Source organism: Podarcis vaucheri (assembly GCF_965113315.1).
Source record: "Podarcis vaucheri genome assembly, chromosome: 15".
Lineage (NCBI taxonomy): Eukaryota > Metazoa > Chordata > Lepidosauria > Squamata > Lacertidae > Podarcis > Podarcis vaucheri.
In genome coordinates, this window is record NC_138753.1 from 35,401,899 (window position 1) to 35,472,803 (window position 70,905).

Consider the following 70,905-nt stretch of genomic DNA (forward strand, 5'->3'; position numbering starts at 1 on the left):
GAATATATTTTAAGGATGTTTAAATAGGTATTCTAAATGGTGGAGCAGAAAATTCAATAAATTTTAATATATTAATATTTTTTAAAATTAAAAAACCCCTCCAATTGGAATAACGTAGGTCTCCCCACCCGGGAGCTCCAGGCGGCGCGCCGACCCGCCCGCCCGCCCGCCTCCTGGCCCGTCCCCGCCCCACCGAGGCGGCGGCGGCGGCAGGTCTCCCTTTCCCGAGCGCCAGGCCAGGCGGAGCCGGAAGCCGGCCGAGGCTGAGCCAGCAGCGGCTGAGGAGAGCGAAGGGAGGCGGCGGCGGCGGCGGCTCCTCTTTCCTCATGGCGCTGAACCTGAGCCGGAACGGGCCGGCGCTGCAGGAGGCCTACGGGCAGGTGGTGGCGTCGGCCAGCCCCACGGACTGGTGAGTCGCCCCTTCCCTTCGCCGGGGACCCTCGCCGGCTGCACCCCGCCCGGCGCTGGGCTGGCTCGCTCCTTGGCGCCGGGCCTGCGAGGCGGCGTGGGGCTGGCAGGGAGGCTCCGGCGCGCAGGGGGGTGGCGGGCCTGGGGGGGGGAGTGAGGCGGGAGGATGGGGCGCACGGGAAAGGGGGTGGCTGTTGTTGTTGGGGGAGTGTCTGGGGGCAAGTGTGGGGCTCAGGAGGTGGGGCTGCCCAGGTTGCGGCTCCCTGGGGCGCTGCACCCACACAAGGGGCCGCGCACCCACACTTTTCGGCGCCGGGGCCATGCACGTGGGGCTGGCTAGGTTTGGGGCTCTGGGTGCCCGGGCACCCACAAAAGGGGCCGGGCACCCGACGCCCCCTGGCACCCACGATCGCAGTTCCCAGCTGTGGCACCCCTGGCACCCACGGTGTGGGGCTGGGTGATGTGAGCCTCGGCCTGTGGGTGCTCTGAGTGCCCGGGCACCCAGAAAAGGGGCCGGGCACCCACACATTCCGGCGCTGCACGGCACCCGACGCCCCCTGGCACCCACGATCGCAGTTCCAAGCTGTGGCACCCCTGGCACCCACGGCGTGGGGCCGGGCGACGCGAGCCTCGGGCTGTGGGTGTGGGGAGGATATGGGTGCAACTCCTCTCGCCAGGAAGGGCGTGGTGAGAGAAGGAGAGAGGAAGGTAAGATCGTGCAAGATCGTGGTGCTTTTTTGGGGTGTGGGTGTGTGCAATTATGCACAGAAGGGAGCTGGCATATCTGTTACTTATTTCGTGAAATTTATACACCACTCAATTGGGGCGGGGACACAACAACACCCCCCCCCCAAAGAGAAGATGGAGCAATACTATAGTGTGGCATGGCATTGTGGGTGCTGCAGGGAGGTTGCAGCATAGCTGTCAACTTTTCCCTTTCCTTGTGAGGAATCCTATTCGGAATAAGGGAATTTCCCTTTAAGAAAAAGGGAAACGTTGACAGCTATGGGTTGCAGGGTGTGGGGTGGGGCAAGAGAGACACATGGGCTGGTGCCTTTGGAGTGGGGAGTGGCAGTGGGGAAGGGTTTAGCCTTCACAGGGATTGGTTTGTGGATGGGTGTCCTTCCTAGAATGGGTGAGGAGCTAGCTAGGGCTTGACCTGCATAAAAACTCCGGAGATGCTGAAGGTAAAGGACCCCTGGTTAAAGGCGACTATGGGGTTGTGACGCTCATCTCACTATCAGGCCGAGGGAGCCACAGAAAGCTTTCCAGGTCATGTGGCTAGCATGACTAAACCGCTTCTGGCGCAACAGAACACCGTGAATGAAACCAGAGTGCATGGAAACGCCATTTACCTTCCTGCTGCAGCAGTACCTATTTATCAATTTGCACTGGTGTGCTTTCAAACTGCTAAGTTAGTAGGAGCTGGGACAGAGCACCGGGAACTTACCCCATCGCGGGGATTCGAATTGCCAGCCTTCTGAACGGCAAGCCCAAGAGATGCTGTAGCATGTGGTGATAGTTTAGAAGATGGGGCGGATGTAGCCTAAGGCTATGGGGAGATGCAGATTTGCACAGAAATAGGGGAGAGAGAGAGTGAGGAGCATGTGGCTCGCATATCCGGAGGGTGCCTTGCCTTGCATCTACAAAGTCCATAGCTGTCTGCACCTGTTTCTCCTCCATAATTATCCCTGCCCTTTTATCAGTCCTTTCTAGGTACGTAGGCAGCATCGTCCATTTGCCTTACTCTACTCTTTGGAGTATTTAGAGGATTAGGCCTAGAGGGAGATGGTGAGCAAATGCCAAAGAGAGTGACAAAGGAGAGGGGCATTCAAGTATAGGTGCCTACTGATGCCCCACCCCTCAAAATCTGCAGTTGACCCTATTCTTAGGGTGCATTATGCAATTGCTGATCTTCTAACAAAGTAACTTGCCCTTCGGGTCAGCCTCTATACCTGAGGGCTGGAAAGTGGCCAGTGAAACTCGAGTTAACAACTACGAACCGGGGGACCCTGGAAATTACAGGCCAGTTAGCTTAACATCTGTCCTGGGGAAACTGGCAAAAAGTATTGCTCAAGATAAAATAAGCAAGCATATGGAAGAACAAGCTTTACTGAAGCAGAACCAGCATGGCTTTGATAAGAGCAGGTCCTGTCTCTTCAACTTACTAGAGTTATTTGTGAATGTTACCAAGCATATAGAAAGAGTTGATAGGTTTGAGAATAGTGTATTTGGACTTTCCAACAGATTTTGACAAGGTACTTCCCCAAAGGCTACTGAGTAAGCTTAGAAGTCGTGGAATAAGAAGAGAGGTCTGTTTGTGGATCAAGAATTGGTTAAGTAGCCAGAACCAGAGAGTAGAAATAAATGGACACTTCTCTGAATGGAGAGATGTAGAAAGTGGGGTGAGCAGTGAGGCGGCAAAGTTTGTTGATGATACTAATTTGTTCAGGGCTGTTAAAGCAAAAAGAGATTGTGAAGATCTTCAAAAGGGTTTCTCCAAGCTGAGCAGTGTCGAAAATCGGCCACTTGTGACCACGTGAAGATGTGACCAAGTTAAAAATACGACTTTCGAGCCATCTGGCCCCCAAATAGCAACTAGACATTCTGTTTTGGCAACTGAACCCCTGGTTTAAGGACGTATTTGAGGCCTAGCTTATGTATCTTGCGTTTCTAACACTGAGTTAGTGAACAGAAAAAGAAAATCTTAATTTCACATATACGTATGTTTATGGGATCTCAGCTGGTGATGACTGACCAGGAATGAGACTTTGGGGATATTGTGGAGAGCTCTGTGAAAATGTTGCCCTAATGAAAAAAAGCAAATTCTATGCTAGGGATCACTAGGAAAGGAATTGGAAATAAAACTGCTGATACAGTGCATATCTATGGTATGAATGCATTTGGAATACAATACTGTGTTCTGTTCTGATCGCCTCACCTCAGAGTGGATAGTTGGAGAAGGGTTCAGAAAAGGGCAACCCAAATGTTGAAGGGGGTGGAGCAACTCCCCTATGAGGAAAGGTTGCAGCATCTGGGACATTTTAGATCAGAAAAAAGGCTAGCAAGAACTGACATGATGGAAGTCTTTAAAATTATGCATGGCACTGAGGAAGTGGATAGAGAAAAGTTTTTCTCTAATAGCATTAGAACTCATGGACATGCAGTGAAGCTGAATGTTGGAAGATTCAGGACAGCTTTTTTTTTTAAAGTACTTTTTGATGCAGTGTATAGTTAAGCTACAGGAGGCAGTGATGACCTTCAACTTGGATGGCTTTCAATGATGGTTGGGTAAAATCATGGAGGGTAAGGCTATCCGTGGTTACTAGCCATGAAGGCTAGCGGCATCTGTGGCCAGAGGCACTAATGCCAGTTGCTGGAAACCACAGAGAGGCAGAGTAATCTTGTGCTCAGGTCCTGTTTGCAGGTTTTCTAGCAGGATCTGATTGGCCACTGTGAGAGCAGGATGCCGGACTGGATGGACCATTTGCGTGAAATTAAGCGCTGTGGGTTAAACCACAGAGCCTAGGACTTGCTGATCAGAAGGTCGGTGGTTCGAATCCCCGCAACTGGGTGAGCTCCTGTTGCTCGGTCCTTGCTCCTGCCAACCTAGCAGTTCGAAAGCACCTCAAAGTGCAAGTAGATAAATAGGTACCACTCTGGCGGGAAGGTATACGGCGTTTCCGTGCACTGCTCTGGTTTGCCAGAAGTGGCTTAGTCATGCTGGCCGCATGACCCGGAAGCTGTACGTCGGCTCCCTCGGCCAATAAAGCGAGATGAGCACTGCAACCCCAGAGTTGGTCACGACTGGACCTAATGGTCAGGTCCTTTACTAAGCGAAGTTATGAAGTAGGTGAAGACTTGGGTTGAGGCTGTGCCACAATGCGATGTGGCTGGACAAAAGGCAATTCTATTTTACTTGCGGTTGCAGAACAGTATGAGGTATGGAAGCAGACCCCTTGAGGCTGTTCCAAGTCAGCAATGCAGAGGATTTCTGCTGTTCAAGATTAGAATTCCATCTTTTTCTAGCCCTGCTCGAGGCTTCTGTCATGCGCAGTTGGGTTTCTAAAGGGACTTGCTCTGTGTTTTAATATAAATTGCAACGCAGCACAGTTGCAGTTGAATTATGGCTGAGAATTGATAACGTCAGGTGCATATAAGCATACAGTGGTACCTCGCAAGACGAAAAATGTGCAAGACGAAAGAGTTTTCCATTTTTTGAGTCGTTCCGCAAGACGAATTTCCCTATGGGCTTGCTTCGCAAGACGAAACGTCTTGCGAGTTCTTGCGAGTTTGTTTCCTTTTTCTTAAAGCCGCTAAGCCGTTAATAGCCGCTAAGCCGCTAATAGCCGTGCTTCGCAAGACGAAAAAACCGCAAGACGAAGAGACTCGCGGAACGGATTAATTTCGTCTTGCGAGGCACCACTGTACAGTCTGTTGCTGTCTGAGAATTATTTGCAAACAATATAAATCTAAGGAAAAAAACCAAAAAACACACACGCAAACAAAAGCATGTGCTCTGCACATTTTTTAATGTTTATTTGTGGTGGGGAGGGACCTGCTGACAAACCAAGTAACTTCTGAGGTAGATTGTCTGGTGTAATGTGTTCAGTAACACAGGATGCAGGACTGAGAAAGGTCAGATCGCTTGAGCCTCATCGGAAGGTAGCTGTTACTTCTCTTCCATTAGTGTATGAATGCCTTTAAGAGCTGCACAGCAGCAAGAAATGAAGTATGTGGCACTTTACCCTTTGAACCTTTGCCTGCAATGCAGCTATTGAGAGCACACAAATCCTGTCAGAAAATGTGCAAGTCCTACATGGGAGCATCTTGTAGCTATAGAGTGGGATGTTTCCCTGACCATGTCATCCATGTGTTGGGGTGCAGGAGTAAGCCTGCAAGTGAGAATTGGCAACAGGTCATACACTGGCCTTTAGATGTCCAAAGCTGCTGTGACAGGCAGTTCAGATGGGTGGCATAAAAGTTTTGTTGGGAATTACACATGGTGAAGAGATGCAGTAATAACACTGGACATGAAATTATTTATCATCATCTTCATCATGTATTTAATTTGCACTCCATCTTTCTACTAAATGGTACTCAAGGTAACTCTGTGGCAGTGCTGGAGAAGTGGGTGTTTGTCAGGAGGAGGTGAGAAATTATGAGGCAGAGAGGTGATGGAGTAGTGGAAATGATGCGAGGAGTTGCAGATCCACAGCTGGAATAGGTCTGAAACCAGGGATCAACTTGAGATGGGGTGATAATGAGTATGTGATTGAATGCAGTGCTTTTCCAGAACCTTAAAGACAAAATAAATTTATTTATTTTCATGAGCTTTCATGGAGTGGAATCCTCTTCATCAGATGCATGAAATGTTATCCTGAGTTAATCAATTCCCTTTAATCTCATCCTTTGCCTTGTTGTTTTCAGGGCTCTGTTTACCTATGAGGGTAACAGCAATGACCTGAGAGTGGCTGGGACAGGAGGTGAGTGCATTTTGAGAAGTGTACCTTTTACTATATAAGTGGCCTGGGGATTTTATTTTTGTGTTTGTCTGCGCTCCCGTGTTTATAGAGAAGATTGCATTTATTTCTCTGCTTGACAAGCTGCTTTTTGTTACTCAAATGCAACTTGCCCTGTGGCCCAGTTAGTCTTATCTCTCTTGACATTGTTCTAAAAGCATCTCCCTTTTCTGCATGCACCATGAAAAGACCAGTTTCTTGAGTGGTTTGCCTGTTTTTGCTCATTCAGAAACAAGCAGGATTCTGAGAAGTGTTCAGTAAAATGAAGCATGGGAGGCAAAGTGAATGACACCTCCACTCTGTCAAGGGAAAGGAAGCAAGACATTTTATATCGAGCGTGTTTTCAATACAATGTGGAAGTGAAGCGGTGAGGTTAATAGTTTACATGGCCATTTTGAAAATAAATTAAACCTTTTGTGTGTGCTTCAGTGTCTGAAACAGAAACTCCAGAGGAAGAAAGTTAACTACTAGGCAGAATGCCCGACTTAAGATTAAATGCAGTATGTGAGGAATTCTGTATAAAATGGCAATTTCAAACAACTTAAGTCCTTGGCAAGCTCACTCATTTTTCAGCAATGCCTGCAAAGAAACCTTAAAGTAAAAGTGAGGCAGGCTAGGATCTCACCATGATGGGATCTATTGTCAAAACGGTGTAGATGTCAAAAGGCAAAACATTTCTGTTACTGGTGAAATTTTCACTTTTCTTCCCAATACTTATGCCCCGTGGCATGAATTACATACAGTAGTGGAGGTTAAGGAAGCCTATCTGCTTTGCCATGATTTATGAACTGGTAATCCATGGTTTGTGATCAGCTAGCAAATCCAGTTGGTTCAGCCTGGTTTTGCAAGCTATGGCATACTTACTAGCATTCAGGCTCCCCCCCCCCATGTATTATTGTAGTTTATTTCATTTATTGTAAATATTATAGTCATGGGAGAGTTAATGCTATATACAACTGGTTAAAGTTAAAAGTTGGCTGCCTTTCAATTGGTTAAAATACAAGTTTAGAAGAGAGCAAGGCTGCAAACCTATCCGTACTTAGTAAGCCCCATTGCATTTAGTGGGACTTACTTCTGAGTAGACAGGGAAACCAAAAGCAAACACATTTCTAAATCACAATTTGCGCAGTGTTTTCACGCCATGATGAGGATTCTAAACTATGGTTAGGGCTAAGCCATGTTTTGGGTGTGTCCGAACCAAGTCAGAGTAATGCTTTCAAGCTATTAACTCTTGATGGTTCCAATAAAAAAAAAGTTTAATTTGCCTGAGACCAGTCTTTCTCGTGCTTTTAATAGGTGTGTGGGAAATAGAATGATGGAAGGTGCAATTTCTTCATTAGTGACTTTTTTTATTTATCATAAAGCTTCAAGGACAGAAGCAATTTTCCTTCTGTAGCTATGAAGGGCAGAGACCACAGTTCCTGGAAATCTTAATAGGAAGGCAGTAGAAAAGGAGAAGCTCCATGTTGAAGACAGCTCATCTAAAACCTCTTCTCCTTCAGCTGTAGAAAAAGGGAAGCAGCTTTTTTTTTGGGGGGGGGGAGGATTTGATGGGTGAGAAAGAATTAAAGTTCAGCTGTGGTCTGGGCCTGAGAAGTTAGCTTCTTCAAATTTGACCTGTGTTTTGAGATGACTGGTTCCTACATAAGGGAATTAAAATACGCGACTGTCAAAAGAAAACAGCTTTAAGAGGAACCTGTTACTGTAAAATTAAAAAGTTTCTCAAATAAAAGGTAACATATCTGATGATGAGGTTATAAGGAGTAGCACTTCGTAGAAAAGTGAACTTTGCCTTTGAAATTGTTGCAGCAGCAAAATTGCAGGGGCAAATTATGAGTGGATAGACTTGGATTCTGAAGTGTGGGTTATGTCAACAGAACATATTTTTGCTTTGTTCAGGGCACAGAATGTGTGTTTCTGCCATATTTAAAAATACCTTCACCCTGTGCTTCCCTAAGGGTTCAACTCCTGAGATCACTTAAACTGGCATTAAGTCTTATTGAATATGGTGAGACTTGCTTCTGCCGAGCTCTGCCCAAAGTCCTTAAAAATGCACACACACCAGGTTCTGAGAAAAAGTGAATGCACAAATAATAGAAACCATCCAAATAGGTAGAAGGTGTGCTTTCTTGCTGTTAACTTTTTGTTAGTGGTGAGAACTGACAGGCTAAGTGCTGAACAGGGTGGTGCTGGTAGTAAAAAGGTAAGATCCTGCACCTCCTGAAGCATGTCCTTAACTACGTATGTTCTGGATTGTAGTGTTTTGCCCAACCTCCAAAGTATCTATAACTGTTAGATTCTTCTTCTGAACTGAGTTCCCCAAGCATTCTCTGCAAGAATTCTGGGGAAACAGCAGGATCCTAAATGTCTTCATGCTTTCAGCTAATGTGCTTCCTGAATATTTTATGGCGGAGTAATATTTCTAGACGGATGTTCCGTCCTTCCTCAGTGGTTCAATTTACCAACAATGTTCCTTTGGTTAGCTTGGAATTTGTATTTGCTCTTCCAATAGCAGCTTTCATATTGGCTTATTATTCTGGTAGAAATCAATAGGAGACAGTGACTCTGTTATCTTTTGTTTTAATTGTATGCCGAAAAGAGCTAAAGAAACAACATAATTTACGATTCCTAATACCATTGTTCTATCAAATTTATGTGACGGTCTGGCCTGGCAGGGAGTCCGTTGTGACCCATAAGGCAGTTTTTTGCTCAGCCATGCCCGCTTGTCAATATGGTGACATCACCTACACCCCCTGTCAATCATCTGTGGTCATTTGCATTGTTTCTGCGTTGCTGCAGCAATGTCCGGTGTTGATTGCCTTTTCTGTTGCAAAAGAATGAGCCTTACATTCTCAGCCGTGTGAGGTAGATTAGGCTGAGAGAGACTGGTTTATTTTTGGTATCTTCCAGTGAGGTTTGTAATTGAACAGGGATTTGGAGCAGAGTTTCCCATGTCCAAATCCCAGCATTTTGTCTGCTACATTACCTCTGCGTGTTGTAGAAGGCCAATTGTGTTAGTAGGTTTATATAAACAAAGGCTAGGCTCCAAATAACCATGGAACTAGTTCTGTGTATCCAGTGGGCTTTAGACTTGGGCTTTCTTGAATAGAAGACGCTCTAAATGTTGCATATCAAGCGTTTTGAAACTGAATGGAGTGTCGAAAGCTTCAGTGAGGGTGGTTTTGTGAGCTGTATGGGGACCAGCTTTGCACAGCAAAAAAGGAAAGAAGCCATGCATTTCACTGCACTAATGCAAGTACTGGTATGAGCAGTCTTAATGTGTGACATTGTATTTCAGCCCCTATTTATAAACACTTTGAGCTAATGGATGTTACCTCTTGTGCAGTGTGGTTTAATCTTTGTCCTGTCCTTGCATACCGGATTTTATTGACAAAGTTAATCGGTTGCTCTGACTTCTACCTGTTATTCTTCTCGTCAAACCATACTATACAGATGGTGGCCTGGAGGAGATGGTGGAAGAGCTCAATAGTGGGAAAGTGATGTATGCTTTCTGCAGAGTGAAAGATCCGAACTCCGGCTTGCCTAAATATGTGCTCATCAATTGGGTATGTAGAATATGGTTCTGTTTGGCTATGGAAGTTAGGGGATGTAGCCTTCGTCATGAAAAAGATGAAGCCCTTTCACAGTAAAGCACCAGTGTTGGAAAATCCAACACCTAGATCCCAGCTGTATCACACGTACCAATGCGGCTGTTCAAGTGCAACCCTAATCCAGGGTCTTTCCTCTTTTCCCTCATGCACAGAGATCAGCACCAATCCTAGTTTGTGATAGTTGTTTGCAGATTGTCCAAACAGACTCTCTCTCTCTCTCTCTCTCTCTCTCTCTCTCTGTGTGTGTGTGTGCCTGCCAGCAAATGAATGTTTGGTCCTCCTTTGCAGGCAAGTGTGCTTGTTTGTGTGAAACATTGTTCTATGGCTTGCCACAAATAGGGAACTGGAAATGGCTAATCTCTTATGTGCAAGGGGAAGAGAGAGCCCCCAGCATTTGCCTCGATGATGAAAAAGCCACCAACACTGGGGCTGCAATCCTGTGCAAAGTTATCTGTGATGTTAGTCCTATTTTAACTTAACTTTCTTAACAAAGATGTATAAAATCAAATGTTTTAATCACAGTCACTATATATATATATAGAGAGAGAGAGAGAATTTAAATTATAAGCATTCATTTTATATTGCCAAGTGGGGCCTTGCAAAGCTGCTGCAAATTCTCTGCACAAATGTTAAGGAAACTTCAGTGAAAGAGCAAACAGCTGACTAGAAGGAAAACAAGATAGCAGAAAGTGGGGCAAAAGTTGTAGGAAGTATGATCAGCCTTATGGAAACCGCCAGCCACTACCACTAAGACTTCTCTGGAAAAAACACATTAATATGAAATGTGTAGATGATGTCATAAACTAGGTCCCCCCCCCCCCCCAGTTTACTTATTTCGATAATTGGAAGTTTAGGTTAACATTTAGAATGGCAGAAATTATTAACTAAAACTGTTCCATTAACGTTTTAATCTGAGAATTTAGTGATATTTAGAATTCAGGCTTTGCAAACTTTCCACCTTTTTTGCCTCCTAGTTCAGACTGCCATGCATCCTTTTCACCTCATTCTTCCTGGTCTACAGTTGAGGAGCTGGATCTTGTAATGATAAATGGCTCTCTTAGAATAGTTAACATAAACAGTTTGTAGAGAAGTGCCATTGGAGCCCAGTCCCTTCAGTAATTCTATTTTGGTCAAACTTCAATGTCTATACTAGGACAACGGCTTATTAGGCCAGCCAAAAGGTCGCAAAAGAGTTTTCAAAATTCCTAGTTCATGGTTTCCCAAGCTTCTCAGTTCATGGACCCCTTGATCAGTTTATAAAGTTATCATCAACCCCAAACCAAATTCTTAGGAGCGTAGATGAAATGATGCCAAGAAATAGCAATCTATAATCAACATTTATTAACCATAAATCACCATAGCTAAGAGTCATAACTTGAAAAAAAAAGTACAACTAAAATAAAAAAGTAAAAGTGCACCTGTATACATTTTTTTCAGTAAAGCAGCATGCTCTGAGAAAACTGTTGTATTACAGAATCATTAAGTAGAGGTTCCTCATTGGCAAGAGGGGAGCTCTTTGTACAGGAGCATATTCTTTATTTCTGAGGCTCGCGTTTCTCATTAATTTTTTTGCACTGTATCTTGCAAACTTCCTTTCTACCCCAGGCCCTTTTTGACCCTATGGTCTTTATTCACAGTCCCATAGACTCCAGGGTGTCAATCTCAACTGCGGTACTTGGGGAAACAAAGTGCTAGATGATAAACCAAGCAGGATGGAGGTGAAAAAAACCATGCCTGCTGTTGAAGTCATGGCATTTGCATCCGGTCATGGACTCGAGATGGAATGCCACAAGAGGCACAAGAGTCATGGAAAGGAGGCTCTGTTAGTTGATATTCTGGTTTCAGTTTACACCAAGACCTGCGGAGAAGAAGGAACATAAAATGATTTATCAGCAACTCCCCCCACCCAAAAAAGCTCTCTGGAAATATAAAATCCAGCTGTTACCCAGGTCTGTCTCCATGTGTGTTCAAAGTGTTTCTTTCCCCCTCCCATCTTCAGTTGCCAGTTGGCAACTCTGTTGGAGTAAAGTAAATAACCCTTGATATGTGGTGTGTCCCCCGCTCCCCAATCAAGCTCCTCATGTTTTCTTTTCATAGTTTGGTGAAGGCGTTAATGATGTGAGAAAGGGAGCCTGCGCCAACCATGTCAGCTCTGTAGCAAACTTCCTAAAGGTATTTAATCTTCCGTTTTATTTTCCATCCTCGTCTTTCCTTTCAGCTGAATGCCCTCCCATATAAATGGCTCTGTGGTCAAATGGTATCAGGAGTTTGGGGTGTGTCGACCTCTGTGCTCCAATAGTGGTAGGAGGTTTTGTGGGGTTACCTCCTATGAGTCGCTTTTGGGGTGGGGGAGAACACTGGAGACTTAATGCTGCTCTGTAATTCCCAGTTAGAAATCGAGCAGTAGGGAATAGGCAGCTACCAGACAGACGGTGCTAGTCTTGAAACCTAATTGGCCCCCAGCAACAAAACTAGATGGAACTTTAATCTGACCTGGCAGCACTGCTCTTTCAACTTGAAATGGCCACTAACCATTCAGAAGCCATTCAGTAAGCAGTGAGCAATATCAAGCCATACCAAAGTGAACATCCTTCCTGCAGGACAGCAATCCTCCATATATTTCCCCGTTATCACATCCACACAGTTTGGGCTCCTTGAACTTTTCTTCTATTCATCTGTTTTTGTTTCCTGACCCACATACAAAGCACTTGGGGTAGGGCAGGATTTATCCTTATGGATTTTTCTCCTTGCAGAAGGAGTGGATTAGACTAATGGTTTTAGTAATTTATATGTCTGAGCCCAGTTACGCCCCTAACTCCCATTGTCTTATGCTCTGGTAACCTCTAGGTTAGATTACAGTGGTTTGTTATACATGGGGCTGGCTCCAAAGATTGTTCAGAAACTTCAGCCAGTGCAGAATTCGGTGGCCAGGTGGGGCAAGGTGGTTTGAGCATTTGACACCAATCCTGGCCTGTCTTCACTGGCTTCCAAATAGTTTCCAGACCCAATTTGAAGTGCTGGTTTTGACCTATAAAACCTTAAACAGCTCAGGACCACAATACCTCCAAATACGTATGTGCACGAGATTGACATTTGTTGGAAATAGGTTCAAATGTAGTGAGGTTCTCAGACCATTACATACAGGCAACTTGCAATTTGCATTGGCTGGCTTCGCAGTTTTTCCTGCACCGTGATTTTTGCCAGTTCCTGCTCTTGTGATTCACTTACCCCTGCAGGAGGCAGGGGTGAGCTGAGCTGGCAGAGTTAACAGGGGTTACGAGAGTCGAGAGAAACATTGGCTGGCTTTGTGTTTTTTCAGGCATTGTGATTTTTGCACAGCACACACATAAATTGCCATGCCAAAAATTATGAAACAGTTATCACGATACGGACTTCAAATGGTTTTGGACGATATAGCAATATATCACCCAGCCCTATTTTCATCACCCAGCAGCTCACCTAAAGCACAACTGGAACCTTCTGATTTCTCATCTCCAGTCTCTGCACAGTGCAGTCCTAGGGGATAAGGGTGGCTGAGACTACGAAATTTGCAGCTGACTTAATGCTTATTGCCAGAAGTCAGGAATGCAAGATGAGATTAAAGTAGCGGAAAAGCTACAAAAACTTGGAGCTTATGGGGAAGGAAATACCACCTCAGAGCATTCAGATACATTTTGGAGGGGGAGGGAGCATGGAAACGACCCTAGTGAAGTTGTTTTTATGCAAGCCACATTGGGGGGAGTCCTTTTGTGTTGAATGTTCTGGCAGAAAAGAGAGAGAGGGGTTCCAGATTGCCCTTCACTAGAGCAAGATTTAGTCTTGCACTGACTGATGATGCTCTCCTGCCCTCTAGCTCTCCCTTCTTTGCATCTCATTTCAGGGTGCGCATGTGACAATAAATGCTCGGGCCGACGAGGATGTGGAGCCAGATGCCATCACAGAGAAAGTGGCCAAGGCTTCGGGAGCAAACTACAACTTTCATAAAGAAAGCAGCAAGTTCCAGGAGGCAGGTCCTCAGACTCCAGTGGTGAGTTGCTCTGAGCTCTTGGTAGCATTGGTTGTGGCATACAGGAGGAGGAACATTGTGGTGAATGGACTGGCTAGGCTGCTGAGAACTTTTTGTTGGCAACTGAGCTAAAATAAATACCCTACACCGAAGGCTAATAGTTTGTACGACATGTGTTGTTTCACAGAAGCAGCTTGTCTTGGAGCTTCAACTTAGGATCTCGTGTTGTGAAGAGACAAGGGATTAGATTTCGTCTCTTTAAAAAAATATAATTGGGGAACCTGGGGGTTCACAGTGCCTCTGGAAGGCCCACCTCTTCCGTTCCAAGTTCCAAGGAAGGTGTCCCAGGGAGAGCAGGTGTAGGGAAGAGCTCTTTGCAAGGATGGAGTCTTCAAAAACAATGCTTTATTTTTTAAAAAAAATTGGTTTCAGTAACCATGCAAAAACAACAAACTGAAAGTGAAGAATAGCCATTCCACCATAAAGCCAGTATAAAGAAATCCCCAAGGTAGCATTTGTTGCAGGAGGTTTAAATGAGGCAACTGATTTATTAACGTAAGTGACAAAAAAAGAACCATATAGTATCCAATAGAGACCCCTCACAGTGCTATTTCCCAGCCTCTTGATAACTCCATGTAAAGGCAGCTCCTGTTTTCCATTTAGCTGCTGCATGGTTGGAAATCTCAACTGACTAAAAAAAAAAGTCACCAGGATTCATGCTTTCAAAAGGTATCTGTGCTAGAGGAGGGGAGGCTGCCCTCGCCCTGCTGGATCGAGAGGGCAGAGTGGTTTGGAAGATTGGATCTAGTTTGGTGTGTATGAATCGTATGTGTGTATGTTTGTGAGTTTAGATTGAATGAGGGGTCTGGATGGGGTATACATGAACGAGGAGGTTAAGGGGCGATATGATAGCCATGTTCAAATATATAAAAGGATGTCATATAGAGGAGGGAGAAAGGTTGTTTTCTGCTGCTCCAGAGAAGCGGACACGGAGCAATGGATCCAAACTACAAGAAAGAAGATTCCACCTAAACATTAGGAAGAACTTCCTGACAGTAAGAGCTGTTCAACAGTGGAATTTGCTGCCAAGGAGTGTGGTGGAGTCTCCTACTTTGGAGGTCTTTAAGCAGAGGCTTGACAACCATATGTCAGGAGCGCTCTGATGGTGTTTCGTGCTTGGCAGGGGGTTGGACTCGATGGCCCTTGTGGTCTCTTCCAACTCTATGATTCTATGATTCTATGACTTGAAGGAATACCTCCTCCCACATCAACCTGCCTAGGTGTTAAGATCAGCAGGGAGGCCCTGTTGTTAGGGCCATTGCCCTCTGTGGTTTGAGGGGCAGTGATACACAGGAGGTCTTTTTGTGTGGAATGCCTTTGCCTCTGATGTGTGCCCTCCGCCATTGTTTGGGTTTTCGCCATTGGTCAGGGTGCACTTCTTTACCCAGGCCTTTTTGGCGATGTGTCCAACCTCCTGCGATGCTGCTGCTGTTTTGTCATTGGTGGGTTTTGTGTTTTCACAGGTGGGTTTGCATTTCACAGGTGGGTTTGCATTTCATTTAAAAATGTTCCTTTTTAACCAGGCCTTTGGTTGATTTGATTGACATCCTATGCCCTTTTAAGATGTGGTTTTTTGCGGGGTGGGGTGGGGGTATTGAGTTGTTTTTTATTATTATGTATTTTGTGGTTTTATATTCTGATTTTATTCTGTGAACCATCCTGAGACTTGTGGGTATAAGTCATAGCTGTCAACTTTTCCCTCTTCTTGCGAGGAATCCTATTCAGAATAAGGGAATTTCCCTTAAAAAAGGGGAAACGTTGACAGCTATGGATAAGGCGGTATAGAAATTCAGTTGTTAATAATAATAATAATTCAAACTGAATTTGTTTTAACTGTGACATTTTTGCAACCCACTCTTTGGTCAGAGCAGGCTATACATACAAGTAATAAAAAATATAATAAATGTGTGTGAGGGGAGTTGATTTAAGTAAAGTATCACCTTAATTTAAGAACACCCTCTATGCTCTCTCATTTTCTTAAGAATTTTTAAAGAATCTTAAAAAGAGAAATTGTGCAAGATAGAATGTGTGTTTGTAGGATGGTGTTAGTCTCACTTCCTACCCACATGCAACCGCTGACAACCACAAAGGAGAAGATGCCTTCAGTGGGGGGTGGGGACTCACCATTCCTGGTTTTAAGGGAAACAGGTAGTTTTCAGAGCTCCTGAGAAATATAGACTGACATGACAAACTCTACAAGAATACGTTGGGATCTGATGGGTAGCATAACCTTATTTACTGTATAGAATTGGTTGTGAAAATCACCTCTGTCAGAGATTATGTTTTCATAAAAATCCAAGGCTGTTACTTCAGACAGGTGGAATAAGGGCTCCTGTCCACTTCTGAAGATGCAGGTGAATGTGCTATTGAGAATAGGTGTAGAAAGATGCAGAAGAGCACAGGATGCCTCTGGACCAGTATCTTCGGTCTTATTCAACATCTTTATCAATGACTTGGATGATGGACTCAAGGGCATCCTGATCAAATTTGCAGATGACACCAAACTGGGAGGGGTGGCTAACACCCCAGAGGACAGGATCACACTTCAAAACGACCTTGACAGATTAGAGAACTGGGCCAAAACAAACAAGATGAATTTTAACAGGGAGAAATGTAAAGTATTGCACCTGGGCCAAAAAAATGAGAGGCACAAATACAAGATGGGGGACACCTGGCTTGAGAGCAGTACATGTGAAAAGGATCTAGGAGTCTTGGTTGACCACAAACTTGACATGAGCCAACAGTGTGACGCAGCAGCTAAAAAAGCCAATGCAATTCTGGGCTGCATCAATAGGAGTATAGCATCTAGATCAAGGGAAGTAATAGTGCCACTGTATTCTGCTCTGGTCAGACCTCACCTGGAGTACTGTATCCAGTTCTGGGCACCACTGTTCAAGAAGGACACTGACAAACTGGAACATGTCCAGAGGAGGGCAACCAAAATGGTCAAAGGCCTGGAAACGATGCCTTATGAGGAACGGCTAAGGGAGCTGGGCATGTTTAGCCTGGAGAAGAGGAGGTTAAGTGGTGATATGATAGCCATGTTCAAATATATAAAAGGATGTCACATAGAGGAGGGAGAAAGGTTGTTTTCTGCTGCTCCAGAGAAGCGGACACGGAGCAATGGATCCAAACTACAAGAAAGAAGATTCCACCTAAACATTAGGAAGAACTTCCTGACAGTAAGAGCTGTTCAACAGTGGAATTTGCTGCCAAGGAGTGTGGTGGAGTCTCCTACTTTGGAGGTCTTTAAGCAGAGGCTTGACAACCATATGTCAGGAGCGCTCTGATGGTGTTTCGTGCTTGGCAGGGGGTTGGACTCGATGGCCCTTGTGGTCTCTTCCAACTCTATGATTCTATGATTCTTCAGTTCAGATACTCCTGTTACAGTGGTACCCCGCAAGACGAACGCCTCGCAAGACTGAAAACCCGCTAGACGAAAGGGTTTTCCGTTTTGGAGGCGCTTCGCAAAACGAATTTCCCTATGGGCTTGCTTCGCAAGACGACAGCCCATAGGGAAATCTCCAGGACAGCGGGGAAGCGCAGCGCGTCTTCCCCACTGTCCTCGGACCTCCTCCCGCCGCGCGGCATCGGAACGAAGCTCCGATGCCGGGCGGCGGGGGGGGGAACGCCTCCTCCCGCGGCGCGGCATCGGAACGAAGCTCCGATGCCGGGCGGGGGAGGGGGAACGCCTCCTCCCGCCGCGCGGCATCGGAACGAAGCTCCGATGCCGGGCGGGGGAGGGGGAACGCCTCCTCCCGCCGCGCGGCATCGGAACGAAGCTCCGATGCGGGGGGGGGGACACCTTCTCCCGCCGCCCGGCATCGGATGGCTTTCCTGAAGAGTTGGGGTGGGAGGAGGGTTTTCCTTCCCACCGCCAACATTCAGAATGCTGTTCTGAATGTTGGCAGTGGGGAGGAAAAACCCTCCTCCCACGCAAGCTCCGGGAACAGAGGGAAAGCGCTGCGCGCCTTCCCCTCTGTTCCCGTACCTGTCCTGAAGGCTTGCGGTGCGGAGAAAAGCCCTTCTCCGCACCGCCAACCTGGCAAGCGGTTTCCCTAGGAACGCATTAATTTATTTTCAATGCATTCCTATGGGAAACCGTGCTTCGCAAGACGAAAAACTCGCAAGAAGAAAGAACTTGCGGAACGAATTAATTTCGTCTTGCGAGGCACCACTGTATCTCAAAGCTACCACTTGTGCAGCCTACCCGTTTGCTGCAGCACAATCTGACTTTTCTCACTGAATTATCAAACTGAATACAGTTGTACCTCGGGTTAAGTATTTAATTCATTCCAGAGGTCCATTCTTAACCTGAAACTGTTCTTAACCTGAAGCACCATTTTAGCTAATGGGGCCTCCTGCTGCTGCCGTGCCGCCGGAGCCCAATTTCTGTTCTCATCCTGAAGCAAAGTTCTTAACCCAAGGTAATATTTCTGGGTTAGTGGAGTCTGTAACCTGAAGCGTATGTAACCTGAAGTGTATGTAACCCGAGGTACCACTGTAAATAATAGTGCAAATAGTTAATATTGCAGTAACACATTAGTTCATTATTGGTATATTTTTGTTACAAATCTGTAGGAAGTGGACTTAGAAAAGACACAAAAGAGGGCACATGGGAAGCCCCTGGAATTCAGTGTAACAAATTATATACTTAACCTGAGGTACCACTGCATTAGTATTGTTAAACTGGAAATCTGCCTCTCTCCCACTGACATGCTTCTAGATAGCTGCTGGCAAGTCTTAATTGATTAGTCATAAAATCCTCTCTGCGGGAAACAGTGTGCCACCTAAAGATCTTTCCTTCCACCTTTTTTTTTGGGGGGGGGAGGCAGGCATAAGTGCCCCATAATTCTTGCATTCTGGTCCTTTGTTGGAAAAATTCATGAGGAAGTTTAAAAATGTCAAAATGCATGCATTCCTGAAAGGACTGTCCTTGCATTTCGTTTACTAGGATTACCCTATATATCGACATCACTCACTAGATGTTGGGAGCATTTAGCTATGCAGAAATTAAGACATCAGGTTTAGGAAGCGCTTGGTCAGTAGTAAATTGCCTTTTCTTCTCTGTTAGGTTTCTATTTGTAATATTTTTTGGAAGATTTTAGGTTTTAAAATTAATTGCCTGTTTTAATCAACTTCTCACATGCTCTCAGATTAATTTATTTAATATCTGGATGAGTTATTTTTGAGGTTGTGTTAATGGGAGTTAAATTTGGCCTTCCAACAAACTGTTTTGGAAGATGAAAGTGATTGTAGGCGGAAGAATGTGGAAATTAAGTAGAAATTTGCAAAAGGGAAATGGACGTTTACAAATTTCAGAACCTACATCCTAGAGAGAGAGAGAGAGAGTTTATCCTTTTGCTTTGTGACTTCTGAATGGATCTGGATAATGCTGCTGATCCTGTTTGGAGTTCACAACTGCCATTGCTCCACATGTGTGCTCTGAATTGGCCGCTGATATGACTGATTGCATTTTTTAAAACCTTATTTGTACTGGAAGATTTGCAGAAAGCAAAGATACTTTTTCTTGATCATTGATCAGTGAAGCACTTCCTGCTGCAAATATTTCCTTCCTCCTTTTCTTGCTCTTTTGAAGTTCTGTTGCCTCTTCCCCTTGAAAAATCTTATCTCTGTTCTTTTTCCTCTTTAGCAGCCACATTTTCACATCCCAGCAGACCACTAACCATCGTTTACTGTGAATGAGCATTGTGCTAATGCATACTCTTGAATTGTACTTGTTTGCAATCTCTAACCAGTCAGATGGGTGGCGTATAAATAATATTATTATTACTACTATTACTATTACTATGTAGATGGGCAGACTGGCTAGTAAAATTACTTGGCCCTGTAATTCTTGCACTTTCCTGCATAGCTGAGCTCACAGATGTGAGTTAAAATGTGGCTTAATGCATTCTTACTACCTCCTTCCCCAAGACCTTTGCAGCCAGGGAATAGTCTCAATTTGAATGTCTTCTGTAATGGTTTGAGTAGAATATACGAAGTATTTTGTTAACACTTCCCAAATTCAGTATAATGTGGCTCTAAGAAGTGTAGACTTAGCAGCTTCCATGCATTTTATTTAACAACTAATAGCAACTAAGGATGTTTTTTAAACTCTGTGATCCTCTTACACAACAGGGCTCGGTCTACCAGAAAACTAATGCCATGTCTGAGATCAAAAGAGTCAGCAAAGATAGCTTCTGGGCCAAAGCAGAGGTATGTACTTAATTCGAACAACTTCCGTGTGCCTGTTTTTGCTGGGGTGGTCTTGCAGTTCCCTCATGTTTTCATTGCATGCTTTATCTCATTCCTTGCAAAGCAAAAGCAATTAGTTTCAAACCAGTGGAGCAGAGTCTGTGTTCGTAACTAAGCTGTATCAGAGAGGCTGTAAAGCGTTTTGGTTACATTTTCATTTATATTGGTGCTTCCTGCCCAAAGTATTTCCTGGCATCCGCAGAAAGGGTGTTGTGCCAGCAGTTCCTTTGCACTGGCTTTCTGTTCACTTCCAGGCACAATTCAAGCAGCTGGGCATGACCCGTGGAGCCCTGAATGACTTAGACTCCATTAAAATCTCTGAGATCCACTCAAGTCACCCCTCTTAATGACAACAGCTCTTTGTCTGGTTCAGATCGAAAAGGTGAGAACAGCAGTCGGCTGTTCACTACTGACAGAACTCCCTTCTCAATGCAAATTCTCCAAAGTCCAAGCCCTGGACAATTTTCGCAACACCGATTTTCAGAGCAGTCTAGTCTACTGAGCCCAGTAGACGGCCTAGTTTTGGGAGCTAAGTTTTAACTTGGGCATGGAGAGAGAAATCAAAATGTTGTGCAGATAAATTATTTGAGTGGTGGGTGAGGATGATGCATTGTTCTGTTTATATGTCCTGCACCTTCAGAATGTGATGGGCTATTTAAAAAATATAAATTATTTGTCCTACTGTGAAAGAGGCACGTTGAAGCACCTTCCAGGGGAGGGGCCTGGAAATAAAGAAATTACCATTCATGGTGGAGTTCAGTATTGCGCTGACCTCATAGAGCTGTGCATGAGTTATTTGTAAAGTGTGTTAGAATAAGGAGTAGAAGGTGATAAGTCGACTTGTCGGCATTAAAAATGGAAAAGAACTAAGGTGCAGCCATTGAATACAACATAATTTTGAACCTCTAACTTGGCCACCATAGGCAAATTAGATGTTTCTATCAGGCAAGTGGCTAGGCTGCCAGAAGAGGTATGGAAAAGCCTTGCATTTTCTTCTGCAATCCACTGCATTTCTGTGCTGGGTAGTGAAGAAGGAAGGATTCATCCTTTTCATCTAGCAGGCTAACAGCGGAGACAGAAATCACCCCATCCTTTCTCCAGCAAAACACAGAGCGGGTGAAGCTCTGTCCTCCAAATCAAAACAAAGAGGGCTGCCATCAGCCTGTTCTGTTCCTACGCTAGACACCCAGCAAGCGAACCTCTTGCACATCAGATACAGAAACATACTGGGCTTGTGCCAAAGAGACAGAACAGTCTGTTCCTTTACCACTAGCCCACTGCTGCCAGTTAGTGTAGGCCAGGCTTTCCCAAACTTGGGTCTTTGTCAGTTTTTGGACTACAACTCCCATCATCCCTAGCTAGCAGGACCAGTGGTCAGGAATGATGGGAATTGTAGTCCAACACCCACCCCCATGGAGACCCCAGTTTGGGAAACCCTGCTGTAGACAATACTGAGCTGGATGGACCAATGGTCTGACTTTGTATAAGGCAAATTTCCATGTTCCTGTACTGGACAAGCAGGATGTGACTTCACCTGATGCACAGCTGCCATAGAAACAGGGCAGGCTAGGGGAGGAGGGATAGGTAAAGGGTAAAGGGACCCCTGACCATTAAGTCCAGTCGTGGCCGACTTTGGGGTTGCAGCGCTCATCTCGCTTTATTGGCCGAGGGAGCCGGTGTACAGCTTCCGGGTCATGTGGCCAGCATGACTAAGCCACTTTTGGCTAACCAGAGCAGCGCACAGAAACGCCGTTTACCTTCCCGCCGGAGTGGTACCTATTTATCTACTTGCACTTTGACGTGCTTTCGAACTGCTAGGTTGGCAGGAGCAGGGACCGAGCAACAGGAGCTCACCCCATCGCGGGGCTTCGAACCACCGACCTTCTGATCAGCAAGTCCTAGGCTCTGTGGTTTAACCCACAGCGCCACCCGCGTCCCTTTTCTTTGTTCCCATGCTGGATGCACAAAAAGGTGAAGCCCACTCTCACATAAACAGCACAGAAACTCAGTGGGCCGGTGGCAGAGGCCCAGATCCCTTCCTCCATTCCTCTTCCATTGTGCTTCTACATTAGACATGACAGAGGCAAAGCTAGTAATTTTGAGGGGCTGGGTGAATGTTTTAACATAGAGTGTGAGTAGACTAAGATTCACGTCTGGTGGAAGAGGGGGAAGTAACCCATTCTTCAAAGGTGGCTGCTTTTAATTCGGACTTGTTGTGCTCACCCTTTCAGAAAGATGAGGAGAACCGCCGACTAGAAGAGAAGAGGAAAGCAGAGGAGGAGCGTCAGCGTCTGGAGAAAGAGCGCCGAGAGCGGGAATTGCAGGAAGCAACTTTGCGTGAGCGAAGATTTAAGGAGCGAGCCATTGAGATAGATGCTCAGAAGTGAGTCTGTTTAATTTTAAGAAAAGCCACATTAATTGCTACCTCAGTTGAGCAAAGATATATTGGCACTCTAATTTCTGCGAAGAGAAAATTGCTGGGGTGAAGTACCACTTACGCCTCTGTGAATCCAGCCTGAGAATTTACGGCTTCAGTTTAATTATTTTTGTCTTGCAAGATTGGAGTCAACTGTATTCGGGTTATACGTGGCTTATCTTCTCTGGGGTGCTGACCTTGCTCATTCATATCATTGCTCCTTTTCCCTCAACCCACCCCAAACCACACAGGAAGCCCCAAATAATGAGGCAAGCAATGCAGTTTGTGAACCCAAGCAAACACACTGAGTTTTTTCATTTACTTGCCTAAGCGTGTTTCCTGTGAGTTCTGTTGCTACAGATCCGGAGGAAGTCGTCAGTGCAATGGCCTATGCCAGTCTTTCTGATGCACTGCTTTCCTGTGACCGTAAAAGTCCTCCCAGTGTTGTCCCGGGAGCTCAGAGCAGTGCTTTAGCATCTCAACAATGATGAGAATAGTTGGGCTGAGAGTGTGATCTTCCAAGGGCCACACAGTAAATTTCATAGTTGGGGAGGTGATTTGAACTTTCACAACACTCTGCAGAAATAATTTCTATTCTCTTTGGAATAGAAGTGAGTGTTAAATATTTAAAAGATATACAGTATAGCCCTGGTTTTGATTTGTTTTTAAATCAAATTATCTCCAGTACAGATAAATTAAGATACAGTGGTACCTCGGGTTACAGACGCTTCAGGTTACAGGCGCTTCAGGTTACAGACTCCGCTAACCCAGAAATAGTACCTTGGGTTAAGAACTTTGCTTCAGGATGAGAACAGAAATCGCGTGGCGGCAGTGGGGGGGCATTAGTTAAAGTGGTACCTCAGGTTAAGAACATTTTCAAGTTAAGAATGGACCTCCAGAACGAGTTAAGTTCTTAACGCAAGGTACCACTGTACAGTGGTACCTCAGTTTTCGAGTGTCTTGGAAGCTTTTCGGTTTTTCGGTTTTCGAACGCCAAAAATCCAAAAGTAAATGCTTCTGTTTTTGAACGTGCCTCAGAAGTTGATTTGTTTTTTAAAAAAATTTCTCCACTGAAATTGCAGGCCACCCTTTGTGCCTCGGTTTTCAAATGTTTTGGAAGCCGAACAGTCTTCCGCAACGGATTACGTTCGAAAACCGAGGTACCACTGTACTTTAAAGAGGCAGCAGGATAGCATCTGCTATAACAGTAAGCAGCAAAAAAGAGAGAATCTCACACTCTTTAGAAAATGAAGCACTTACAGCACTCTCAAAAGAGTAGCCCCTTGAGGACACCCTGTGACAATCCCAGATGAAATAATGTCCCCCTCTCCTGCTCTGCCCTGCCGACACCAGAAGTAATTGTCTCTTGAGAGCAGGGCTTAGGTCAGATGGTATGTTGTTCCTGGCTTACGTCTCAGTGATGTGGCATCAAAGAGATTTGGGGTGGGGGATATGATGTTAAAAGTCCTGTGGTGTTCCTGTCACCAGACTTCAGTGAGCCCAGGGGAAATACCCCTGAAGTGCACAGCCAAAATTATCCTGCCTCCGTAGAGACAGATCTTTAGGGGGACTTCCTTGTAGTTCTTTTCAAAAGTATTTCTGCTGCAAAGGTTGAGGAAACTGTTCTTCGGCATAATGCGCTAAAAATTGAATTTGAACTTGCTGATGGTTTTCCTGTTTCACTCTTTTAAGCTTAGCTTTGAGAAAGCAAAAAGTGTAAAATAAAAACAACATAGACCACAAAATACGTGTGCACTACATAAAAATAGCAGAATACATAAAAACTGAAGTATCTGGAAAAGGCAGAGTATAACTTGGTATAATATTCCATATAACCATAAAAATGTATTTTGGGGTTATAATCATAGGTTAGCATTGGAGTTAAGTGCAGAATGGGATATGGGATTATTACTGTGTGTGTTAACTTCAGCTAAATGTGCACAGCTGCAAGTGTAGGGTAATGCTTTATGGCTGACATGGATCTATTATGAAAGAAAGAAGGAAAGAATTGCCATGACATTTGCAGTGTGTTGGATTTTATTCATAAACCATTTTAAATGCTAGTTTTCAGGATAGCATTCTCTTTTTACTGATATATATATATATATATATATATATATATATATATATATATATATATATATATACATTGGACAAACAAACAGACGAATAAATGCACGTATCGCAGAACACAAGAATGCCGTCAAAAAAGAAGAAAAAACTTCCTCTCTTTTCCAACACATGAAAGAAACAGGACACGAAATTAATTTTGCAGATTCCAAATTGCTCTTTAACATGGAACATCACCACAAGAGAATAATCATGGAAGCCATCGAGATAGAGAAACACCCTCACAACATGAACAAGCGTGACGACACGTCCCGCCTGCCAGACATCTGGAAATTAGCCCTCCCCACAAAAACCGACACCAGAACCAGAGGCACACAGAACGCCGTCACCAATCAACCACACCAGACCCAAACCCAGACCCTCTCCACAGACATATTACAGACTCCATCCAGTAGCCAAACTATAGTGGCACCTCCGGATGCTGCACCCCCCTGCAATCCCTACACAGATCTGACTGGCACAAGGCACAAAACCACAGCTCGCCCCTATACACGAAGCCAAGCCAGAGCACAACTAAATGCAGCACAGCCATCTTCTCAGAAAAACTCTTCACAAGCTCAAGAGGTCAAGACACAAAAGCTTTAGCAACTAATCTACACTTAATGACCCACCCAGTGGTATTCAGAATATCACTCATGAAATCACTCAAGATATCCCTCAAGTAATTAAGGAACAAAAGAAGAAGAGGCACACTAATCTAGGAACTTCCTCTCTGCCCAGAACGTTGGAGGCTATACACCACACCCCTCAACAGTATTTATAGGAACTCAAACACCAGATTCTGCTCTGTTCCAGTAACAAGAAGCCGAAAGCACCAGCCTGAAGATGACGAGTGAGACCTCGGCGAAACGTCGCACAGACACCCCGACTCTTACACGGGAAGACACCCGAAGACACCAAAACCTGCATTCCTGTACCCGTGAAAATCTACGAAAGCATATATATATATATATATATATATATATATATATATATATATATATATATATAGGTTTTGGTGTCTTCGGGTGTCTTCCCGTGTAAGAGTCGGGGTGTCTGTGCGACTCTTACACGGGAAGACACCCGAAGACACCAAAACCTGCATTCCTGTACCCGTGAAAATCTACGAAAGCAAATATATATATATATATATATATATATATATATATATATGGGACGCGGGTGGCGCTGTGGGTAAAACCTCAGTGCCTAGGACTTGCCGATCGTATGGTCGGCGGTTCAAATCCCCGTGGTGGGGTGAGCTCCCGTCGTTCGGTCCCAGCTCCTGCCCACCTAGCAGTTCGAAAGCACCCCTAAGTGCAAGTAGATAAATAGGTACTGCTTTATAGCGGGAAGGTAACGGCGTTTCCGTGCGCTGCGCTGGTGCTGGCTTGCCAGAGCAGCTTCGTCACGCTGGCCACGTGACCCGGACGTGTCTGTGGACAGCGCTGGCTCCCGGCCTCTTAAGCGAGATGGGCACACAACCCTAGAGCCGGACACAACTGGTCTGTACGGGCAGGGGTACCTTTACCATATATACACGAAGCCAAGCCAGAGCACAACTAAATGCAGCACAGCCATCTTCTCAGAAAAACTCTTCACAAGCTCAAGAGGTCAAGACACAAAAGCTTTAGCAACTAATCTACACTTAATGACCCACCCAGTGGTATTCAGAATATCACTCATGAAATCACTCAAGATATCCCTCAAGTAATTAAGGAACAAAAGAAGAAAAGGCACACTAATCTAGGAACTTCCTCTCTGCCCAGAACGTTGGAGGCTATACACCACACCCCTCAACAGTATTTATAGGAACCCAAACACCAGACTCTGCTCTGTTCCAGTAACAAGAAGCCGAAAGCACCAGCCTGAAGATGACGAGTGAGACCTCGTCGAAACGTCGCACAGACACCCCGACTCTTACACGGGAAGACACCCGAAGACACCAAAACCTGCATTCCTGTACCCGTGAAAATCTACGAAAGCAAATATATATATATATATATATATATATATTTGCTTTCGTAGATTTTCACGGGTACAGGAATGCAGGTTTTGGTGTCTTCGGGTGTCTTCCCGTGTAAGAGTCGGGGTGTCTGTGCGACGTCAAGAAAGGGGAGTTGGTTGTTGTCTTCTATTTCCATAGTGAATTGTATTTTGGGGTGTAGGCTGTTGAGATGTGTGAGGAAGCTATCTAGTTTTTCTTTCCCGTGTGGCCAAATTACAAAGGTGTCGTCAACATATCTGAGCCAAAGTTTGGGTTTGTGTTCTGACTTGTCTAAAGCATTGGTTTCAAAGTGTTCCATGTACAAATTTGCGATGACCGGTGAGAGGGGTGATCCCATAGGTGCTCCTTCTATCTGTTTGTATCTTTGTCCATTGTGGATGAAGTACGTGTTGGTTAGGCAGTGGTTGGTCAGGTCCAGGATGTATTTGGGGGGGTTGTATTTGTTTTGAATGGCTGTCAAGGCTTCATTAATGGGCACTTGAGTGAAGAGAGATACAACATCGAAGCTCACAAGTAGGTCATCGGGATGTAGGTATTGCTTCTTTATTGTTTCTATGAACTGGAAGGAGTTAGTAACGTGTGAAGCGATGGATTCTGCATAGGGCTGAAGTTGCTTAGCGAGAAATTTAGCGAGATTTTGTAGAGGTGAGCCTATGGAGCTGACTATTGGTCTGAGTGGTGTTCCTTCTTTGTGTATCTTGGGGAGACCGTAGAGTTTGGGGCATCTGGAAGATTTTTCTCTGGGGATGATTCTTAGCTGGATTTCTTCACTGATGGGAGAGGCTTTTATTTTGGATTTGGTGGTTTTTTCCAGATAGGTGGTGGGATCTGTTTTTATAGGTTGGTAGGTAGGGTCTTGGAGTAGATTTGATAGTTTTGCTTGGTAGTCCGATGTGTTCATCACAACAGTGGCGTTGCCTTTGTCTGCTGGGAGAATGATTATGTTGTTGTCTTTCCTCAGGTTGGTGAGTGCTTTCTGTTCTTCTTTGTGTAAATTGCTTCTGGGTGGTTTGCTGGAGCAAAGGATGTTGGTGACTTCAAGTCTGATTTTATTGGCTTCATCTGGGTCGATTTTGGTCAGGCTAGCTTCGACTCCGCATATGATGTTTTCCGTGGGGATGCGTCTGGGGGCGACTGCAAAGTTGAAACCTTTGGAGAGTACTTTGGTTTCAGTTGGGGTGAGGATCCTGTCTGATATGTTATGTACTGTTTGTTTCATGGGTTGTTGTGGAGGGTGGCTGGGTTTCTGGCGTTTCTCTAGTTTGTAGAGTTTGTTGGTGTGTCTGTCTGTCTTATGTGACAGACTGAAACTGAGACCTCACATAAGACAGGTTTCAACTTTGCAGTCGCCCCCAGACGCATCCCCACGGAAAACATCATATGCGGAGTCGAAGCTAGCCTGACCAAAATCGACCCAGATGAAGCCAATAAAATCAGACTTGAAGTCACCAACATCCTTTGCTCCAGCAAACCACCCAGAAGCAATTTACACAAAGAAGAACAGAAAGCACTCACCAACCTGAGGAAAGACAACAACATAATCATTCTCCCAGCAGACAAAGGCAACGCCACTGTTGTGATGAACACATCGGACTACCAAGCAAAACTATCAAATCTACTCCAAGACCCTACCTACCAACCTATAAAAACAGATCCCACCACCTATCTGGAAAAAACCACCAAATCCAAAATAAAAGCCTCTCCCATCAGTGAAGAAATCCAGCTAAGAATCATCCCCAGGGAAAAATCTTCCAGATGCCCCAAACTCTACGGTCTCCCCAAGATACACAAAGAAGGAACACCACTCAGACCAATAGTCAGCTCCATAGGCTCACCTCTACAAAATCTCGCTAAATTTCTCGCTAAGCAACTTCAGCCCTATGCAGAATCCATCGCTTCACACGTTACTAACTCCTTCCAGTTCATAGAAACAATAAAGAAGCAATACCTACATCCCGATGACCTACTTGTGAGCTTCGATGTTGTATCTCTCTTCACTCAAGTGCCCATTAATGAAGCCTTGACAGCCATTCAAAACAAATACAACCCCCCCAAATACATCCTGGACCTGACCAACCACTGCCTAACCAACACGTACTTCATCCACAATGGACAAAGATACAAACAGATAGAAGGAGCACCTATGGGATCACCCCTCTCACCGGTCATCGCAAATTTGTACATGGAACACTTTGAAACCAATGCTTTAGACAAGTCAGAACACAAACCCAAACTTTGGCTCAGATATGTTGACGACACCTTTGTAATTTGGCCACACGGGAAAGAAAAACTAGATAGCTTCCTCACACATCTCAACAGCCTACACCCCAAAATACAATTCACTATGGAAATAGAAGACAACAACCAACTCCCCTTTCTTGACGTCGCACAGACACCCCGACTCTTACACGGGAAGACACCCGAAGACACCAAAACCTGCATATATATATATATATATATATATATATATATATATATGTGTGTGTATGTATGTATATGTATATGTATATAGTCTCTCTCTCTCTCTCTCTCTCTCTCTCTCTCTCTCTCTCTCTCTCTCTCGTGTGTATATATGGGGTTTGTTGTCTTCTTGGAATTTGTATATTATGAAAATAAAAAGTCTGAAGCATATTAGTTAAAAAAAGCAGCACTAGCAATTAAAAGCCTTCTTAAAGATCCAGTTCTGGATGGGAGGCTGGTTTTCCTTGGGAAGGAATTCTATAACCATGGTACTCTCCTACTGAAAAGTCTTTTGTGCCCACTCACTTCATTTCTGAATCAGAGTTGGAAGGGACCCCAAGTGTAATCTAGTCCAATACTCTGCTAATGTGGGAAATCTGGAATGTAGGAAGCTCCATTAACAGTGAGTCATATTTTTGGCCTGTCTAGTCCAGGGTTGTCTTTCTACCCCAGCAGCACCAGGAGGTGCTAACAGATTAAACCTGGGTCTTTCTACATGCAAAGCATTATATTATATATATACATTGCCTTTATTATATTCCTCCTTTTTTTCCAAGGAGCTCACAGTAGTGTTCTTCTTTCTGCACCCCTCCATTTTACACTTATGAGGGGTAGGTTAGGCTCCAGGGCCACCCAGTGAATTTCATGGCTGAGTTGGAATTGAGTTGAATCCTTGTCTCCCAAGTCCTAGTCTGACGCTCTAAAAATCACACTCTCTACAGTCTTCGCTGCGCTCATCTGCAGTCTGTCCTCATCTACTGTTACGGCACCTGTTATGGCTGGTCATCCAGCCTCTGTTTTAGAGTCCTCTGTTGAAGGAGAGTCTACCACCTTCAGACAACGCACACCATCAGGAAGTTTCTCCTGATGTTCCTTTGTAATCCCCTTGTAAGAGGGGAGCAATGAGTTGTGCACCAGTGTATACATATGCAGAGATGAGGTAGTTCTCCAGTTACCTTGGCCCCAGTTCATTTAAGTCTTTAAAGCTTGACACTAGCTTCTGAAATGGGGCCTGGGGACAAAATTGGTTATGTTGGGTAATAGGAATGGGTGCAAACTCTTGGGTTTCTATCCCAGTTGAACGCCAGGTTGAGTCTGAATACAGAGGAGCACTTTTATGTTGAATATTTGAACCGTCATTGACATAACTTCGTTTAACTGTGGAGGTTTTTGTTTTTGTTTTAATTTGCAGGAAATTCCAGCAACAGCAGGAAACGGAGTCAGTCAATAAAGAAAAACAACAATGGGTAAGGTCTGAAATTGGCACTTTTCCTGTTGGTCTAAGTGTTCTTTTAAAAAGACTTATGAATACAGAGGAAGCTGTGTTGCCTGCAAAGATCACACAGAACAGCACCAAGTCCTGTCTTGATACTTGCAGGCAAGCACTGGGTTCTCTAAATGCTTCTTATGCTGCTCATCATTCACAGCTTAAATATCCATTTCATTTTTAAGTGTGATACGGAGAGCTGGATTCGGTGGTGTCTGTTGGTCATCATTTTCTTAGGCAGGCTGCATGACTGGGCAAAGCAGTTCAGAGCAAAGGCTGATCTTCATGTTCATCATATACCTAAGTCTCGTTTCTCGTGAGTTGGTTCCATCTTCCAGAGTGCAGACGTATAGACTCAGAACTGCCTCTGCTTGACCTTACCGTGAGTGTAAGGGAGTCATCTTATATTACAGAAGGAGCAGGAAGAAGACCTCAGCAAGATGCAGAAGGGTTTCCGAAGGAGGAGTGAGTCTGTGGAGAAAGCCCAGGTACATGGGAGAAAGATCCTTGACGGTCCTACTTCGTTCTTACACAGGCTTTGTAACTCCTTAGCATTCAGAGTGATCTGCATCTCCAAATTTGTTCTTTTTACATTGCTTCTCAATACTGGGTCAAAGCAGCAGTACCAACTGCTTTGTTGAAAGGACTATAATCTATCTGTCCCAGTACACTCACTGTTTTCTACACTGCATGCTTCTGTCAAAATAAATAAATAAATAAAATGCTTTATATATGGATCAGAAAGAACCTGCGTACCTTTGCGAAACCTCTTATTGGTTTGGAAAGCCTGATCATTCATAGAGAATCTTCCATTCTTTCTTATTTCTTGGTCTTCAGCACATCTTGAGGCAATGAGTTCCACAATCTGCCTATACTCAGGTGGTGGTGGTGGGATTTCTATGGAGGTGATAGTTTCCAGTGTATTTTCCTGACCACTTATGATTGTATATGCTTTGTATACAACCAATCACTACTTTTTCTTGATTCACTGCTGTGGCCTCAGCTCAGTTTTGCAATTGCTCTCCTGGAGAAGCAGGTAGTCTTTGAGTGCTCAAATCATGACACACATGTGCAATTTCCACCATACACTTCTTGGCTTTTGTGCCTTCCAAAAAAACTTGCATTTGAATTTTCAGCTGGTGTTGCAGAGAGCTGTTGGCCAGACCTTCATCAAGATTATGAAACCTTGATTCTGTTCTTAAGAGTGACCAGAACTATTGAGCACAACTATTTCTCACCTCATGCATTACTTGTAAATAAACCCACCAAAGTTACCAGCTTCCAGAATTCTTGCCAGCCTGCTTTTACCCACAAGAGGGTCTGGCTAGCAGAGCTCTCGGTCCCTTCTCTGCAAGCCCACCTTGAACTTTTGCAAGGTTAGTTCCGCACTGTGCAGAAGGAAGAGAGTGCTTTGCTTTCTTCACGTCCAGTAAGAAGTGTGGTGCCAAAGGGAGGAATGGAGTACTCTGTACCTCCTCATCCTGCAACTCACTGGCGGCCAGGCAAGTAGTGAAATACAGAACACTGTATAACTGCTGGGATGGCAGCATAATATTTTATAAACCATAACCTCAAGTTTGGGGATATTCCACAAGAAGTTATAATGCAGTTGCTATGCACACACACACACATGTGCTTTTGCGCATACGTGTTTTTGGATGCTCATTCGCATGAAGATCCAGAATCTATTATTAAAGCCGTCCTCCAGTCAAATGGCTCTTGCAAACTTGTCAGCTGAACTCCCTGTAAGCATTACTGCCTGCTCTGCTGTTCCGTTAGAATGACATAGGCTGGGTCTTCTCCTCTGGTGGCGGCCTTGGATGATATCTCTTAGCTGGATCCTCTCTCGGTCTCTTGGATCTCTTCTTCACCTTTTTGGATCTCTGACTTGGACTCTCTTAAGGCTTGCCCAGTTGCATGTGGGGCTCCTGATAACTTCCTGTTTCCTCTTTCCCTTTCAGAGGAGCATGGACTGTTTCTTGAGAAATCTCTTTTTAATGCAAGATGGCTGGTTTTCTCATGAGCACCTGTACTCCCTTTGAGCTTCTTGAACTGCATAAGTTATGCCTTCTTGCTAACACTCAGCAAATTTGTGAGGGTCTTTCTCTTTTTTGACAAGGTTGCTTCTGAATCTTCCTCATAGTGGAACTAATTCAAAATCCAGCTTGCTGCATTAAACAACTCCAAGTCAATCCTCAATAATGAGCATAGTTAAAGGATATACACACAGTGGTTGTATTTTGCATGAGAACCTTACATTTCTGAGCAGCCTTACTATCTGACCTTGAAATAGTGGAATATCTTTGCAGGGCCAGGATAAGTGTGTACCACTGTAAAAACAAGGCTAGAACTGTGATGCATAGAAGTTTGCTTTTCATCAGGGTAGCCGATTTAACCTGATAAAAATGTCCAGGGAATTTTAGCAAATCAACCTGTGGAAGTGTTTCCTCATTTTTTCCTGTGACATGCAGTCTTCTAGCCCTAAAAGAAACCATGAAGACTTTTCTAACGCATTCCTGTATCCCTGGAGTTTGCCAGTGAATTGGTTAGTGATGATGAATGAGCGGTAATATATTGGCAGCCAACAACAGCACTTCCCTTTGCATGTTGAAGGCAGGTGGAAGCATTGATGCTATTTCTAAATCCGCGCCCGCCCCTGCCCCCATTGCAATGTTTCCTTGGGATTCAGTAAATCTTTCTCTCTGCGCAGGAAGCAGCATCAATAATAGGACAAAGATCAGTGAATCCTCGTGACATCTTCAAACAAAAGGAGAGGTCCATGTCCACGGATGGTGCAGTCGTCAGTTCCCAGCCAGGTATCTGACAGAGCAATTCTATACTGGTATTACGCTGGGACTGGAGGTTCATTGCAGATATACCAGCGGAATGGCCTTTGTAGCTGAAACATGCTTAGTCCCTTCAGCACATTGTGCGATATTTGTATCCCCCACCCTCACAGACAGTGAGCAGGAGCCCCTACATGAGTCAACAAGCCCCTTTTGCTCTCCCCTCTCACTGTTGGCTCTCGGGATGAGTTCAGTCCCCTGCTGCTTTGCATAGAAAGTCTTCCTCCTTCCTTTGTGGAATGCTCTATCCTGCCGCCATCCTACCTGCTAGAGTGGGGCTGAGCAATGGGTGATTGGGTCTGCAGTCCCAAGGCAAGGTACATGTTGAGGTGAAGATGTGGGTGGCGCTGTGATCTAAACCACTGAGCCTCTTGGGCTTGCCAGTCAGAAGATTGGTGGTTTGAATCCCTGCCACGGAGTGAGCTCTTGTTGCTCTGTCCAAGTTCCTGCCAACCTAGCAGTTTGAAAGCACACCAGTGCAAGTAGATAAATAGGTACCACTGTGGCGGGAAGGTAAACGGTGTTTCCGTGCACTGTGGTTTCTGTCACTGTGTCCCATTGCACCATCATTGGGTTATGTGGATGTGGCAGTCCCTTCTGCTGGGGCAGCTGCCTTTTTCTCATCCTTCCATTGAAGTCGATGGGAGAGACTTTCTAGGCACTAGGGAACTGGGCTGATGCAAAGTCACAACATTTAGGAAGGGGTGATACTGTATTGAAGGGGTATACAATTTGACATATGTGTCATTCACCCCTGTAACATTCAAGCCTTACCTACGACCGTTCCATTTCAGCTGTTCTCTTTGCAAGTGGAGTGTTTTCCCTGGTAGACTGTTATACTAGCATGGTATACTCCAAATCCTTTCTCCAAATCCTGTAGTTCCTCAGTATAGGATTGCACCCTTAAACAGGATCAGAAGAACTTGGAGGCGGTTATTTTCCAGGACAGATGCTTTCCAATATGCCATGCTACATACAATTATACTCAGATCATTCTGTATAAAAGCTAAGGAAATTTAACTATGGTTTGGCACAGATGTTATTGGGCTGCAGCTCCCATCATTTCCCATCGGGCATGCTGGCTGGGGCTGATAGGAGGTGGTGTGCAACAAAATTCAGAGCATTGTATGTTCCTTATCCCTGAATGGTTAAACAATGGGGGTTTTTTAAGACACAGTGTCTGAATTGACAAGCCATAGTTATGGGACCAGAGTGCAGATAGTAATGAAAAGAGCAGCATTCTAAACCATTCTATTTTCCGTCTGTCTGTTCATTATAAAAATGTGGCTTATGTCTATCTCTGTAATAGCTGACCGAGACAACTAACAGCTATAAAATGATAACATCACAATAAAAAAGTAGTACGGCGTATACTAAAATGGTTATCATGAAGGCAATAATGAACTAAATCACATGGGTTGTCTAAGGGCTGCTTAGTGAATGGTCGTGGAAAGATGCGTCTATCTCACCATTTTGTGTGTTGTGTTGATGTGCCCCCTTTCCCAGGCAAGTTGCGGAGCCCCTTTCTCCAGCAGAACAGTCAAGCAGAGGCTCCCGTATCCCCTCTCCACCCTGCCGTGCAAGATGTTCACCCTCCTCCTGTTGTCCGTTCGTCTGTACACGATACACCTCCAGTCTCTCCCGTTCCTGAACTTGGTAAAGCTGATATAAGAGAGCTTATGGGTTCAATTCCTTGATTATGGCAGGTTTTTAATAGCTGAAGATGTTCAGGTAGTCACCCATGATCTGTTTGTCCCAAGCATAGTGAAGGAGGAGTGTATAACAAACACAACTTGAAATCTAGTTTTGTGGGGAGGTGTATACTTAAAACTCTTTTTGTTTCCATTCCATTAAAGCAAAATATTTCCCTCCTAAATATTCCTTGGGCTACCTAGCTACATTTTAAAAAACTAGGTAGGTTTCCAAATCCTTTTTGTGTGTGTGTGCGCCTGCTGCTTGTATAAAATGTCCCTATACCACTATATGTAGATCTTTATATTTTGCTCTAGGAAAGACAGTAGCTTTTGTAACGGACAAGCTTAAAAAAAGAGCTGATTATTTTTCAGTTGATTCAGGGAATTCCCGACATTTGTAAGAGTTTTAGTGGGTGGCTAAAGAAGAGAGAATGGGAAAGCAAGTAAAAAGTTACTAACCTGCCAAGAAAGGGAGGGATATAACTGCTTAGGCTGTTCTGCTAAATCCTCTGTGAAAGCTCATATGCTCAAAGACTATGAGGGAAGCACTGCAAGTTAAAACAAAAGCCTGGTGGTTCCCATTGAATCATTGGACTCATAATTGAGGCTGAACATTGTCTACAATCATCTTACATTTCACTATAAACATCTGTAAGCTTAAGAATTAGATTCACCATATAGTGGTATCAGAATATATTTTTTTTCAAAAAAAAGTTGAAGGATACTGTCATCGTAAAAGAATTTTTAATTTTTTGCAAAGGGTAATTCTAGCTTCATAAAGTACTAAACAATGAAGAGTTGCTATACAGTACATTTTGCAAAAGACAGTTCCTTGTTGGCAGGCTTGCAATTTAAATACTTAGTCGAAAATAGGACAGGTGACAGTCAAAGGTCACAGCATGACTTTAATTGAGAGGAAGAAGTGAGGTGTGGCAAAGGTGAATCCGTATACCTATAGGGTGATCAGAACTGCAAAGAGATCCAGCAAAAATCCTTTTTAAAAAACCATGTCTCAACTGCTGCTCTAAGCATGGGAAGACTTTTACATTCATATCTAATATCTAATAACGTTTGGGTGCCATCATCAAGCCATTCATTAATGGATCCTAACCATTCCATTTGAGTAGCAAACTTTCTCCTGCGTTCCTCTTACCTGCTGCCTTTGAGATTGTGTGCAGTATTTGTGGCTTCGGTGAATAAAGACCCGTTCAGAAAAGATGAAATTGGTAGCAAACCTAATGTCTGAAACAGAAGAGTGTGTTGTTCTTCCAGGTGATTCTGTCAGGCAGAACAACTACAGATCAGGCGCTCCGACCTACGAACCGGAAGAGAAACACGAAGCTGTGTACGAAGAACCCCCTAGTGAACGAGTTATCTATGATGAACCCCCTGAGGTTAGTCTCCATGAGATCATTTCCTGCGTTATTTATGCCAATCTGCTTCTTACATTCCGTTTGCGAGTGCTGTTGCTTATGTAGCCAGAGTGGTGCTACTCATGCGCAAGGGGAAGGGATCGGTAGGCGTGAGGGAACCCAGAGGTTTGCATAATGAGAAAAAATGTTTGGGGTGGTAGAACTCTAGGGGAGAATCCCAAGTTTGTGTCCCTGTGCTCAGTTCATGTTCCTGTGCATGTGTATAACAAAAAAACGAGAGGGAGAAGGGAAGATTGTGGAAGACGGCATGGGTAACTTGCTGGAACTGCCAGCATTGTCAGTGGTCAAGGATGATGAGAGCGGATGTCTATAGCAGCCAGAAGGCACCCCATTGGTTACCCGTGAGATAGTGCTTCAGCTCATATGCTTGGAAGAACAGACTGAATTCTTTAATTCAGTATGTCAGTGATGGTGTCTCTAAAGACCCACCCATCACACATTCATCAGTCCTGGGATGGGATATTGGGATACCTTTGTATCCTATACTCAGTTTTTCTGTTTCTGTTTTGAGTAGACCATATGTTACTTGTATCTTGATGGAAGGTTGTCCTTGCTGCTTGGGTTTTTAAAATTTGTTTTCCTTTAAAATATCAATAAATTTTAATGTGATCCACTTAGTATGCCATAGCCTTTAGTCACCCTCCTCCGAGATAATTATGGTTGACCCTCATAGTTTGAGCAAGCCCTAATAAACTCAATAATAGGGGAAAATAGCCACCAATCTGTTTTGCTCCTGCATAACATTGTTGTGCAAGGGAACATAGAAGCAGATTGCGGATTTTGTATTTGTGCAATAGTTTGCTCAATCTGTTGCATGGCAAGTTTCTTCTAGTGCAGCTGTTGCTCTAGATTACCTGTCTGCTAGCACAAGAGCCCTTGCAGTAGCAGAGGGAGAATGTTTGCTCCAGACCCATATACAGTGGTACCTCAGGTTAAGTATTTAATTTGTTCCGGAGGTCCGTTCTTTACCTGAAACTGTTCTTAACCTGAAGCACCACTTTAGCTAATAGGGCCTCCTGCTGCCGCCGCGCCGCCGGAGCCCAATTTCTGCTCTTATCCTGAAGCAAAGTTCTTAACCTGAAGCACTATTTCTGGGTTAGAGGGGTGTGTAACCTGAAGCGTATGTAACCTGAGGTACCACTGTAAATGAATAAAGCTTGTATTCACATTACATCTGAACCCAGGGTTGTGGTTTGTTTCTCCCTAACAAGCCAGGATCTCTGGCCCACCCTTAAACCACCCTGGCTTATTAGGGAGAGACATGCTACCACCTTGGGTTCAGAGGTTCAAGTGTGACTTCCTGGTTCATTTCTCCACTCACACAAAGGGAGAGATGAAGATGGAGTTCAGGATAGTGCACTGCCCATGCCTAAGAAACTATGATAAACCAAAACCCATGGTTTACTGTGGCACATGAATGCAGCCACTGTTGTTCTATTTGCTTATTTCACCCTTCCATCTTCTTGCTCTGAATTCACGCCCCGCCCCCAAGCAAGCACCTTTAACGTGTATAAACTGGCTTATATTTGACGCATGGGTTTTGTTTGTTGGAGTTTAGCTGGAAGATTTTTTTTAAAACTAATTAACCTTGGTAGCTGTCTGTACCATTTGACATATCCTGCTTCATTCTGTTAACTCTTCATTTGCAGGAACAGCCAGAAGATACTAAATATGACTATGTTGATAACTACCAACAAAATCTTAACTTGGAGGGGAAAGGCTTATGCGCGCGAGCTCTCTATGATTATCAAGCTGGTATGTTCTGTGTCGTTTGTTTTCTTCCATTAACCAAAATGCTTGCCTCTGGGCATAGTCTGTTCCCACTCAGATTAGATAGAAGTTACAGGATGTATTTTTCTCACATTGTGCCCCATATAGAGTAGATTAGGTCCTGTCCCAATTTAGTAGTTAAAGGATGGACAGGACAATAGGTGGCTGGTGTGATGGCCGGGGAAGAAGGAACCAAAAATACTGAAGCATAAGTATCCTTTATTCTGGCTGTCAGAAACCCTACTTGAAACACACTCTTTCCTGTAGTTGTTAGCATCTGTTGTCTAATCTCCCTTTTTAAAAAAGAAAAATGTTGGGGAGATTCTTAGGAATTCTGATATGTGCATTTATTCTACAACAGGAAGATCCCTTCCTGTGCTGCACAGTGACAGCCACAGAGATGGTAACTGGGGGCAATAGGTTTTAGTCACAGCACAAAGCATGTGTTGTAGGAAAGGGTCAAAGAGCACTTCTCTGTGAACACTTGCTATCTCTACTTGATTCATGGCTGTATTTGCAGCTGATCTCAAAGTGCATGGCAGCATATGGGGGGCGGGCGGGGAATGCAACCTCATTCATATGTTGGGATGAAACCTTTTTCAAAAGAGGGCTCCATAAGTAAAACCAGCCCTGAAATGTAGCACAGACACCCCCAGGAGTCATGACTGCTGTGCAGTATGACATCTAGAAATCTTTGATGGTTGTCAACGGCAGTCCCTTACGCAACGTATTTGTCAGATGGCTGTCGCGGTTGCTTGAGAGTGACCAGGCAGGGCTCCGACCTGAGTTTTCCAGGCTTTATTTTGGTGCAAACTATTTACAGTGAAGAGCCCCAAAGCTCATGTCTGGCTCAATCGCTAGCAGAATCCGGGAGTGGTCTTTTTTTGGATCTCCCCCAACATAAGAGTTTCGTTACCCCCAACCTTCTCCTTCCCCCTTTGCCCATTAGGCTACTGCGCAGGATGGGCGATGACAAGGGCGTGTTTCCCTCTTGTCCGGCTTGCCCAGGAGCGGTGTTAAGGCTCCCATCAGCATCCTCTGGTCCTTGCACCTCTTCCCCACTGGAGGTGGGGCTTTCCTCCTCCCCGGAAGAGGAACTGCTTCGCAAGATTTTTGGAGGCTCCCTGTAACACAACTGCCCTTCTATTTATTGCCTCTGAGCCAATGGCAGTTCCCTGACAGTATTACAGCAGTTTAGCTTCAGCATCATAAATTTTCTAACAACTGCAGGGCTACTTCACAAATGAAGCCTCAGCCCGCACCTGCTTTGGTATCGAAAGTTCTAGCAGAACCTGGTACCAAGACAGCCACCTTTCTAAAGGATGATGGGCATTCCTAGTTCAGGATGTAGATAGGCCAAAGGAACGTACCTCTGTGGTAGAGCTCTGCAGGCGGATGTTCCCAGGTTCAGTCTCTGGCATCTCCAGTTAAAATTGGATCAGGTTGCAGATGATATGAAAGGTCTTCACAGGAGACCCTGGAGAATTGCTGGCCATTGATACAGTCACTACTAGGCTTAGATGGACAAGTCGTCTGTCATGGTATAAAGCCTTTTCCTGTTTGGGTGGGTTAAGTTCCATTCTATGTCATCTCTCCTCCCCCCCAACTAAAATCCCTTCAAAGACAGATATGCATTAATGTTGCCAAGCAAAGTGACATAGCCAGGATCTCTTAGCAGTTAAGGCAGGGGTCAGCAATCTTTTGCAGCCGTGGGCCGGTCCACCGTCCCTCAAACCATGTGGTAGGCCGGACTGTATTTTGAAAAAAATATATGAATGAATTCCTATGCCCCACAAATAACCCAGAAATGCATTTTAAATAAATGGACACATTCTACTCATGTAAAAACACTCTGATTCCCGGACTGTCCGTGGGTCGGATTGAGAAGGTGATTGGGCCGCATCCGGCCCCCAGGCCTTAGGTTTCCTACCCTGAGTTAAGGCATAACTAAACCGTGTCAAAGTGGTCCTGAATATGCACTCTTGCTGGGATATATGCTCTCCTTAAACAAGTAGTTGTATTTTCTCTGAAATCTTGTCTGTTCCCACCTTTCAGCTGATGACACGGAGATCTCTTTTGACCCTGAGAACATTATCACGAGCATTGAGATGATCGATGAGGGCTGGTGGCGTGGTTATGGTCCCGATGGTCACTTTGGGATGTTCCCTGCCAACTATGTAGAACTCATTGAATAATTGGCCTTTGCCGGAGGAAGAATGCAAGCAATACCTGAAAGAACAACTCTTATCAAATCCAATTCTTCAAGGTGGAATTGTGTGGCTTTTAAAGAGTGAAGTGCTCGTTGCTCTGTGCCCCTGTTGCTGGAGCAGTATCTGTCCCTGCCCAGTGAAGCAGACCTCTTCCTTCCCCTCCTTTTAATTTTCCTTAATGGGTACTTTTCAAGTGAAGGTAGGGAATCAGTCTTGACATTGCATAATGCTTTCCTTCACTTTTTTTAATGGAAAAATTGCCCTTTAGCACACCCTCTTCAAACACACAGAGAGACGCTCTGAACATCAGTGTGGAGTATTTAGAAGATAGTGCTTAGCAGAAATAGATTCCTAACCTTCCCTTCTCCCCAATGCAAACTGATTTTTTCATTCTGTGTGTTGCAACTTTCTAAGATAGCATAAGGAGGTATCTTAAGAAACATCTATTGTGTTTACTTAATAGCCTGTGTAACTTGTCTGTGTGATTTGGGCCTGCAGTCCACAGTTATTCCAGAGCACTGCTTTGGAGAAAATGGATTGCGAGTTGCAGGCTTCTCTGCTCCTTTTTCTTTGAGATGCCAATCCACTAGGAGCTGCTTCAGGGCTTGCCCTGTCAAAATGAATGGTTTTGTGCGATCGCTCCCCAGTGTTCTTGTGCAACTTGCCTTCCATTTCAGTGGAGTCATTCCTGAATGGGAGATTGTGCCCTCGAACTACTCTAACTTTTGTGCAAGGACCAAGTTGCCTGGCTTTTAGGTTGTTAAGTCTGTGTGGAAAATCCCCCCCTTGCTTTTAAAGTAAAAGCTTGCCATGTTTCTTGAGACATGGCTTCAGAGACAAAACACCATTAAAGCAGGTAATAGACAAATGCCCTGCAAGCAATGCTAGCTTTCAGCTGTGGTGCACATTGCTTTAAATACAATGCTCTGTCTGTACATGTTTGTGTGGTTTGGTTCATATGTGAGGAACTTGATTTCTGCATTATCTTTTCTGGGGTGTTTTTTTAAAGCCTTATGTTGCATTTACATAATATTTGGATTAATTCCTCCCCTCCCCTTTAATATTCAAATAAAACAGAACCTAAAAGAAACCTCAGACACAACTGAGCACTCAGGAGTGTCCCAGATTTGTGCTGTGTAATTGCGTGACACTGTGCATCACTCTGACTGACACCAGCTAATAGTACTAAACTAGTAAGGGTGTTTGTGACTCATGCCTGGGTTCAGGTGCTGAATTTTAAGTGGCTTTCATCAAACTCCCACTGAGCATCACCTCTTCATGGCATACTAGCTTACAGGTGTATGTTGTTTTTTTAAAAAACCCAATTAGCCATTTTTTACATTCCCGTTATTTGTCTTGCTCAAGGAACTTCAAACATGCATCCTGTGCAGGCATCTGAGGTAGAGAATGAGTATTATAAAGGTTAATCTGTTTGCTTAGGATGTAAAAGAAATGGCCTTGCAAGGTTCAAGTCCTGTCTTCCCTGCTTTTATGCATGATGTGGTGGTGATTATGGAACTAAGAGATTCTAAGGCAGTTCTCTGCTGATCTCCCAACTAAGTTGTATTCAGTGGCATTTTAGAAAGTGACAGGTTTTTTAAAAAAATAGGGAGCAGCTTCCAGAAAGTGGCTGTTTAATTTCCACATGCTTCTTCATTCTGGATCTGCAGAAGCTAAAGCTAAACTATCCATTCCATTTTAATTCAGCATTTCTGTCTTATGCCCCCACTCCAGGTAGTCAAAATGGTGTTTTCCAGATACTGTTGGACTGCAACTCCCATCAGCCCCTGCCAGCATGGCCAATGGCCAGAGCTGATGGGAGTTGTAGTCTAGCAGCTCCTCGAGGGCACCATATTGGCTCGAGATGTAGTGGAAATCTTTTCAGAAGTGCTCCCCATGGTAACTCTCCATTCCAAATGAATATGGGGCCTCTTTTGCCCTGACAGCTTTGGGGAATGTTTTGAATGGACCATACTTTAATTCCCCCCCCCCCCTTAATTCCATCTTTCCCATTCAGGAACAATTAAGACATGCTCCCTTTGGGATGTTTGCAGCAGGCGAGCCATGGCTTCACAGGGAATTCTTTAGAGTTGATTCTTATTAGAATTGCTAATCATCATGCTGGAGGATCATTGCTATTTCGGTTGCTGCTGTTCACTGCATCTCCTGTTCATTTCCTCCTTTTTGCCAGCCTTCTGCCGTGCATGAAGATTTGGGAGTGGGGAAAAGCTTGTGACTTGTATCAGGATGATCTGAATAATAATAATAAAATGAAGTGATTTAAATTACTCCGGTGAATGGTGTGTGTTTGTGTCACGTGCGGTTTGCTCCCTGCACTTTTCAAGGTCAAAGAAGGGCTTTGGTCTTGAGTTATCCATGTCCTCAACTGAGTATCTAATAATAATACCTTTATTGTCAATGTACAAACTGTGCACAATGAAATTAACCAAGCCTCCCTCCCACCCCCCACAAACACTCAATTTCATTGCACTCTGGAGCTTGTTGCACAACACACCAACCCTGAAAGTCAGTTGCACTATATTATTTTCCGTTCAGCAGCCTAGCAGCCCACGGATAGAAACTGTTTTTTAGCCTGTTGGTACGACTGATTATACTTCTATATCTCCTGCCCGAGGGTAGAAGATTAAAGAGGTGCTGGGCGGGGTGTGAATCGTCCCTGAGAATTTTTCTCGCTCTCCTAAGGCATCGATCCCTTGCGATGTGATCTAGCTGGCTCAGGGGACAGCCTGTGATATCATGTGCTGTGTTCACCACCCTCTGTAAAGACTTTCTCTCCATGGCTATCTAGCCAACGTACCACACTGTGATACAATATGAGAGGACACTTTCTGTTGTGGACTGGTAGAAGGAGGTCATCAATTGTTGTTTAACATTGTTCTTTTGCAAGACCCTGAGGAAATGGAGTCTCTGTTGGGCCTTCCTAACCACCTGAGTTATATTGTTTTTCTAAGTGAGGTCTTCACTAAGGTAAACTCCCAGGAATTTAAAAGAAGAGACTCTCTCCACACAACTCCCCCGATATACAACAGACTAGTTCCCCTCTCTTCCTCCGAAAGTCCAACACCATCTCCTTTGTCTTGCTAATATTTAGGTGCAAGTTATTCTCTAGGCACCATGTAAATACTTTTTGAACCTCCCCCTGTACGCTGATTCATCTCCACCTGTAATTAGACCCATTATGGTAGTATCATGTTAATACTGTAATGCATTGGGGTGCAGTGTGTCCGCCATTAATTATCTTTGGCTTTCTGGAGTCTAGTCTTTGTTTCTATCAATTAGAGGAATCGTCCCACTGTAATGGCTTCATCCCTCTCAAGTGCTTCTCTGAACAGGCTCTTCACATTTTTCTGCTACAAAATCAAGTCACCGTATAACAGACAGTGGGGTTACTTTGTGTAAGGACAGGCAAATCAGACTGTTGATTCTCCCCATTTTACATACCCTAAACTTAGCATTGTGTGTAAGCATTCTCCTTGTGATAGAATTCCCAAAGAATCTCATCTTGTGAATGGGTCTGCCGTGCACTGGATTCCTAACCCACCGTGCAAATGGTACTTGTCACCAAGTAACTGCTTGCATTTACAGATAGGTAGCTGTGTTGGTCTGCCATAGTCAAAATAAAAAAATTCCTTCCAGTAGCACCTTAAAGACCAACTAAGTTAGTTCTTGGTATGAGCTTTCGTGTGCATGCACACTTCTTCAGATACACTGAAACAGAAGTTGCCAGAAGGTGGGGAGGGGTATTACTCAGAAGGGTGGTGGGAATGGGAGATTGGCAGAAAGCTGAGATGAGCCTGTTGACGACTCTTAACGACTGTAATAGGTCTTACAGGAAAAGGCAAGGGGTAAGAAGGTGAGAAATGGCTTAGTCATGTATATTGGGATAAGAATCCAATGTCTTTGTTCAAACCAGGTCTCTCCATGGTTTTAAGTTTGGTAATGAGTTGCAATTCAGCAGCTTCTCTTTCCAGTCTATTTCTGAAATTCCTTTGTAGTAAAACAGCTACTTTGAGATGCTTGCATTTAGATCTTTTTCTCCCCCCCTCCCTAATAAACACATGAAATTAAGTTTGCTTATTGTAAGGTGGTCCAGAATCCAAATGCAAATTGGATATATTTTCAATACTAACAGACAGGTTGGCTGGAAAAATCACTTCACTAGGCGATAGTTCAAAGCATCCTTCCACAACCTGCTGCCCTTCAGATATTTGGACTACAGCTTCAATCACTGCTGACCTTTAGCTACGGCATGATGGGGCTGACAGAAGTTGCAGTCCAGAACATTTGGAGAGGACAGTGGTACCTTGGGTTAAGAACTTAATTCGTTCTGGAGGTCCATTCTTAACCTGAAACTGTTCTCAACCTGAAGCACCAGTTTAGCTAATGGGGCCTCCCACTGCTGCCGCACAATTTCTGTTCTCATCCTGAAGTAAAGTTCTTAATCCGAGGTACTACTTCTGGGTTAGCAGAGTCTGTAACCTGAAGCGTCTGTAACCCGAGGTACCACTGTACCAAGTTGCCTAAAGCAAATCCTCTGTGAGTGTTGTCTGCTTATATGTTCCTCTTATTCCTTGCCCCCAAAGACTGTCTGGACTTCCCTCAGCCTCATAGCAGAGATCTGGGGAAGCTGTTTGCCTTCTGGCATGTTGACCATACACGAGACCTCTTGCTGATAGCCAGAATGCAATATTTTTTCCTTCAGAGAGTGGACCAGTTGATTACAAAGAAAAAAGATTGTGGATGGGGATGGTAGCAGCTGTGATGCAGGATCGAGTTAACCGGGTCAGGCAGTCACAGTGGGAACAGTGGCAGAGACACGAGATGGATAATCGGATTGCAGTCTGGACCTCAAATTCATTTCCACTCTACCCCATTCCTTTAGCTCGTCTCCCCTGGGACCCTCTGCCACCAGCTGAGGAATCATTTGTCTTAAAATATATCTGGCTTGGGATGTGCATCTCCACACAAGCTTTTCTCCCTTGCTTCTGAAGCATATTTAATGCTATTTGGAAAGATTTAGTAATGTTTCCCCGAGGGGGAGCAGTAATCTCTTACTTGTTCCAGGTCCCCTAGAGTGGAGGCAGCTCAGGGGCAAGTAGGCATTACACTGCATGGGCCAATCCTGACAGCTGCCCATTGTTTTCCTTGCACTGTAGTATCTAGCCTGCATTTACAGTGGATGTCTTCTGATGGGCTTATTTTGAGGGCTGTTGATCGATGAAGGACTTGACTACAGTGCAATTCTAACCATGTCTCTTCAGTAGTAGCTCCTGCTGAGTACATTGGGGCTCACTCCCAGAATAGGATTGCAAACTTAATTAACGGTAGTCCATCATTGCAAATTGTAGGAGTAAAAATCAGTTATGAACCTGAAAAGCATACTTTCTTTTTAGGTGCCTCTCTTTTATTTATTTTTGCATTTCCGTTTGTTTATTTATTTATCCCATCTTTCCTTCAAAAATTCAAGGTGATTTACATGGTCCCCATCTCATTTTGTCCTCACGCAACTCTGAAAAGTAGTGACTAGTCCATGGTCACGTGGTGAGTTCTGTGGATGAGTGGAGCTTTGACCCTGAATCTCGCTGGTCCTTGTCCTGCATTAACAATCATGTTATACTTCTACTTACTCGGCAAGCCCATTGCACCCAGCATTCATCTGTATAAAAGGTAAAGGATCCCTGGAACGTTAAGTCCATCAAAGATGACTATGGAGTTGCAGCGCTCATCTTGCTTTCAGGTCGAAGGAGCCGGCGTTTGTCCACAGACAACTTTCCAGATCATGTGGCCAGATCATGACTAAACCACTTCTGGCACAGCGGAATACCATGACAGAAGCCAGAGCGCACGGAAACATCATTAACTTCTTCGCCACCTATTTATCTACTTGCACTGGTGTGCTTTCGAACTGCTAGATTGACAGAAGCTGGGACAGAGCGACGGGAGCTTACTCCATCCATCGTGGGGATTTAAACCGTGGGTGGTTCTATGGTCTAAACCACTGAGCCTCTTGGGCTTGCCAGTCGAAAAGTCATCTGTATGAGTGTCTGTTGAACCCACCTTGTAGGTATCTTAAATGGCATAAGAAGAACCTACTGAATCACCTAGCCAAACATCCTACTCTCACAGAGGTCAACCATATGCCTATGAGAAATCTTCAAGGCGGGACCTGAGCACAGCAGCTCTCTTCCCCGCTTGTGATATCCAGAAACGGGCATGCTGCAGAGGTGGAACATAGCCACTGTGCCTAGTTTTCTGGTAACTTAATGGCACACTTTAATCATCATCATCATCATCGTTGTTGTTGTTTATGTATTTATTTATACCCCGCTCATCTGGCTGGGTTTCCCCAGCCACTCTGGGAGGCTCCCAACAGAATATGAAAAACATGATAGAACATCAAACATTAAAAACTTCCCTAAACAGGGTTGCCTTCAGATGTCTTCTAAAAGTCAAATGGTTTATTTCCTTGACATCTGATGGGAGGGCGTACCACACGGCTGGTGCCACTACCAAGAAGGCCCTCTGCCTGGTTCCCTGTAACTTGGCTTCTCGCAGTGAGGGAACCGCCAGAAGGCCCTCGGAGCTGGACCTCAGGCTGAACGATGGGGATGGAGACACTCCTTCAGATATACTGGAATCTTCTGCTTTAAGATGATTGTTTTCGTCTGCTCCTGACTTTCAGCCACCCTGAAATTTTGCATTGAGGATGGATTTATAAACAACATAATAAATCACTTGCGACAACCTGTTCCTTTGTAGCTGGAGCTCTTGCAGAACGAACCTGGAAACCTTCTCTTGCAAAATACGTGCTCTGGGCTATGCTGTCTCTCCCTATCACACCCCCAGTTTAAAGATTCATTGGTCAATGAGTGACACGTCCCCTCGGGAGTCTTCTGCCCTCCCGCTCAGCTGGGGCCAGGGCCTAATGAGCCTTTGCAGGAGGCGGCCGTGAAATCATGTATGTTGCGAGGCTTCCTGACACCGGCTCTGCAGCAATCCTCTTAAAGGGATGAAATGGCATAATCCGGCGGGGGCGGAGAGGGAGGGCGGTGCTCCTCAATTGTGGGGGCTCAAACATCTGGGATGAAATTGTAGTTGTGAGTCACACAGTCCGGGCTATTTTTATTGGGGCAGAAGGGGGCACCTTTTTGCATTAAGTCTTTCTCAGCTGTCCGTCGAGAGAAGCCTCAGTCTCCGTCAGACCCTCTGCAAGAAGATGGTATGTCTTAAAGCTGCTACCATTGCTTCATTAATTGCGTTACTTACCTTTTGGGCTGGTTTGAGTGGAAATCCAGAATGCCATCTACATCAGATACACCAGTTTTCACATCCCTCCTGTGGCCTTTCCTGTTTTCAGTCTATCCTTCCCCCTCTCATTTATTCTTTGCTCTCCCCCTCAACCACAAACAAGTGATTTGGATACCCAAATCTCCTGTCCCGGGAGGAACTCTGGGCTTGAATCCAGGCTGCCTTATTTCCCTTTTCTCTGTGAGATAACCTGCCTCCCACCCCAGAAATTATATATATTTAGTGAACCGCCTTTTAATATTCTGAATGGTCACAACCTTGTCTATCTGAGGTCAGTGTTCAGATAAACTCTTCTTCTCTGGGTGCAAATGGGCTCCTAATTTTCCCTTCTGTGACTCTTGCCACCATCCCATCTCCGACTTCTATGCTGGCAACTGTGACCACACAATCCTTCTCCGGCTGCCTCTTTCTTGAACTGTACATACTATATATTTAAAGCACATGGCTTCCTCTGAAGAATCCTGGGAACTGTAGTTTACCCCTCACCAAGCTGCAATTCCCAGCATCCTTAACAAAATCTACTTCCCAGAATTCTTTTTTTTGGGGGGGGGGGAAGTCACGTGCCTTCAATGTCCGGTGTTTATGCACCATTGATTTCTTTTTTTAGGTATAAAGGTAAAGGGACCCCTGACTATTAGGTCCAGTCGTGGCCGGCTCTGGGGTTGCGGTGCTCATCTCGCTTTATTGGCTGAGGGTGCCAGCGTACAGCTTCTGGGTCATGTGGCCAGCATGACTAAGCCGCTTCTGGCGAACCAGAGCCACGCTCGGAAACGCCGTTTACCTTCCCACTGGAAGGATACCTATTTATCTACTTGCACTTTCAAACTGCTAGGTTGGCAGGAGCAGGGACCAAGCAACAGGAGCTCACCCCGTTGCGGGGATTCGAACCACCAACCTTCTGATCAGCAAGTTCTAGGCTCTGTGGTTTAACCCAAAGCACCACCCGCGTCCCCCCTTTTTTTTTTAGCCGTCATATAAAAATGCAATATAGTTCAAAACAAAACTGATTGATTTAAACAGCAACAGTAGAAATGTTTAAAGAGAGAGGCTACCTGTTAGTTAGGACGGAGACTTCCATAACGTGTTGGTTTTCTTTTTTGTTGTTTTATTCATATGAAAGCGAGGTCACGCCATTGTGGTTGGTGTCAGACTGGGACCTTGGAGACCAAGATTCAAATCCCCACTGGGTCATGAAGATCACTGGGGAATCCTTGGGCCAGTCACCATATCTTAGCATGTCCCACCTCATAGGGTTGTGAGGATGAAATGAGGAAGAGGAGAACCAGGTACATCACCCTGAAATCCTTGGAAGATAAAGGTTGTATATAAACGTAATAACTAAGTAAAAATAAATTAAGAGTTGGGGTCCATCTACCCTTCTGTGGAGCAGGTGTTCCATTCTCTGGGGGCCACCACATAAAAGGTCCAGTCTCTATTGCCTGCCCACTGAATCGACCTTATAGGCAGGCACTGAATTGACCTTCTGGCCTTCATTTTTCCACAGATGCTCTCTCTTTCTCCCTCCATCACTTCTTCAACTTTTGTGCTTGCTTGCTGTAGGGCAAGAGCAAATGTATTTCCTTACTCAGCGCAAGAAGCAACTGCAAAACACTGTTCTTTTGGGATAGCCATGGCCCCATCCACAGTATCAAAATTCTGAGTGAGCAGTGTCATAAATGCACACACATAAACACGCATCCTGCTTTGGTGGTTTGTGCCTCCTCTTCCCAAAACATCAAAGGACGTTCCTTAGGTTGTGCTACAGCTATAGTGGTTTATTTGAAAGCAGTGCCAACTGGTGCTCCGTCAGTACAATGAGATTCGAGAAATTTGGAGGCATTTCCAAACACAGGCCAGAGGTATATTTTCCACTACATCCTCGCCCCCTCCCCCTGAGCTTGGCTTCTGCCTTTGTTAATAGCACTCTCCTAACATTGGCATGCTATGCTGTAGCAAAATATGGGTACGATGGAAGTGACTCATATGCCGCTTATGTCCTGGGCATTTTGCCACTTCCTTGTCCATTCAGTTTTCTCTCCTGCAGCTCCTTGAGCAATGCACAAGGCGTAATAAGGAGACGGAAAAGAATTTGCTGTAAATCTAGTCAAGTGCTCTGTTTTCCTACAGCAACTACCTTCAGAGCGCTTGCACAAGATGAAAGGTGGTCTGTTGGTCATCTCAAGGAATTGTGCTCTCCTCGATATGGCATGCTAAAAATGTCATAATATTGGCGATTTACTGATCATATACTCTTCGTCTTTGACTTCTTACCCAAAACAGGAGCAATATGGAATCACTCAGGGCTCTGTGTTCCTGCATAAAGTGTTCAAGGTTGTCAAAGTATGAGGCATTTAGTTTGGCATTTCACGATCCAGTGAGATGAGATGCTGGGAGATATTTTTTTCTTTTAATGAGAATGATTAAGAATAAATTTTAAAATCCAGAAACAGAAAAGTCCAGGAAGGGGCCCAAGACCCCTAACCCATGGCTATACAGTGGTACCTCGGGTTAAGAACTTAATTCGTTCTGGAAGTCCGTTCTTAACCTGAAACTGTTCTTAACCTGAGGTACCACTTTAGCTAATGGGGCCTCCTGCTGCCGCCGCACGATTTCTGTTCTCATCCTGAAGCAAAGTTCTTAACCCGAGGTACTATTTCTGGGTTAGCAGAGTCTGTAACCTGAAGCATCTGTAACCTGAGGTACCACTGTATCCCTGCCTACTGTGGTCCTTCAGTCAGTCTCCCTCAAAAGACCACCCAGTTTATCACAATCTGGTACCACCCAGTCTGATGGTACCCAGTGGCAAAAAGCAAGCCCCCATTTCATCGCTTCCTCAACAATCTGCTTTAAGAATTATTTGGGGGTGGGTTTTGTGTCTGCCCCTTCCCCGCGCTGTCGAGAGCCCAGTGAGAAATAAGAGCCCCATAGTCTCGGTAACCATGGCCACGACCCCCAGTCTAGCTGTGCAGAGCAAGCCATCGAGCAGATTAATGGCTGCTTTGTCAGTCAGCATTGTTCTGCGGCCGAGCTTAGCGGGGCCCCGGCTGACCCTGTCACCCAAAATAGCAGCACCAGCCCCATCACTTCCTAAATAATCTCGCACACCCCAGCCGAGTCTCACTACCAGGGCACCCGAAAGGCGTCTGCTCAGTTGCCATGGCATCCTTGGGGATTAATGTGTGTAGCCAGCAATGGAAGGGAAGGAGACAGGACAAGATGATGGAATTTATGGAGCTGGCTGATCTCACCGGGAGAATCCGCAACCAGAAAGAAGAGGACTACCAAGAAGACTGGAAGAAATTTAAAGGCTATTTGAACAAATACTCTAATATTAAAGATATGTAACCACTTGAAAGAACCAATCAGGCCTAGGATTAAATTAGATTTAAATATATAAATAAGAAAATGTACTATAAGAAAGGTAAAGGAACTGGAATACGACTGTAATATTGTTTTATGAAATAATGATATTGGAAACGGCTACATTCAAATTAAGAGGAAATTCAGATGGAGGAGATTAAGAGGAAGTCAACTAAAATGTTTATGAAAATGGATTTTAATTAATTGAGTTTCTTTTTTCTGTTTAGGTATTTTAAGTTTGTTATTCTTTTCTCTCCTTTTTTACTTCTTTATTGTGTTGTTGCATATTTTCTTTTTTGTTATGTCATGGGAAATTAATAAATATTATTGTCAAAACAAACAAAAAAAGGAGACAGGGCAAAAGGGACACCAAAGGGCTCTTCCTGTAGCACCTGATTCTGAGGTTGCATGTTGAGAATGACAACTCCAAGCACTGAGGAAACTGTCTGGACACCCAGCCAGTGGCTTAATTTTCAGACAGGGCAGAGGAGGAGAAAAGGAACGAGAAATGATATACGTGGATTGGAAATCAATACAGCTTTTTATTTTTAGGTGGTGGTGATGATGGTGGGGGAACTCAGATCATTTTAGAACAAAGATTGCCGATTTAGGAAGCTAATATAATTCATCACAATCATCTCTCTTTGTGAACATAATTAGCATGGAGATTTAAAGGAATTTGACATGCACATGTTCTGTCACTGAAAGAGCATGAATGAAGCATTTTCTCTTTCCTCTCTTCCTTCAAATAGGCAGATTCCTAGAACAGATTGTGGTACCCGATTGTGATAAACTGGGTGGTCTTTTGAGGGAGACTGACTGAAGGACCACAGTAGGCAGGGATACAGTGGTACCTCAGGTTACAGATGCTTCAGGTTACAGACTCTGCTAACCCAGAAATAGTACCTCGGGTTAAGAACTTTGCTTCAGGATGAGAACAGATTCCCAAGCTGTGGCCTTACAGATGAGCTTCATCCAGGTGGAGTGTATGTTAGGAACACTTACAACTTGAGCACTATGGAGTTCACAGTGTAATACATAATACAATATAAGAAATAAAAGAAGCAGTTAAAAATAACACAGCATCTTACACAGTGTGTTACAATGGTTACAACAGGCAGAAAAAGATCGTTATGTGGCCCGCCAAAACTGCTTGCAATTTTGAAGGGGTCCATGCAGGGGGAGTTTAAGAACCACCATAAGACCCTAAGGGCAGTATAATAATAATAATAATAATAATAATAATAATAATAATAATAATAATAATATGCACTGTCCTAGAAGACAGCAACATCTAGGTTCGAGGATGTTGATATCTAGGTAATACACCCAAAGCATCCATCCTAATGCTCAGGGTGTGTCTAATATCTTAATCCAGGAACGACCAACTGCCCCCCTTTCCGATTCGGTACAGCTTGTGTCCCAAATTCACCCAGGAAATGATGTCACCGCAGGCTGCATCTGACTTAGCCAGTGCAACTCCTCATGTGATGTAAGAGCACATCTTAGATTGGAATCAGTGCACCCGTTCTCTTGTATGGTCAATATCTCATACGCAGATACATTATTTCCCCTCTTTCCAATGTTCAGAGGTGATTGCGGTTTCCTGTGTAGACAAAACAGTACCATTTGTGCACAAGGAGGAAGTATGAGCAGATTTGGGGGAAATCCAAAGTATACAGAATATTTAGAAAATATTTAGAAGAGGAAGAACCTAAGGAAGACATGCTCCGTGGCCATGCAATATTGCATGACTGTGTGGCTGTATACCTGGAGAAGGGCACGTCTGACCGACTGAAGTGCTGAACTGAGCACTCTGCTGCAACATTTTGTTACAGGCCCAGTGCTTTTTCCCCTTGGTATACTCAAGAGTATGCAGTACCAGCACCATTGTGGTTTTTAAAATTAAAACAAAAAGGTTAAAAGTGTGGCATTTGTTGCAACAACTTCATGGTGAGTACCGGCACCCTTTTCTCTCTTTTTCTTTTTCTTTAATAAAATCTCTGTCTTTTTTTTATAGAAAGAGCACTCTAGAGGCCCCACTTATTCTAGTGTAAAGTCCAAGTTCAGTCCTCAGTATCTCCAGCTGAAGGGATGAGGCCTCTCTGTCCAACCACCTCTACAATCATGGTCATGTTAAATGTTTATTGTGACCCTGCATAATATTTCATACAATTCAGTTAGTTTCTAATGCTTAGCCTAGGGATGGGAAACCGGTTAGCCTTCTCAAGGATGCTGGATTCCCACCTCCCATCAGCCTAAGCCAGCATGCCCAATGGTTAGGCCTGATGGAGGTTGTAGTCACCCCCCCCCCATCAGCCCTAACCATTGGATTACACTGTGATTGGGATCTGCTTTCTCATCTGAGTTTCCAAATGAGTGGGGTGTGTTTTGGGAGAGAGGCTTCCTATTTCTCAAGGTTTGAGGATCGGCAAATGTGGGAGGGAGTAGCTTTTCCTTCCGAACAAAAATCTCAACAAGATCACAGAGGATCTTTTTCTTTTTTCTTTTTTAATGATTAACTGCATCCTTCCAGGATGCAGAGCTTTCAGAATACTCACCCCTCTCTCTGTGTCCATTCATTTCCATTCATAAAATACTCGACCATTTAAATAACCACAAGGAACAGAACATGAAAATAGCCCCTGACAATATTAATCTGAAATACGCTTCCTCTGAAATCTTCCAGCATCCCATCTCTAGGCTATTAAGGAAGCATAAAAAAAACACCCCGAAAGAGGGAGAGGGAGGGAGTCAGCAGCCAGAGGCAATAATAGTTAAGTGCAAAGGCAGGAGATGCTTGCAGCTGTTTATTAAGTTGTGCAAAGCAGATTACAGCCGCCGCCAGAGTCTCTGCAGAGCTAGCTGGGCTTGGCTTGGATGGAGTGGGATTGGATGGGGAGGGGTCTCAGCTGCTGAGATTTAGCCCCACGCTAGGAATGGGTGGTTTGAGCAGCCCTGTTCCAGAGAGCATCAGCCGGCAGATTCCCTCCACTGAAGGCAGAGCGGAATTGGAGCAAAGTTCTTCTTAGGGGACCAGTCAGGAGGAGGGGAGCGTGTTGGCACTTCTGAACACGTGAGTAAGAGCTCCCGTTTTAGGATCTTAAGATGGTAACTCCTGCAAATCCCCAAGTGCTTCCAGCTGGAAGAGGCGAATTGGAAGCCGGAGAAGACAGAAAGAGAGGAAAGCGAATTCTGTGGGGATGAGGGAAGGGGGTCGATGAGACTGAATGGCTGTTTTACTTCTTGGGAAATGATAGTCACACACCCAATAGCAGGAGTGATATTTCTGGTCAAGGTGGAGGGGAAACATCCCTCTCTAATAGACAGTTCCTTAAGAGTATTGGCAGGGTGTGTACCAATCTCTAATGAATGAGGCGAGCCCCTGTGTATATTAAAAACAACAACTTCTATGATTCTATGATTGTACTATATATGTAAAAGTCTCAATAGGTTTGCCTTTGCAACAAGCCTGTGAAATCAGCCATGTTGCTGTTTTTCAGATAGGAAACAGAGGCAGACAGATAGCGACAGGGACTGCTCTTTAGATCTCCTAGATGCATGGTCCATGAATCTGCACTGGATTTTTTGGCCTTTATGAACAGGGATGATTGTTTCAGAATGGTGATGACCCACTGAAACAACAGCAGGTACCTGTAATCCCAGAGAGGGGAAAACCAGGGGCAGCTAGAGGAGAGCTGTTCAGATATTGTTGCCTTACTCTAGCTCCCACTAGCCCCACTCTGCACAGCCAGTGGTCAGAGATGATGGCAGCTGTGGTCCAACAACATCTTGAGGACTCCATGCTGTCTGCCCCAGTGCTCAGTCTCTGAAATCAGGGGTGCTTTGCCCACCCATTGCTAAAAGCTACAGGGCCAAACTAGGTGTCTTTGTGTGGCCTCTAGTTCTGTTTTCTTGTAGTTGGGGAGCAGAAATGGCAAGGACTGGTAGGCGGGCAAACAGTTCTTTTGCAGTTTCTGCCAAGGATCAATTCACCTGTTTTTTGGGACTGGCATAGACTGTGCAGAGTTGGCCCTAACAATTCATTCACTCATAATCTTTAAGTGTTTGTGTAGTTGTGTGTGTACGACTCTGCGGACACAGTGTGGGCACCTTCAGACTTTCGCTTATTTGTCGTGGGATTCAATTACATCCTAGCAAATTCAAATTGCTCAGTTTTTGGATTGTGCAACAAATGTGCTTCGCATAAGACGGGACTTTTTAACACTTAAGAAAGGTGTTGGGGAAATGCGCAGGACTGTGTTGGAAACCACTTCCTTTGACGCAATCTCATCTAACCTCCCCACAAACAAATCACAGCAATTGCTCCCTGACTATTTAATGCCATCTAATCTCTCTGCAAACAAATCAGGATGAATGCTCAGTAAACAGGTTGCCTGGGAGCATGTAGGCACGCAGATAGGAAGGGGTCTCAGCTTCCCTGCCCACCACACCCTGAATCTCATGGCTCCAGGCTCAGTCTGTTTGCCTTGTCTCCGGTTTTCTCTTTGTCCATCTTTGCTGGTGCGACGGCAGCAACAGGCAGAACAGGACAAAAGCAAATCGCTCTCTCTTCATACGGTCCTTGTTGACTGTGGACCTTCCCCAAACTCTAAAAACAAAACAAAACAAAACAAAACAAAAAGTGAAGGTTTATTGGCAGTTCTTTTTTGCAACCTTAAAAAAAAAATTTTTTTTAAGGAGCACATTGTTGCTTTGTAAAATAAGCTAGTTCTAACAACATTTAGTAGGCATAAGAGAGTGTGAAAAGCACAAAGGATTTTGTTGTAACCGAGTCCTGATATTTTATCATGTGTTGTTACTGGATGCTGTGAAAAGTCCCAGTGCTGCTGGATAATATGCTAAGAGCTGTGCTGGCACCTCTGACTAAAATTTCCTTGCAGTTCAGCAGCTTTCTCTCTTGTAGTTTTCTTCCCTTATAAATCTCCCCTTTCTCTACACACTACCCAGTCCAAGCCAAACTAAGCACTCTGCTCTCAAAATGCACAAGGCCTTTCATGAAGATCATTTTGATTTAAGGTTCATCCACACTGGTCCTGTACCTAAAAATCATAGGTCTGAGTGGTTTTCTGTTTGCCTCTTTGCTTCCCCTGGGAAAACCCACTCTATAGCTACTGCTGAACCAGAGCAAATATCAGTTTGCTCAGATTCAGAGGTAAGGAGCAGGTTTTTCCAGGGGAAAATGATGGAAAAAACGGGAGTGTGGACAAGCCTTTTTTTACTTTGCATTCCACACTTCCTCACGCCACTAATTGTGAAGATAAAGGTGAGAATCATGTATTTGCTGCCCTGGGCTCCTTTGAGAAAGGATGGGGATGCAGGGATGAGTTTGGAAATGTTGATGTTAACTGCTAGAAAGAAGTACATCGCCTAGTTTGGTTTACTTGTTGAACGATTCCATAGGAAGACTCTGACCTCTCTCTGTTTCAGCCATTTCCACCATTGAGGCTCTGGCGTGGGAGGTGATGTTTGCAACTGGAGAAATTCATTTTTGCCCACGTCCCACCCCCAGGAACGAAACGGCAGCTTTCCTAGATCCCCAGCCTGGAATCAGAGCTGACGGCAAGGCCTTTCAAACAAAATCAGCAAGATTGGCTGGATTGTGAAGGCTGCTTTTGGAGCCGTTCATTTCAGACTTGGGAGAATTGGAGAGCTGGGGGAGACTACTCAAAGCAGTGTGTTTTGCTAACTGGATGGAGACTGGGAAAGGGCATTTGCCCAAGAAACGTCCCATGAAGCAACGCTGTCAGCTGGAGTGCAGGCAGGAGACAAAGCTGTTACCTTTCCCTGGGTTCTTGGTTCTGCTCCTGCTGCTGCTGCTTCTGGCTTTGCCATCCTTTGCCCATCCCGGGCCCACTCCCACTGATGAGAGCGGAGAGATTGTGGTAAGTTGTTCCTGGAGTATGGTACCCCAGATCCAATAATTCTGCCAGCTAGCGTGAGTTTTAAGGTTGTGCAGCAACCAAAGAATCCAATGCAACATTTGCTCGAACGGAAATTTGTGCAACAGACTGAAAGCCGATTGATTACTGATTATTTTGAAACATGCACTCCCTGCTTTTCCAAGTAAACCCTCTCAAGGTAGGTGTTAGGTTGTGGGTGAACATATCAGACGACACAGCGATTCTTCAAACAGCTCTTGTTTATTCACAGGCCCAGAACAGAACTGAACTAAAGGGTTCAGCCAACCTGCTTATATAGAGCTCCACTACAAAGCAACAGTAACAACTTTCTGTAACTATCCAATCACTGAACGTCACTTTCAATCCCCTATTTGCATATGTGGACCTGAGTGAAAACTATCTACAGTATCCCCCTACTGGCCCAGGGTGAGAACTTCAGTACATAACAGTAGGGTTCCAATAATCCGGAGCCCCAAAACCCGGACAAGTTTGGGGCACCTCCCCGCCACCCTGCAGCTCCCTTGCTTGCCCCCTCCCTCTCGCCAATGACCCCTCCCTCCCTCTCGCCCGCCTGCTCACCACCTCCTCCCCTCTCTTTGGTCTCCTGCCAAAGATGAGAGGCTGAGTGGCCCCGGGAGGACTGTGCCAGGAAAGCCCTCTGGAGACTCCACTGGGCCTAGCATTGCCCACGGAGGGCTGTGGAAGGCCTGGTGGTCGCCGAAAATACTACTGGCCACCCCTCTCCCCACCCAAAATTTTTACAAATAAAAATAATTACAAAATACAAAAATCCATTGGGAGAGGCATGCTGGCCACCCAAAAGAGGACATGTCCGGGGAAACCCGGATGTATGGCAGCCCTATCTCAAGGTGACTTACATAGTAGTTTATGAATCAAAATACAGTGGTGCGCCGCAAGATGAATGCCTCGCAAGACGAAAAGGTCGCTAGACGAAAGGTTTTTGCGGTTTTTGAGCTGCTTCGCAAGACGAATTTCCCTATGGGCTTGCTTCGCAAGACGGAAACGTCTTGCAAGTTTGTTTCCTTTTTCTTAACACCGTTAATAAGTTGCGACTTGACTTCGAGGAGCAACTCATAGAACGCGGTGTGGTAGCCTTTTTTGAGGTTTTTGGTGATTTTTGAAGCTTTTCCAAAACTTTTCCGACACCGTGCTTCGCAAGACGAAAAATTTGCTAGACGAAAAAACTCGCGGAACAAATTAATTTCGTCTTGCGAGGCACCACTGTACATCAGTGTTTATATACATATATATGACAAGATTATGATTATGGTTTATTGAATTTATATACCGCCCTATACCCCGAGGTCTCAGGGCAGTTCACAGAAAAGATCAACATAAAACCCACAATCTATATAATCAAAACATAACAACAACCCATTAACACCTGCTCCGCCTTCCCCCAAAAGAGCCACATTTTAAAAGGGCATAGGATGTCAATCAGATCAACCAAAGGCCTGCTTTAAAAAGGAACGTTTCTGCCTGGCGCCTAAAGGTGTATAATGAAGGCGCCAGGATAACTTCCCTGGGGAGAACATTCCACAGGCGGGGAGCCACTGCAGAGAAGGCCCCATTCTCGTGTTGCCACCTTCCAGATTGCTCAAAAAGGAAGCCTTCTACACAAAACACACACACACAAAAACCAACAACCCAGCAGGGGCGGAGGAAGGGATGGTGGTGGGGGCATACCGCCCCGGGTGTCTTCGCTGAGGGGGGTGACATTTGGTGTCATCGGGGGAAGGGGGGAGCTGCACCACTTTGCAGGCTGCACTCTCCCCTTCCCCCTTTGTTTTGACGGCTTGGGAGTTGCAGGCGGGCAGTGCGCTGAATGTCCGCCATTGGCGGCTCGCTCCACCCCCATGGGCGGCTCGCTCCGCCCCTGGCTGCAGGGCACACACGCCGCTCCATGCACCCAAGCAGCTATCCTGCGCCTGGGAGGGCACCTTCCACACCACACACCCCCTCGGGAGCACTCCCGCCCTGGGCAGCGCGGGCATATGCTCTGCTGCTGCCATCCAGGAGTAATAAAATACACATTCAGCAGATACTATGAAATTTATTTTCCACAAATCCAACTCTTGTCAAAGGGCATCATAGCAAAATAGGTATCAATGGGCAGAACCACTTGAAACAGAGAAGTCTTCAAAGCCTTCCTAAAAGACTGGAATGTGGTACTTTCTGGGCTTCCCATAGCTGGCCGCTTTGAGAACATGATTCTCGATTTGACAGGTCTTTTTTTTTTTTGCCTGGTGTATTCTAGTCTTTTCTGACTTGGTCCCCTCCAGATATTTGGGACTACAACTCCCATCAGCCTCGGCCTTCTTGGCCAATGGGCAGGGATGACATGACTATTGATTTCAGCTCCCGGCAAATGAATCCGTGAATCAGACAACTAACACAAAGGGACAGGACTTTGGCACGCAGTGGTTCTCAACCTGTGCGCCCCCAGATGTTGTTGGACTACAACTCCCATCATCCCTGAGCTCTGGCCTTGCTAGCTAGTGATGGGAGTTGTAGTTCAAGAACATCTGGGGACCCACAGGTTGAGAAAGGCTGGTTAGAGGATTTGAGATCTTGGAAAGAAAGGTGAGAAAGCTACATTGACCAGAGATCTTTACCTATTGTGTTTTCCCCTAGGAGTGGCTGACCCAGTATGGATACCTTCCTCCAGCGGATCCTGTAACAGGCCAGTTGCAGACATGGGAGGCAGTAACCAGTGCCATTCGTGTAATGCAACGTTTTGCAGGCATTGCAGAGACTGGGATTCCAGGTATAGTTCTATTTTTAAAAAGCAACTCTTAAGAATTCTAGTTCCTGTTATTTCTCACCGGCTATGTTCACGCCAGACTTGTATTGAAGCACTAACCTTGTAGCTCGTACCAGCATGCTGGCCGGTATGTGAAGTTTCAGTAGAGACTCTTGGTTGTGAATCCCCCCTTGGTTGTTCGAACCCCGCATTGGGTAAAATATTTCTGCATTGCACAGACTTGGACTGGCTCCTTCTTTGGCACCTACTTTATGGTCTTTCGGGTAGGAGATTAAGACCTCCCTCCCAGCCCAGCCCTTTTAAATTCCTAATTTTCAAATCTAAAATCAGTTTTCATTGTTTCCTGGGGTTGCTGTGTGATTTCGTTACCCTGATTTTATTCTCTGCTTTATAGTTTGTTATTTATAGTCATTGATTGATTGATTGATTGATCGATCTCCCAACTCGGATAGCTCAGTCAGTGGAGCATGAGACTTTTAATTCCAGGGTTGTGTGTTCAAGCCCCACATTGGACAAAATATTTGAGCATTGGATTTGATGACCCTTGTGGTCCCTTCCAACTCTATAATTCTATTCAATCATTCTGTTCTATTATATAGATAAATAGTTGCCCAGAAAACTTTTCTGTTGTTTATAAACAAACAGATAGATAATGAACAGCTCTAAAGCTGGATTCCAAAAATCTCCAGTTGTATCCCGTATAAGTGAGCTCTGCAGATGTAATCTCTTGAGTCTGGAATTGATCCAAGTACAGATAAGACCAGGATTTATGCTCAGAAAGGCTAGACTAAAGTAGAATTCCAGGGGGTGGGGTCAGAATATGCACCCCCCCAAAAAACAAAACCTCTAATCTTCTAAGGCAGGCGTAAATGTGATTCCTGGCCCACCAACTTTTGGGACTACAGCTTCCATCATCCCTGACCATTGGCCTTCTGTCTGGGGCTGGTGGGAATTGTAGTCCCAAACCATGATGCCTAACCCTGCTTGAATAAAACTACACATAGTTTTCCACTGTTATTCCAAGTCTGAGGCCAAGTTGAATTGATGAGTTTCAGAGGGCTTTCAGAGATGACCAGAATCTTAAATATCATGGCATTCAAATCCAGACTTGTGGTCTGTTCCCCTCCAAACAAACCATGGCTGGAACACAAGTTTTGTTCTTGGCTTATTGCTTGCGGCTTGTTTGGAGGAAACAAGCCCAGATTTGGATACCAGAAGACACCAGACTATGGGAGCAAAATGAGCTGTGTTTGAGCACACTGTATGAGCACACCCGTAATTTGCCTTAAACCACAGTTTATGTTTTAATTATGGTTCAACGTCTGCATGCAAGCCAACTCTGTGCCCGGGTTGAGCCACTTCAGATTTTACATGGGTGTGCACACAACAAATACTTATCGGTCCCAAAATGTAACTGTGAGCATTCGCTTGCAGTCTGATGTGGTACCGTAAGTCTCAGGCACTGATTCAATACCTTGGTAAAAACTAGGCTCAGGCAGGCAGCATGGAGACCTCCTGATGAGTGCATTCCCAACTGCCCCAGCCGTATGTACATATGCATGATGGGAGCTGTAGTCTATTAACATCTGGATGGCACCATATTGGTGACCCCTAAACTTGAGGGAGGCAAGATTCTGGACTAGGAACATAGGAAGCTTCTACTGCTGGGCCCGGGGGTAACCCGTGAAACGTGGTCCAGGACCGGAACAGAATCCGAAGCTTCCGCTAGGAGTTAGTCCGACAGAGCCAAGGCAGGACACGAGGCAGGAAACCAGGCAAGGACAGGTACAGGATCTCAGGCAGGATCTAGCATACAGCAATGTTGCTCCCGCAACCTGGGGCGGGGTCCGACAGTCTTTTATCTTTATCAGGGTAGCAGCCGGTCCTGATCCCCCGGCGACTCACCTCCCTGTTTCGCCCGAAGGTGAGCACTCCTCCTGCGAGTACTCAGGTCTCTCCTTGTCTCAGACCTTAGTCTCTGCAGCTCGGGAGACGTCAGTGAGTTACTAGACCCAGGGGCCGCCCCAGCCTCCCCTGACCCAACCGGTAGTGGAGCAGCTGTAAGTGATGGCGCAGCTGAAGGCAACAAGGTAATCCCCGCATCTGGAGCCAGGGCAGGCTCAGGCCCCTGACTTGGCTCAGCTGGTGTTTGTTGCAGGAGAACCTATGCAGACTGTAACTCTTCAGGACCAGGCCCCAGACTTGGTTCAGATGATGCCTGAGGCAAAGGATCTGGTGCAGACTGAGTCTCCTCTGGTTCTGAGTCCAAGCCTGAGTCCTAGGCCACCACAGTCAGACTATTGGTCCATCTAACTTGTCTATACTGACTGACAGCAACTATCCAGGATTCTAGACAGAAGTTCAGACAGAAGAGCTACATTTCGATCAGCGCCGGATTTAGGGTGGCGTGGGTGATTCCCCCACACAGGGCACCAAGCCCAGGGGGCACAAAACAACAACAACCATCTATATTTAGATTGGTACCTACTCAAAGTTTTTTTTTGTGTGTGTGTGTTGTCCTCGTTCATGGCACCATATTACAGAGCCCTCCCTTGTTTCTATTTCCCTTGAACTCAAACAGATGATGCCACGTTGGCTCTGATCCGAATGCCCCGCTGTTCGCTTCCCGACGTTATCAGCACCTTCCCAGAAAAGCTTCCTCTGCGGAGGAGCAGGAGCAGGAAAAGGCGGAAGAGAAGGAAGAGTCGGAGCAAGCGGAGCGCAGGCTCGGTTTGGATGAAGCGGAACATTTCCTGGAAGTAGGTATCGGCATTGTTGTTTCCAATGTATTTATTTGCTCCATTTCCCACTAGTAATTGTTGTTGCACTGTGTCTCCCATCAGTCCTGGCAGAGGCTGATAGAAACCCAGCAATATCTGGAAGGCTTCAAGGTCCCCATCCTTGTGTCGGTATGCCTGAAAGATGAAGCAAGCTGGTGGTGCATGACAAACGTGAAAACAAAGAAAGGGTTTGTGCATGCTAGATAGTCTACCTGTTGGGCTGAACTGAGGAGAAATGGTGGGGACCGCCTCCCCCTTCTCCTGAACCTTCCTGAGAACAGGAGGACAGTGTAGATTTAGAACAGTGGTTTGCAGAAGGGCATACTGTAGTTCAGAAGCTGGGAAATGTTGGAAGAGGAACAGCAGGAAGAAGAAGCACCAGGGGAGAGACAGCTGACAGACTCAGTGTCTTTGGAAAGTATTCCTGACCCCCTTCTCCCAAGACCTGGTGGGCATTGAGGGTAGTGGGAGGGATCTAACTCCCCAAAGCCTGACACTATCAGGTTGCTATGTGGGCCTTCACTTGTAACTTGTAACTAGCCTTTATTGGCTGAAGTTAAAACAGCAAAATCATAAATTCATACAAAGTCATCCAAATTCATTAATAATCCAAATACATACAATATATCAAAGACTAAATAGCAACCATTGAATAAATCAGGCAACTTTAGCTTTTCAAGATCTCGGCTAAGTACTCCAAAACAATCTTGGTAGTTTTGGAAGTATCACCCCTCAACAAATATTGGATTACAGACTCCTTGCAAATCATTTTTTTTTTGAGCTGTGAGGGGTTCAGGAGGAGATCTCTGCGCTGGGCCTTCACCAGTGGACCTTCCCTTAGACGAGTTTTTGATTTGATCCAAGAAGGGTCTCCTCACCTTCTATTCTGTGTCTGGTCCAGGACAAAGAGGTGAGGGATCTGGTTGCTTCCCATCTGTACATTGTCTCTAACATAGAGTGAAGACCTACCCACGGGAAGCCCGCCTCAGCCGAGAGACCATGCGAGTATTGATGTATTATGCCTTGAAGGTATGGAGTGAAGCTACACCCTTGAACTTTCATGAGGTGGGCAGCCACACGGCTGACATCTCTGTGGAGTTCCTCCGCCTGGACCACCGCGATGGCTACCCTTTCGATGGGCCGGGTGGAATGGTCGCTCATGCCTTCTTTCCTGGAGACCCTCAGAGAGCTGGCAACGTCCACTTTGATGGCGATGAGGAATGGACGTTCCGTTCACCAGGTGACTTTGCTTTCTTTGCATGGTGGGTTGGGGATGGAAGAGTCAAGGTGCATTTCACCATAAAGAGAAGGGAAACAGTGGCAGTGGAGGCAGGGCCACTGCCACAACTAGAAGAGGGATTTGTCTTCCCAATTTCCTTTTGGGATATTTAGTCACTATCCACTTGATGTTTGAGGCTTACAAAGTTCTTTGCACTGGGCTTTGCCAGCACTGATCATCAGTGGACATCATCGTAACGTCATGAGATGGGCCTTCTCTGCAGTGGCTCCCCGTCTGTGGAATGCTCTCCCCAGGGAAGTTCGCCTGGCGCCTTCATTATACACCTTTAGGCACCAGGCAAAAACGTTCCTCTTTAACCAGGCCTTTGGTTGATCTTATTGACATCCAACACCCTTTTAGAATGTGGCCCTAGAGCTGGCGAAATAGTCATCCACTTAGAATCACTTAAACTGCCTGGGTATTTAATTCGGTGCTGAAGTGATAGCAGAGTTTGGTGTCTGTTGCACTGGGAAGGTTGATGAAGGCTTCCTTGCACCATGTGCTCTGTAGGCACATTTTCAGCAGTTCATCTGCTCTTGATTGTTTTGCACCTGTCTGGGACCCTTCAGATCTTCCACTGGTGCTTGTGAGGACTCTGAGCCCCTTCCCCACCACCCTCTTAGCAGTGATGGTTACCTTTTCCTTCCTCGAAATCACAGAGAGCTTCCTCTTTCAGCCCTATGTGCTTTTCAAGGCTCAGATTCCTTCTAGCACAGGGGAAGTTAGTCTCTATGGGCATGCTTTCTCTCCTCCTGTTTTTCAGGGGTGGGGGGCTGCTCTGGGGTTAGGGAGCGGAGATGTAACCACATGGGGTGGTGCCTATGACACTCATTCAAAAATCTAAATGTGCCCACGGAGCTGAAAAGGTTGGTGACCCCAGCCATGGTTGGATTGATATTGAATGGACATGTATGCCTTGTGCAAGCCATTGGGCTAAATGGACTTCCTTCCTTCCTTCCTTCCTTCCTTCCTTCCTTCCTTCCTCCCTCCCTCCCTCCCTCCCTCCCTCCCTTTCTTTCTTTCTTTCTTGTTTCCATTTTTTTATTTATGCTTTTCAAGTTTATACATTTCACTAATTTTATACATTTCACTAATTTTACAATCATTCTGACATTTCAAAACTTGACTTCCTTCCCCCTCTTTCTGCAGTTCCTCAAATTTATTTTTAATATCTTCTGCATATCCAAATTAACTTATTTACTCATTTATTCATCTTCTTTAAATATATACTCTTAGAAACCTGCAGGGTAATACAATAATCCTGCCAATGTCCTTATCTGTTTACAGTTTGTTTGTAAATATTCAATAAACCATTTCCATTCTTTTATAAAAAGTTTGTTATCTTGATTTCTTATTCTTCCAGTAAGTTTTGCGATTTCTGAATATTCCATAAGTTTTTGTATCCATTCTTCCTTTGCTGGGACTTCTGCTTCTTTCCATATGTGGGCAAGTAACATTATTGCCGCTGTAGTTGCATACATGAATAAGTTTCTATACATTTTAGGTAGTTCTGTCCCTATAATTCCGCAAATAATGGGTTGTTGTTTTTTACAAATGTTATTCTGTGGTTGGTTTGCCCTGGCAATGTGTTTGTGATTCTCCTGATAAGTCACACTCTTCTTTTGGCAGATGACTTTGGCACCGACCTATTTGCTGTGGCAGTTCATGAGTTTGGCCATAGCCTCGGGCTGGCACATTCACCCTCCAAGCATTCGATCATGCGCCCCTATTACCAGGGACCAGTGGGAGACCCACTGCAATACCAGCTGCAAGCGGATGACCGGACTGAGATACAGAAGCTTTATGGTATGTGCAGTGGGTGGATTGCTGAGCAGCATGGACCTACTCTAGGGAGGACTTTATCTAAGCCTCTCTAGATCATTGGGACCTACTGAGAGGTCTCTGGGTGATTTGTAGTAGATTGGCAAGGATTCCTGACTTCCGGTTGCTGAGCATTTTGTGACAAAGGCCACATTTGCACCACACATTTGAAACACTATGATACTGCTTTAACAGCCGTAGCTTCTTCCAAAGAATCATGGGAACTGTAGTTTGTTAAGGGTACTGAGAGTTGTTCCCCTCGCAGAGCTGCAATTTCCAAAGTGGTTTAACAATCAATCTCTGGGAATTGTGTAGGCGAGGGTCTCCTAACATCTCTGTAATGATCACTGGAAGTATACAAAGGTACAGTTAATTTTCACGATCTTTACCTTTAACTAGATAACAAGCTTACCCAAATTGATCAAAACAGAAGTCTTCATCTGCCTGTTCTGGATAGGGTTGCCATATTTTTTAAAAAGTAAAAACAACCAGGACACCCTAAAAGTTTTTTAAAGTTTTTTTTTTTTAATTTTTGAAAACTCGAAGGTTGTTCAGCTTTTTTTTGACAAACCCCTAAGTTGTTCACAAAAATGCCCCAAAACCGTGATTTTTCAATTTACTTGCCAAAGATCCAGCCCTCATCCTGGAGAATGAGGCTGGATCTAGACAAATCAAAGAAGCATTTCAGTTAAACACGTTGTAAACTTCGTAGGGGAAATCAAGTTAGCAAAAACAGACCTCCACAGCGCCATCTGGTGTCACAGTGTTAGAATGCATAAACAGAGCATATAAAGCGTTTTTTCTTTGCCATTGTAGCTGAGTCCTGACTTCTTCTTCTTCATCCTTCACTGCTAGCACTGGTGCAAATCTTCCCACTGCTGCTTGCAGAAGCAGACAGAGGCAGAAGCTGCAGATCCATTCCAGCCTTTTTATTCTGCCTACGTCTCTCTCATGTCTGCGTCCTTCCTCCTCCATTCATCTCTCCCCCACTGCTGCTTCCCTGCAGGTCACGACCACTGATGGGGGTGGGTTGCCCTTTGACACTATCTCCTCCTTGCCATGACCCCTGGCTTTTTGAAACATTACGGTGTGTCTGGGTACCCCCAGCACTCACCAATGCATGTCTATGTACACCGCTTAGAGTCTGTTAGAATTCCTGCTCTGTGATTGCAGTCATGGGATTGTTGTCTTTCACATGATGGTATATGTTTTGACTCCACAGAGTGGGAAGTGACAGAGACAGGATGTTTGTGTTACTGTGTTCCGTGAAGTGGGACAATTGTCCTTTGTTTTTTCTCTTTACTGTCTGACGCTGGAGAAAGAGGGAGCCATGTTTAAGTGCTCCGTGTATGTTTATATGTAAATAAAGTAGATTAGCCAAAATGCTGAGTTGTTGAGGTCTGTTACGCAAGCTGCACAAACTCTGTGGATCCCTAAGTGTGCCGGTGTCTGTTGGCATCGGTCGCTGTGATGTTCGGGCAAAAGAAAGCTTTTGAAGCTCCTGAACAATCGACCAGGAGGGAGGGAACATGCCAGTCGGGCATGTTTCTCTGCCGGGGTCCTACTCGAGTGTAGGACAAGCTCCTGACAGAGACTTCAGTAACTGAGCAGTATATTTACCTAAAATAAATACAGTACATCTTGGGGTTCTGGGAAGAAACAAAACAGATCTCACTGGACTGAAGCCTGTCCTCCTCTTCTCTAGATAACATATTGTAGCAGGTCAAATAGGCCTCTTAAAGAGGATTAGGGCCAAAGAGTGTTAATATTGCACATCTCTGATCCGTCAAACTGTATGCCCATATTTGCTCCAGCTGGGCAAATTCTTAACAGAGCCGCACTTAGATTAATAGACTTACCGTTTTTTCCTAAGATCCATGGAAAGGCCTGTTAGGATTGCCCAGTCTGTCCTTCTATAGTCAGAGAATCCTGACAGCTCCTTCAGTGAGCTGCAGAAAAACACGTACAGGCTGGGAAAAACTAGTCCCAAATCTGGTTTGGAAAATGAAATCCTTGGGATTTTGCAAAGACGTCTTTAGGGATGTGAAAAAGCAGAGCCGTGCTTGTATTCCAGAGTCAACTTCTCGTACTCTGGCAGATGAAATGGGATATTTTTACTTTGGCTGTATCTTCTTCTTCTTTGGCGATCATTCGTAGTCGAGTAAGATTGTCTTCCATAAACACGGCCTTAACAGTGAGTCCGTAAGTGATTGTGGAGGCCAATTCTGGATCCACACGTCCTTCCACAGTGGGGACATAGGTTTCCAGGCAGGAGTTGATCATGGTGTGGATTTGCCATGTGTGCCTTCCTCCTAGCACGTTTCTCCCTTTTGTCCTGAGTTTGAGCATCTTCAAAGCCCATGACACCTTTGGTAAAGGCTGTTCTCCAACTGGAGCACTTGCAGGCCAGTGTTTCCTAGTTGTCGGTGTTTATACTACATTTTTAAAAATTTGCCTTGAGAGAGTCTTTAAACCTCTTTTGTTGTCCACCAACATTACACTTTCCATTTTTATTTTTTATTTAATAAATATTTTTTTATTAGTTTTACACATATTTTTCCAGCATAACATCCTTTTAAACATCATTTCGAATTTTTGGACTGTTACAGAATGGGGCTGTGTACCAGCAGATAATACGCGCTTTGGGTGTGCCTGGTAAAAGCACCTCTGAAACCACCCTGTGATAAATTCATAACTGTTAATGCTGCAACCAGCCTTATATTCCCAAACAAAACAAAGCGATCCCTCACATTTTGAGATGCAGTCTGAGTTTGGACAATAAATAAGCAAATCACGAGCTATAGCCGATGATGAGCAGTGCTAGAGCAGGTGATATTTAAAGCTCCGCAGAACTGCAGAATTCAACCTTTGCCAACCTGATGCCCTCTAGAGCAGGCTTCCTCCATCTCGGCCCTCCAGATGTTTTTGGCCTACAACTCCCATGATCCCTAACTAGCAGGATCAGTGTCAGGAATGATGGGAATTGTAGTCGCAAAACATCTGGAGGGCCGAGGTTGAGGAAGCCTGATCTAAAGCTTTCTGCATGTTTTCCAGTGCTGTGCTGGCTGATGGGACTTGTTGTCCAAAACATCTGGAGGGTGCCAGATCACATGATAGGGCCTGCATGCAGCTCAGGATGTGGGCTACCCACTCCAGAAACCCCTCACTCCAGTTTGGTGTAGTGGTAAGCTTGGCTATGAAACTCGCTGGGTGCCATCAGGCCAGCTGCCAACACTCAGCCCAAACTAACTCACAGGGTTGTTGTGAAGATCATATGGAGCTGGGGGGGGATGCATGGCACTCTGACCCCCTTGGAGTAAAGGTGGGATAGAAGATGCCATAATAAATAAAATAAAATAAAATAAAATAATTTATTATTTGTACCCCGCCCATCTGGCTGGGCTTCCCCAGCCACTCTGGGCAGCTTCCTACAAAATATTAAAATAGAGTAATGCATCAAACATTAAAAGCTTCCCTAAACAGGGCTGCCTTCAGATATCTTCTAAAAGTCTGGTAGTTGTTGTTCTCTTTGACATCTGGTGGGAGGGCGTTCCACAGGGCAGGTGCCACTACCGAGAAGGCCCTCTGCCTGGTTCCCTGTAACTTGGCTTCTCACAGCGAGGGAACTGCCAGAAGGCCCTCGGCGATGGACCTCAGTGTCCAGGCAGAACGATGGGGGTGGTGACGCTCCTTCAGGTATACTGGACCAAGGCCGCTTAGGGCTTTAAAGGTCAGCACCAACACTTTGAATTGTGCTGGGAAATAAATAAGCAAGCAAGCAAATTGTGTATTTACGTTTGCACATCCATGTTATCTTTCTCTTTCTTTCTCTCTTTCAGGAAGTCGAGTTCTTCATTCTACGGAGAAGCCAGAGGTAACCTCGCTGCTCCCAGATCTTCTCTCCTTGCCGCACGACTTCCCTGCCCTCAGGTTAGAAAGGGCCCTTTCTACCACATACCTTGGGGAAAGGGATAGACAACGGGTTCTTTACCGCATATGCATGCACTGGACCCCACTCGACGCCGGAGTTGTTCCCAGCAGCTATACATCTGCAGTATCGAGTATGATGCTGCAAATGATGGCACAGAGCAGGTGTGGGGAGCCTTTGCCCCCCCCCCAGATGTGGCTGAGTTGCAGTGCCCATCATTCTTGGCCATTGGCTGTGCTTGCAGGGTCTGAGTTGTATTTCAGCAACATGAACTATATATAAAACATGTATGGCTAACTTGCAACCCAAGTATAGCTCCCTAATTGATTTCTGGCCCTCATTCACACACAATAATTCAGCTGCTGTGCTGGCGACACACACACACATACAACACACACACACAGTGGAACCTCACGCCGTAAACCCAGAAGTAAATGCTTCCATTTTTGATAGTGCTTCGGAAATCGAACTTCCGAGGTGGCTTCTGTATTGGGTTTTTTGTGTTAATTTTTCTGTTTTGAGACTTCCATATTGAGTTTTCGAATGTTTCGGAACTCAAATTGTAGCACCCTGCTTGTGGTTAACGCTTAGCTGGAATGAAATATTCAACGCAGCAATAGAGAAATTAAAATAATTATTTATTTGTCAGACAAATAAATGAGAGGCACAGTGGTATATGGTTACCAAGCTCTGGCCCGGCCTCCTGCCATTATGGCCAGCACTTATATTCCCTTAATCCAGCCCCCTTTGCTCCTCCTGTGGCTACCTCTGTCCAATCAGCCTGATTGAATTTCCTATTGGCTGATTGCTAGAACCAATCCTAGAAGATACACCCATATCCTCCTGTCCTTATATGGAACACAAAGAGCTATATATTGTTACATCTATAAATGACAAATAAGTAGTAATATATCTTACATGTGTCTCAACAAGGCATCTTAATTACCAGCTCACCTCTTGCCCTCCTTGCCCTATTGCCTTCTAAAACAAATGGTTAATCTTAAATTTTTATCTTAAACATATGTCAAGGATCTTGAGTTTCACATCAACATTGAAAGATCTCCTTCATTTGAAGGTTTCTAAACAAATGTCTGACAACTAATATATCAGGACTGCTCAGATGGCGTCTTTCCGTCTGGCAGGGCTAGGCTGGTGGCTGACTTAATTTAACTCTTACAACTATATGAAATCTAGCATTTCTTAAATCCTTTGCATAATTACATTTAAGACAATATATTTAATACATAACATAGGTAGCCTTTTAAAAGGAATAAGGCCTTTGTAAAGTAGAAAAGGAACTCAGTAAAAAGGAACACAGTAAAAAACCGCTTTAAAAGAAGCCTCTCCAGTTTACATTCCCCCCCCTTCTCCAGCCAGCTGCTTTTCCCATTAGCTCTTCCCAACATTTATTGCCCTTTAACTCTCTTCAGTTTAAGAAAGAAACAGCTTTAAAAAAAGACTTGCCAGCTAGATGCTTCTCCATTTGGTCTTTAACCTTGGAAAGAAGATCTGGCTCATTTTACTGGGAGGCACATTGGCATTATTTTACTATTTACTCATTCCTAATTATTTATTTCTGCCTTTTTTATCTTCTGTAACATATAGGGTCAGTGTCCTCACT

The 70,905-nt window shown here is 44.8% G+C and overlaps 2 protein-coding genes and 1 long non-coding RNA gene across 10 annotated transcripts in view; 2 read left to right on the forward strand and 1 right to left on the reverse strand.

Annotated features, from left to right (window-relative positions):
* The first annotated feature begins 208 nt into the window (after nucleotides 1-208).
* Nucleotides 209-41,333, forward strand: DBNL (drebrin like). 4 transcript variants are annotated; one of them, XM_082200510.1, is made up of 14 exons: nucleotides 215-409; nucleotides 5,839-5,894; nucleotides 9,384-9,496; nucleotides 11,639-11,713; nucleotides 13,422-13,568; nucleotides 19,749-19,826; nucleotides 22,097-22,248; nucleotides 30,051-30,105; nucleotides 30,539-30,613; nucleotides 32,836-32,941; nucleotides 34,478-34,627; nucleotides 35,938-36,059; nucleotides 37,748-37,853; nucleotides 39,924-41,333. In XM_082200510.1, the coding sequence occupies exons 1-14, from the start codon at nucleotides 327-329 to the stop codon at nucleotides 40,061-40,063; spliced, it is 1,458 nt and encodes a 485-aa protein (XP_082056636.1). In that variant the 5' UTR covers nucleotides 215-326; the 3' UTR covers nucleotides 40,064-41,333. The 4 variants fall into 4 exon arrangements, with proteins under 4 accessions (XP_082056638.1, XP_082056639.1, XP_082056636.1 ...); XM_082200512.1 differs by lacking the exon at nucleotides 34,478-34,627 and having other exon boundaries at nucleotides 209-409; XM_082200511.1 differs by lacking the exon at nucleotides 30,539-30,613.
* Nucleotides 41,334-53,651: 12,318 nt separating this feature from the next.
* Nucleotides 53,652-70,905, forward strand: part of LOC309519446 (matrix metalloproteinase-17-like) — a 134,883-nt gene continuing 117,629 nt past the window's right edge. For 2 of the 4 annotated variants that reach the window (XR_014213839.1, XM_082200436.1), the window contains exons 1-7: nucleotides 53,652-53,843; nucleotides 56,219-56,673; nucleotides 59,347-59,479; nucleotides 62,058-62,235; nucleotides 63,213-63,496; nucleotides 65,165-65,341; nucleotides 69,196-69,286. Coding sequence is in view for 3 of the 4 variants with exons in the window: in XM_082200436.1 (XP_082056562.1) it covers nucleotides 56,482-56,673; nucleotides 59,347-59,479; nucleotides 62,058-62,235; nucleotides 63,213-63,496; nucleotides 65,165-65,341; nucleotides 69,196-69,286 (1,055 nt within the window). In the remaining variant the exon portion in view is untranslated. Of the gene's footprint in view, nucleotides 53,848-54,265; nucleotides 54,418-56,218; nucleotides 56,674-59,346; nucleotides 59,480-62,057; nucleotides 62,236-63,212; nucleotides 63,497-65,164; nucleotides 65,342-69,195; nucleotides 69,287-70,905 lie in introns of those variants that run through there. The other 2 variants (XM_082200437.1, XM_082200438.1) reach the window with 2 other exon arrangements.
* LOC309519611 overlaps nucleotides 55,091-70,905 on the reverse strand; it is a 16,908-nt gene continuing 1,093 nt past the window's right edge. For both annotated transcript variants that reach the window (XR_014213872.1, XR_014213873.1), the window contains 2 exons: nucleotides 69,152-69,314; nucleotides 55,091-55,379 (listed from right to left, as the gene is read on the reverse strand). This is a non-coding gene — a long non-coding RNA (uncharacterized lncRNA). The remainder of the gene's footprint in view (nucleotides 55,380-69,151; nucleotides 69,315-70,905) is intronic.

Excerpts from the sequence above, each read along its gene's own strand:
- DBNL (XM_082200510.1), top strand. The coding sequence starts at position 327 with ATGGCGCTGAACCTGAGCCGGAACGGGCCGGCGCTGCAGGAGGCCTAC. Across the intron at positions 13,569-19,748 it reads CAGGTCCTCAGACTCCAGTG|GGCTCGGTCTACCAGAAAAC; the intron begins GTGAGTTGCTCT and ends CTTACACAACAG. Across the intron at positions 30,614-32,835 it reads AGTCTGTGGAGAAAGCCCAG|GAAGCAGCATCAATAATAGG; the intron begins GTACATGGGAGA and ends CTCTCTGCGCAG.